This window comes from Pinus tabuliformis, chromosome 2_2 (assembly GCF_031772625.1).
Source record: "Pinus tabuliformis cultivar Carrire ecotype Pingquan chromosome 2_2, CPIR1, whole genome shotgun sequence".
Classification (NCBI taxonomy): Eukaryota; Viridiplantae; Streptophyta; class Pinopsida; order Pinales; family Pinaceae; genus Pinus; species Pinus tabuliformis.
In genome coordinates this window covers 449,890,297-449,962,385 of record NC_142300.1, presented here as the reverse complement: position 1 = coordinate 449,962,385, position 72,089 = coordinate 449,890,297, and the positions used below count along the sequence as shown (strand labels likewise).

The 72,089-nt window shown below is 37.9% G+C and overlaps 1 protein-coding gene across 1 annotated transcript; it reads left to right on the top strand.

Annotated features, from left to right (window-relative positions):
• The first annotated feature begins 21,557 nt into the window (after positions 1–21,557).
• On the top strand, positions 21,558–22,704 carry LOC149193191 (protein CYSTEINE-RICH TRANSMEMBRANE MODULE 12-like). Its single transcript, XM_089406553.1, has 3 exons — positions 21,558–21,618; positions 21,723–21,810; positions 22,659–22,704. Exons 1-3 carry the CDS (start codon positions 21,558–21,560, stop codon positions 22,702–22,704), a joined length of 195 nt encoding a protein of 64 aa, XP_089262679.1.
• The last annotated feature ends 49,385 nt before the right edge of the window (positions 22,705–72,089 follow it).

The window sequence follows — 72,089 nt, the reverse complement described above, 5'->3', positions numbered from 1 at the left end:
TCACATACGCCATCCTAAGCAAATATTCAAATGGTGCTGACAGTATGGGATTTTTTTCATCCCAATAAAATAGTATTTTTTGTGTCTTAAGGGATTTTATTGGGGAACATCATAGCAAAGAGTGGAATTAAAATTTATCCCAAGAGGGTCAAGGCTATCACACAAATCCCGTTTCCAGTGAATAATAAATCCATGTAGTATTTCTTAGGGAAAATCAATTTCCTAAGAAAATTTATATTTGATTATGCTCAGATATTTAAACCTATAATGATTAAGAAAGACACAATATAAAAATGGGAAAAATAGGAGAAAGATGCTTTTGCTAAGATCAAGTAGGTTATCACCAATGCACGCATGCTTTTCAGTCTAGATAATGGCAAGGATTTCTTGTTCTTAGAAAGATAATGAAGGAAATGAGAAGCATATCTCTTTTATGAGAGCTAGCCTACAAAGGCCCGAATTAAATTACCCTTCTTGATAAACAGGCATATGAAATATAGAATGAAGTTAGGTATTTCAGGACCTACATATTGAAATCTCACACAATCATATTTATGTTATAAGGCGTTCCCCTCTGAAATCAACTCCCCTCTTGCCCAAATGTCATTATGTGAGCCATAAGATTATGTGTTAGACGATTGAAAACAATGCCACCGTTCGATGAAGGGAAAGTAGTTACAATTTGTTGCAAAGTATCAAGGATGCCATTTTATTAAATTAACATGCCATGGCAATCGTTGTGCTCGCTATTATCACTCAGATTTTCCCTAGAAGTTATCAAAGGAGGAAGAGTCTGAGGTAACCACAAACCTAATCTTTTAGACTCAGGTTCTAGCCAACCTAAGTCCAGAGAGGGCTCTCTCTTTATCATTTAACTTTGTTTTGGGTTGATTTCAGGCTAGTTATTAGTGCTCAAGGTGTTTTGTTTGATTGGGTGGTGTAATTAAGAAAACAGATGGGTAGAGCAAGTATTAAGGCCATTGGGATATGGAGTCAATCAAGAAGGGTTTAACTGGATCTAATCTATCGCTTAGGTAAAAGTCCACTGGGCAGGCTAGCACAGCAAAGAGAAAATCTGCAGGTTCAAATCGATGTAGTAGTCCTAACCAGGGCAAAAGGCAATGAAGAATCCTTAACCGGGATTAAGATGAAGAAAGGAAGGATGATCAGTAGTAAAGGGCAATGAAGAATCCTTTATTGTGGACCAAGAGGGGGGGGGGGGGTAAAGTACAGAATTAAGGGAGCAATCAAGAATTCCCAGACAAAGATAGTTTAGTAGAAAACATATAGAAAGTAAACAGTTAAAACAGAGAGCATTCAAGCTAATTCTGAGATATCATTCCTTGTTTACTTTACAGATTTAATAAGAGACACATATGAATATTCATAACATGAAAATAAAACAATATTTAAACACAAAGAGATAATACTTATTTGTTCCAACTGTGCACAAGAATCCAGTGAAATGTCCTCAACTTTATTTTATATCTAGCAAAACCAGTCCAGTCTTGAGTACAATAGCTCCTTGGCTCAAAAATAAAATGTCTATAGAAATGTATTTTAATCCACCAAAATACTTCAAATGAAGAAGTACTTATACAAAATATGTTACAAAATATCTCATAACAATATGAGAATTATTCTAGGAAACAGAAAATATCTTCAACACGAAGATAGAGACAGATGGAGAATTGTATTCTTGTTGTCCCTTTTATTGTGACTGTGCTAGTTGTTGTAACTCAGATTTGGCTCTTTCAGTTGCTTTGTAGTTGTGTGCTGGAATCACTTTCTATCTTCTGCCTACTGATACTCTTTACATTTCTGCTTTGACTTTGTCTTACCTGTTTCACCTGGCAGCAATGTTTTACCATATAGATTTATGATAGTAACTTTATAGTAAATTAGTTATATTTGTCCACCACTCACTGTCAGGTAATTTTATTCTTATCATTTTCTTGTATACTTCGTCATATTTTGTATACTTAGCAAAATATGGTCTGCTGGTAAACAAATGCTTTACCTCATGCTCCATATAAAAAAAAAATTCAAGACTTTCATATAGTTCCTTTCCAGTGGGCAGAGATTTGACTCCTGAGGTACTAGCTTGGCTTTTGGCTAGCTTGTTTAGCTTTTCAATATAGTCATCTCGAGTCATCAGCTTTTCATTTATTACCATAGGACTGGGAAGTCCTTTGTCTCTCAAAATGTCATACTTTGTCATAAAACTGTCAATGTCTGCTTGAATGCATTGACACCTTTTCTCTAGATTGAGCATTAGGTTCCTTTTGGTGAGAACCTTCTTTATTTCTATGATGGTTGTCGTTCTATCCTCTATTTCAAGTTCATCCAGCTGGTACTTGTTTCTGCTGTTCAAAAATGTGATCAATTGGTTGGCTTCTTCAGGTTTATCTCCCAATTCTTCTCTTGTCTTGTGGACTGCTTCTGTAGCCACTTTTACTAGTTTAGTCTATTCAAAAATAACTTGAATAGAAGGCCAAACCTCATTGATGGAATCAATGATGTTGGCCCAAAGAATTTCTTTCATGTCTCCCAGTGGCTCTTGCAATGTCAAGTCCTTTTCAAGGACTTTTATTCTTTCTACCATTCTTTAGTTCTTCTGAACTTCTTCCTTTTGTTGTATCTGGGCAAGTTTACAGTCAATTTCCAGATTTGACACTTTTTCTTTGAGTTTCTTAAGTTCAGTGGCCTAGATGATGATTTCCTCCATGGCCACCAATTCAGTTGTTTGTTCTGTGGAAGTACCTATGCTTGTAGATGCCCCTGTGCTTGCTGATGTATCTGTTACTAGAAAAGTTGTAGCTGGTGGAAGTGTGGGTGCTAAGGAAGGAGCCAATGTGGAGGGTACTGCAATGGAGATTGTAGGAATTACAGTTTGAGGAGTGGTGGCAAACTCTCTCTGCTTAGACTGTATCAAGTTATCTATCTCCTTTTTTGTCTCTTTTAATTGCTCATTGAGCTTGAGGACTAAGTCCATATGCTCTTCCTCCTTCCGTGTTTCCAACACTTCAGCAGTCTGAGGATGATGTAGTGGGGGAATTTTGAGTTGCTTCTTCAATGTAGCTATATCATCGTTTTTCTTCTTGATAAGCTTTTTTCCACAGCTTTCACATCTTTGGGATCATGTCCCAGCTCTATGACCAAGTCCTCTAAGGACTTTATTATGGTTTCCTTGGCCTATGAAGAGGCCTTCTCCAACTGGAATTGTGCTAATATATTATTTAGCAATTCTGGAGCTAGTGGGCTGCAATTGCCTTGCTGGTCAAGGTGGAGTAAACCATTTCACCAGTCTGCTTATGTAACTCAATTTGGTCAATAGGATGGATATCCTTTGCCAATACTTCAAAATATGTTTTCAGATAATCTGCCATTGATCTGGGTTGCTGTATAGTTGGTTTCAAAAAACTCATTTTCATTTTACCTTCCTTTGTGTCAAAGGCTGACATTAGCCTTGTTTGATTTGTTGGAGCCATTTTCAGGTAGTGTGCATAACTTTGGACCTTTAATCTTTCATTTCTTTCCTTGATTTCTTTATATTTTTCTTTGATATCTTGGCTCTGACCAGTAGGAGCCCTGAAGGAGGATACATCCACACTTTGTTTCCTTTCTAGCATTTGAGTCTGTGAGGTGGAAGGTTCTTGTGTACCTCCTAAAGGAGTGGTATGTCTGCTTTCTGCTCCTACAATTCCTGCTGTCTCCTCGGTAAACTCCTATTCTAAAAATGGGTTCAACCTTTGCCTCTTGACATAGGTCTGGCCAACAGGTTTACTAGAGGGGGTGGCCTCCTCTCTATCTCTTTTTAGATTCCTCTCCTCATTTAGAGGAGTCTGCAAAATGGGAGGATTTATCATGATTTTCTCTGGTTGAGCAAGTTCTTCTGAAATCTCAGGTTGTTCAAATTCCTCTGGCTGCTCTATTCCCTCTGAGTGCTTTGATGCTTCTGGTTGCTCTAAAGGTCCTTCTTCCACTATTTTCCCACTGTGTCCCTATGATTATCTTTGAGTTTCTCCTGACACCTGTATAAATGAATCCTCATAAGGTTTTCTATCTAAATAAATCAATACATTGTTGACAACAGTTTTTGTGCTATCCGGTCTACCAAAGTGTTTTCCACCCATTCAAACTGATTTGCATATTTTTCAATTTCAGGGATTCTATGGTGGATATAAGGAGATAATTTGTTCTTTTGCCTCCTATTGCAAATGAACTCTAAGGGGTCATAATTCTAGATGAAACTTTGTTTCAGTCTCAACCTTTGGAGGATTTCCTCTGCTTCATTTCCTGCTTCCCTATTATTACATATGAAAGGACCAAGCTGATCTTTTATCCTAAGATGAGCTTTCTTCTTGGCTTTCACAAAGTGCATCTCATCTGAATTGATCATTTGTCTATAGTACTCTAGGGAAAACAATCTCATAGGGAGGTATCTGGGCAGTTTATAGGGAGCAAGCTCACATCCATAAATTCTGATTTCAGTGTGGTTTTGGTATAGGTACCAATCCCCACTCTATACTGTTTTGATAACTGAAGGACCCTCCTGATGTCTGCACTGATTCTAGGTGGAGGGCTTCCTAATAGCATAGTTGTTACTAGGTATGTTAGTTTTAGTCTTTGAAACCTTCCTCCAGTGATCAAACATGCTCTTACAAAGTGATTTTAAGGTGTCAAGGTCAAATTTTGTCATTTTAGTGAGTCTTCAAGCAAAATTTGGTCACTAGGTATTAGGTCTAGGGTTTGTTTTCACTCCTTTCAAAGATGTCCAAATGTCGGTCCATGTCACCATTTAGCTGAGTGTACCGTCATTCAGAGGGTTGTCATCATCATGTCAGGTTCCAATGGGTCATTTTACACCTTGTTCTTGCTTCAGTTGTGCTTAGGTAAGGTTCATTTCCCTCTCCTAGGTTTTGAAGATAATGTCTCTTGGATGGTCAAATCATCAGCAAAACTTGTATCCTAATGTTCATACACCTTCCCCTATCCTTAATGTACCTTATTAAACACTTCACATCACTGATATCCCTCAAATTCCTCATTTTCGCACAAACCCTAGTTTCTTGCTACAATTTGACAATTTTCTAGGCTAGGCCTGTGTTTTGTCCTTTTGGACCCATTCCCCTCGCTAAATATTTTAAATTCTACTTTCCCCTGCTTCCTAACATCCCTCCCTACTTCCAAAAATTTCCTCAAGAATTTAGAAGCCCTTTATCCCCTTCATTTCCCTTTTTCTTCGACAAATCCCCTATTCCACACATCGGGGTAGGTTTTACTCAAATGTTGTTTCTGAAAAATAGAAGATGAATTTGGAGACGTGAGAGAGGTTTTTGTCCATAACAGGCCAAGGAAGAAAAACCTCCTTAATTTTTTACACAGGTGTCATGGTTTTAGAGAAATGTCAAAAATACAGTTCCCTCAGGATAATTGATGCACCTCTGAAGTGACCATGGGAAAATCAAGAATTATCCTAGCTTGGTTGGCCAAATGACTTGCTTGATGTGACAAATCATAACTAGACACAAATATATTTCCAATGAGCTATCATGAGCTCAATTTTTTGTTTAGGAAGACCTTCAAAGGTTGACTGTAACAGCACTCGGCCTTTAGGCAGCCTCGTTTTGCACATTTTGACCAGTCTCGGGAGATTTGACTTTTGATAGGGAAAACGAACTCCAAATTGAAAAATTCAAGTTGTGTTGGAAAGTAGACTCAATAATATTTCCAACGAGATATCCCTTGCTAAATTTGGTGTACGGGAAGGTCTCCAAAATCAGCTGCAAAAAGGCGTGGCGCACAGGGACAGAGGCACAACGCACAAGATGGAAAATTGACTTTTTTGCCCAAAAAACTCTGTTTTTTTCGCCTATTTTTTTCTCAGTTTCGCTTTTCTCTCTCTTAGTCAAACTCATGATGTAATTTGATGTAACTTGATGGAAATTTATGAAAATATGTTAAAATTTCACTCATGGAGGTAGATACATCATGAAAAGGTAGTTTGAAACTGAATGAATCAGTTTCCTAGGTTTTAGAGGCAAGCTGTTCCACTGCCTACTTTTTAGTTCTTAGTTTAGATCTTGTTGAAACAACTCCTAAACTCATGAATTCGACCCCTAAAGCCTAGCATGATTTTTTTTTTCCTATATATAGTAGTTTTTCAGTCATTGGTAAAGGTTGGACTTTTGTGAAAGCTTTGAGCAGCATTGTACATTCATCTTTGCAGTTTGAAAAAGGAATAGACTAGGGTTTGCAGCCTTTTGTGGGATTCTTGTGGAAAATTGATTTGGTATAGTGTCTTCTTCTGTAATTAAAGTTTTACATGTGTTTATGTATGCCATTTTTTCTCCTTTTCAGCTGAACTAAATGAATCAAGGATAAAGGTAGAAATCATTGAAATTGCAGTGCTCTACCTAGGGTTTGTTTGGTTATTTATGTTTTCTACTATTTGAAGAGGATCCCTGAGACTCTCATGCCCTTTACAACTCCTCACCAGTCTTAAGACTCTCCATCTCATTCAATTTAAAGTACTAAAGCATTTTCCTACCTCGCCCCACAGAAACCTCTGCAAAACTAAGTCCATTCCCCGGACCCAAATCTGCCTTTCACATTTGAGCCAAAAAAACATCATCAAATTCAATCAATCTCCTCTGAGCATATACCTAGCCTAAAATTAGTCTTTACATCAGTCATCTCAAGCCTCAATTGCTATCTTTTACTGATATTGACAAGGAGAGAGCCCTCTCCTGACCTGGTATGGCTAGCTATCAGGTTAAGCGTGATTTGATGTTACCCTAGATCCTACCTTTCTCAGCCTGAGGTAGATTTAGGCCCTAACAGGGTACACAAAGAGAGCTATGAAATTTGTATAAGAATATTGAGAGTCAAATTGGTGGATCAATGAAGGCTAGAAGGCCACTGATCTAGGGTTGCCTCTGGTATCAAGCTTTTGGAGGGTGATTGGAAATTTATCAGCTTGATAATACAAGAACAAATGATATAGAACTGAAGAATATTTAAATACTCTTTCATTTTCTAACCTCATGAATTGATCATGCATTTTATCAACAATGAAATTAGCATAGTCAAACATGATGGCTGGTGGTTTCCCAGGAGAGTAGATGGACATAAAGGCTATAATGATTTCATCAACAAATTCACTTGTAGTATAACCTAACACATTGGATATCATGTCTATGATGTCTCGACCAAGGTCAGAGAATATAGTCCACAGGTAAGGAGGAGAGTCCTTTAGAGTGTATTGTTCTTCCCTGATGAAGGTCTGGTATAACTGAGCAAGTTGGATTGAGGTGACTGTAGGGTATCTGTTTAGCAAATCGCCAATAGAAAGAGGAGTCAGGCTTTGGCTTGGTTGTAATTGCAGCATCTCATTTATGGACTCAGCAGTGATAGTAAATAATGCAGATTGGTTAGGGGTTCTCACTGCCCTTTAGTTGGGATCATATTTCATGTGGCAGTAATGTACAATCTCTGGGAAGATGTGAACTCTGGGGAATTGGTATTTGGGTAATCCTGGTTCCCAAAGCCCTATATTTTCTGCATGGTTCAGGTAGTGGTCTCTGTACCTGCAGAATAGTTTCAAAGGGGATTCTAAGATAGAGGTATCTTTAATCTGGAAATCTTTATCAGCTAGTGGGAGATGGTCTAAATCTCTATGAGGAGTCGTAATGGGCATGACATTCAAAGCAATTGGGGCATCCATCCTTGGTTCTTATGGATTCAAGGATGGGGGAAAAGGGTTTTAGTGAAATTGGGAAAAACTGGTCTATTTCAGGGTATTTTAGAGTCACCAGGCAACTTATTTTACTAAATTACTTAGTATTTGAAACAATTTAGTTCAAGTTTGGTAAGAAAACAGGGTTTCTTAGTGAATTTGGGGTAAATACCTGGTTTTGGCTTTTGAACTGAGTAATGGTGACTGCGCACTGTTTGCAGGAAGTGCACAGGTCTGCAAGGTGGTCTAGAGTTTAGCAGGTTCAGTAAGTGGGCGGTTGGTAGCAGGTTGATGGTTGCACGTACTCCATGCTTACATGGAGGTCAAAATGTTCTTTTTTCACAATAAAACAAAAAAACTATAAGTTTTTTGGTTTTATTTGTAAAGTCAATGACTTTGGCGAGTACACTGGGAAAAGGACAGTTGGCGCCAACAAAGGATGTGACATTTTATCACGAAGCAGGAGGTGGTAAGCAAATTCCATCGCACGCTTTTTGCGATAGAGTGGTTTTGGGGGAAGGCCGTATGATGCCATTCATCGGGCGCCATGTAGCGACGGGGTGAATAGTGAAGCCACTCACATCGGGTGGGTAAAGGTTGGCCTTCAGAGGCTGCCTAATATGAGTGTCGATCGTTGGATCTAAAGGGGTCAGATCGCACGGTGATCGGGGCTATGATTTAATGTGAGGTTTAATGGAGGGGCCCGACGGGGTTTTAATGAGTAGAAGGATTAATTAATTGTGGATTAGGGAGGCTTAATGACGTCAGGAGTGATTTGATTGGCGGGGAAAGATTATTAATTAATCACTGATTGATTAATTAATTTATTTATATGGCGGTGGGTCATGGTTATTAATTAGTCACTGATTGACTTAATTAATCCCTTTAATTAGTTTATTAGTAAGGCTTATATTTCAAACCTTGGGGCAGGATATTAACATATGGGGTTTTTTATAAAACATACCGGAAAAGGGTTTTGTTCTGGATTTAGTAAATAATGTTAGAAGTTAATATGAAATGAAAGCGGAAAATGAAATGCACTATGTATAATATACATGGAATTTATTTGCTCTTTACATTCAAACATTATAACTTAGGCTAAATACATATTTGTGGGTTTTTGTGGAAAAAAAGGGGTTTTATATGGGGGTGATTACTTTCCCTAGGCAAATGATGGTTTTACCTTAGGAAAAGGGATTTTTAAGGGGAAAATGAATGAATTGAAGGGGGTGAATGTTTATGATAGGGCTTTTAGTACTTAGGACCATACAAGTTATTGGGCCGAGGGTCCAGTCCCTCCAAAAGTTAGAGAAATGCTCTGAGCCCCTTTAACTTAAGGTTTTAGGCACTTTTGACTTTGCTTATGGGAAATTAGTAAAATTAGAGGTAAAATGAATAGGGAAATTAATAACTTGACTTTGTGTAGATGCTCAATTATCATCCATACTTTAGAAACATGATGATGAAAGTAAATGATATGATCTTAACTAATCATTCATCATAATTCTGCAACCATTCAACTACTTACCCATCTACTCATCCTCCCATTTTTTCTACTCTTTATTAGGGTGCGCTTAAGCTGGCTAACCCTTATCAAAACTTTTTCTTTTCTTTTACAATGGAAATCTATCTAATGCTATCTTTATTACATCCAAGGGCTCAGATTAATCTATTGAGCTCCTTTTATTTACTCTACTTATCTACTTATCTGCCAAGATTAAACAGTTTGGTCAGATTTTATTCTATTCTCTATCTCTAAGCATGAAATTCAAAGCATGGAATAACCAAGATTAAACTATTTGATTACCATGAATTGTGGCATGAATAAGAATTTGCACACAATCATTATTAAGCAGAAAAGTAAATAGTAGTGGCATTTGTACTTGCACACTTTCATGGTATTTTTCTTTTTCCTTGGGGTTCATTTTTTCATATTTTTTGACATTTTCATTCTTTTTGTCCTTTGATTTTTCTTTTAGGACATACCCTATTTACATTTTTTAATTTTTTTGATTTTTTGAATATGGAAAACATTTGTAGAAAGCAAAGATATGTACATATTACAGATTTGACCTCAGCCATTCAAAAATTATGACTCCTATTGGTATAGGAACATAACAATGGCTCCACTTGGGGATGACATTTCCTGGTGAAATGTCAAGAATTAGTAGATCAATGGCCTTCTGAATTTCTGTTATTTTACTCTGCAACTTTCCCTTTTTACTTTGCTGCCTTATTGATATTTATGATAGTGAAACTTTTGAAGCTTAGGGCCTTCTCTTCGGGCTTCAACTCCAAAATTTTACCATCCAATCCACACAAAAGTTTTGTAAAGGATATAATATGTATAAGTGATTAGTGGAATTAGTGACTGGGATCTATGTAGTGCTTTAGAATTCGACCATTAACAGGTCCTCCTTCTATATTGTTAATTTATACTTCATTAGTGTAATCAAAATCTAATGTCATGTCTGTGTCTATGTTATTATTTACAAATTCCTCATCTAAAGTTAGAAAAATGTTAATTTGTTGATCATTATCGAATACTTGTCAATTCTTTAAATTGTCAGGAATAGCAGGTCTATGCCGAACCTCAGTAGTGTACTGATAGTTGGGCTGAAATGGTAACTTGCAAGTACTAGCAAACATCGCTAAACTGTAAGCTTGAATATTGTGTTTTCTTGGAATAACAACAAGCCTAGTTTCTAAAAAAGTATTTAGTATTTCTACAACTGCTCCTCTGTAAAATCCTAATCTAGGATCTCTAGTCATATAAACAACATTAATTTTTTTTATTACCAACTCAGAATCTCCCATAATAGAGACTCTTATGGCTCCTAACCTTTTGACCAATTTTAGACCTAACAGGAGTGCTTCATATTCCGCCATATTGTTTGTACATTTAAAGTTCAATCTATAGGCATAACCCTTTGAATGATCATTTTCTAAGTTGTAAATGCATACTCTTGCTCCTGCACCTAGTTTGTTGACTGACCCATCAATTTCAAGATGCCATAGGATTTCATGCTCATAATTTTCACTATCTAGGGGAATGAAATCTTTTTTGACTGAAGTATCTAGGTCATTTTTATTATTTGAGATTTCATGAATTTGGACACTTTGATTTTCTTCTATTACTGTAATTTATTTTGGTTCTACTATAGTGTTGTCTGAAGTATTTTCTTAGTTAGATTCAGCATTATAAAGAATGAAAGAATCAATATCAGAATGCATTGAATATATAGGAAAGTTTTGAGGCCTCTCTTGTGTACTCACTACATACTTCATCAAAGTTTCTCTATACAGTTTCTTAGTATGTCCAAAGGCTGAAACAGTAGCATACAACATGTCAAGTTGTAGAGATCCCTGGAGTCTGGCACCCCAAGATCTGGACAACAACATACCATACTTAGGTGGTATATCAGCAACAACTATGTCCATTAGAATAGTTTTGGCAGGGTACTGGACTAGGGAAACACACAGATCTTTTATAAGTCCTTGGCACTTAACTTGGCTTGAATCAAAGGAAAATATGTCTTTTTAGGGTAAGGTGATATCCAAGTTTAGATTCTCCATAACGGATTTAGGCATAAGGTTGTGTGAAGCCCCAGAGTCTAGCATGGCATTGTGTAGGATTTTATCATGGATGTTAAGGCTAATGTAGAAAGGTGGTATCCCTCCTTCCATTGGTTTTTCATTTACATTAGGTCCGAAAATTAACTCAGGTTGATAATCAAATAGGTTAACAGAGTCTTCATTTTCAACGAAGTTTAAAGATTTGCTTATTTGAGATCTGTAAGTTTCATGTTTAACTAGTTCTGTTAAAGGAACTGAGATTTTAAGTTTAGCCACCTCTGCTCCCAAATTGAAAGGCAGAGGGGATTTGTCTATTTGAACATTTGAAATCTTAGCACCTAGGTTTTGAGTTGTCTGTTCTTCTTTTTCATTATTTAGAGTTTTTTTAGTTGGATTTTCTACTACAATTTCTGGAGATTGTTCCATTGTTTCCTTGAGGCCAACTGAAGTGGAAGGTTGCTCCTTAGAAGGTTGGTCATTGGTTACATCTTCAATGATATGACTGGGAGGATTTTGACTTGGTCTAGAAAGGATTTTCAGTGTTTTTGTAACTGGAGGATTCTGAATTGCAGCTTTTACTTTCTTAGGCTAATTAGGTACTGCTTTTTTGTTTTGGTCTGGAACATCAGTGTTCTTTTTCTCCTCAAATCGTATTGTTTATGCACTTAGAAAATAGTAGAGTCATACCCTTGCTTGTAATCAAAAGATTCTCTAGTTTGGGTCTAAAACTATTGAAGCATGTATAGTTCTTAGTCATACTGAGTTAGAAAAATAGTTTCTTCTTCATCTAACCCCATTAAGTTGATTTGGGTGTCTAGCTCAAGGTCTTCATGATGGGAGGTTTCAGCATAATTCTCTTGGAAAGGTGGTCTAATGTTTTGATCAGGCTCATTTTCACCAGTGTTTTGGTTCTGGTTCTTCCTTGAGTTTGGATTCCTTACTGGAGGTGCTTGTTGGCTATCCCAGTGAGGTTTTCTTTCAATGACTTCTATTTTGTCCATCAACTTTTCCATTCCTTTAGCTAAAGCCTCAACTTTTTTATCACAGGTTTAAGTCTCATCTTTTAGGGGTGTTCTTCTCTCGTTTCTAACCCTAGCTCTTTTAGATAGCAAATTAGCTTCTACGCTAACTGCAACACTTTGCATATCTTCTAGTGTAGGGAAATTCTTTTCTCTAAGTTGAAAAGCCATATCTATGTCAAATCCATCTGGAAAATTAATCAGGGCTAAGCTAGGTGGAGGTCTAAGGTCAAGTGGTATTGCATTATATACATTGTTAAACCTAGTGCAATAGTCCTGAACGGTTTCATTTGGTCCCCTCTTAAGGTCTTCATATTTAGAAAGAATTTGAAGAGGGTTCTTTTTCTTCTCCCACCTATGTAAAAATTGTTGGTAAAAAAGTTCGAAACTATCTATACTATTAGGAGGCAAAAATCTAAACCATGTTCTCACTTCTCTAGCTAGAGTTTGGGCAAAATTTCTCATTTGGACATCTCCTATGTCAATTTCATGCAGTTTGAAATAATCTGTCATTTTCTTTGTGTGTTGTTATGCAGTGTAAGTTCTAGTGCCATCAAATAAGGTAATTTTACTCTGATAATTAGCTAGTAAGACACCCTAAGGTGCGAGCATTTTAAGAGGGGCATATTTGAGTGCCATAGATCTAAGTTGGACAGGATTGAGAACAGGAGTTGAGGTAAGAGGGGGATTTGAGACAACAAGGGGAGTTGGGGTAACTGGGGTAATGGGTATTTGAAGGATAGTGATAGGCTGATGGGGGAGTGAAGGTATCAATGGAGATGAGGGATGCTATTTAGAAATGTGGGGAAATGATGGTGAGGTAAAAGAAGTCGAAGCAGTTTCAAAAAGTTCAGGGATTCTATCAGAAGTCAGGGATGACTGAGGGGAATTTAGAAGGTACTGATCAATTGACAAGTTTTCTCTTTGGACTTCAAGTTCAGTTGTGAATTCTGGATCTAGAACTGTGTCCTCAAGTTCACTTTCAGACTTAGTTCTAAATAGAGAATTATCAAAATACTCATCAAAAGGGAGGTCTTCTAAGAAAAACCACTCAACAGGACATGAATTGGATCTAAATAAAGTTCTTTGGATTACTGAACTTTCTTGTCTTCTGATTATTCTTGGAATAATGTTGGAATTGTCAATAATAATAATAATAATATCCATTTTTAAGGTCACAACCAAGCCAGACACCAAATTTGTGTATGAGACCCCCTTGTTTGTGGGACAAGAGACCCAACTCCGCGCAGCAATTTGACTGCTAAGTCTATGAAGGCATACATACTCTACCCCCCTCTAGTTTTGAACCTGAGGATTTGGATCGAGATTGGCCCTAGTATAATGAGTTCTCCTTGAAGCTAGATTTCAAGCTTTTTCTACTTCTTTTCTTTTATGAAATTTTGAAATAACTTCTAATAAACTCTTTAAGATGCCTAAAAATAAAAATTTGAATTTCTCAAAGGTTTATTAAGACTGGGGGTTTGAGTCCCCAACGGAGTCGCCACTATGTTATCGCTCAGATTTTCCCTAGAAGTTATCAAAGAAGGAAGAGTCTGAGGTAACCATAAACATAATCTTTTAGACTCAGGTTCTAGCCAACCTAAGTCCAGAGAGGGCTCTCTCTTTATGATTTAACTTTGTTTTGGGTAGATTTCAGGCTAGTTATTAGTGCTCAAGGTGTTTTGTTTGATTGGCTGGTGGAATTAAGAAAACAGATGGGCAGAGCAAGTATTCAGGCCATTGGGCTATGGAGTCAATCAAGAAGGGTTTAACTAGATTTGATCTATCGCTAAGGTAAAAGTCCACTCGGCAGGCTAGCACAACAAAGAACAAATCTGCAAGTTCAAATCGATGCAGTAGTCCTAACCAGGGCAAAGGGAGATGAAGAATCCTTAACTGGGATTAAGATGAAGAAAGGAAGGATGATCAGTAGCAAAGGATAATGAAGAATCCTTTACTATGGACCAAAATGGGGGGTGGTAAAGTATGGAAGTAAGGGAGAAATCAAGAATTCCCAGACAAATATAGTTTAGTAGAAAACATATAGAAAGTAAACAGTTAAAACAGAGAGCATTCAAGCTAATTCTGAGATATCATTCCTTGTTTACTTTACATATTTAATAAGAGACACATATGAATATTCATAACATGAAAATAAAATAATATTTAAACACAAAGAGATAATACTTATTTGTTCTAACTGTTCACAAGAATCCAGTGAAATGTCCTCAACTTTATTTTATATCCAGCAAAACCAGTCCAGTCTTGAGTATAATAGCTCCTTGGCTCAAAAATAAAATGTCTACAAAAATGTATTTTAATCCACCAAAATACTTCAAATGAAGAAGTACTTATACAAAATATGTTACAAAATATCTCATAACAATGTGAGAATTATTCTAGGAAACAGAAAATATCTTCAACACGAACATAGAGACAGATGGAGAATTGTATTCTTGTTGTCCCTTTTATTGTGACTGTGATGGATGTTGTAACTTGGATTTGGCTCTTTCAGTTGCATTGTAGTTGTGTGCTGGAATCACTTTCTATCTTCTACTTACTGATACTCTTTACCTATTCTGCTTTGACTCTGCCTTACCTGTTTCACCTGGCAACAATGTTTTACCATATAGATTTACTGCAGTAACTTTATAGGAAATGAGTTAGATTTGTCCACCATTCACTGCCAAGTAATTTTATTCTTATAATTTTCTTGTATACTTCGTCAGCTTCTGTATACTTATAAAAATTTAGTCTATTGGTAAACAAATGCTTTACCTCATGCTCCATATAAAACAAATTTTCAAGACTATCATATAGTACCTTTTGAGTGGGCAGAGATTTGACTCCCGAGGTACCAGCTTGGCTTCTGGCTAGCTTGTTTAGCTTTTCAATATAGTCATCTTGAGTCATCAACTTATCATTTATTACCATAGGACTGAGAAGTCCTTTGTCTCTCAAAATGGCATACTTTGTCATAAAACTATCAATGTCTACTTGAATGCGTTGACACCATTTCTCTAGTTTTGGAATTAGGTTCCATTTGGTGAGAACCTTCTTTATTTCTATGACGGTTATCGTTCTATCCTCTATTTCAAGTTCACCCAGATGGTACCTATTTCTGCTATTCAAAAATGTGATCAATGTGTTGGCTTTTTCATGTTTATCTCCCAATTCTTCTCTTGTCTTGTGGACTGCTTCTGTAGCCACTTTTACTAGTTCAGTCTGTTCAAAAATAACTTGAATAGAAGGCCAAACCTCATTGATGGAATCAATGATGTTGGACCAAAGAATTTCTTTCATGTCTCCCAATGGCTCTTGCAATGTAAAGTCCTTTTCAAGGACTTTTATTCTTTCTACCATTCTTTGGTTCTTCTGAACTTCTTCCTTTTGTTGTATCTGGGCAAGTTTATAGTCAATTTCTAGATTTGACACTTTTTATCTGAGTTTCTTAAGTTCAATGGCCTGGATGCTCATTTCCTCCATGGCCCTTACCAATTCAGCTGTTTGTTCTGTGTAAGTACCTATGCTTGTAGATGCCCCTGTGCCTATTGATATCCCTGTTACTGGCAAAGTTGTAGCTAGTGGAAGTGTGGGTGCTAAGGCAGCAGCCAATGTGGAGGGTACTGTAGTGGAGATTGTAGGAATTATAGTCTGAGGAGTGTTGGCCAACTCACTCTTCTTAGACTGTATCAAGTTATCTAGCTCCTTTTTCGTCTCTTTTAATTTCCCATTGAGCTTGAGGACTAAGTCCATAAGCTCTTCCTCATTCTGTGTTTCCAACACTTCAACAGTTTGAGGATGATGTAGTGGGGGAATTTTGAGCTGCTTCTTCAGTGAAACTATATCATCATTTTCCTTCTTGATAATCTTTTCCGCCGCTTTCACATATTTGGGATCATGTCCCAGCTCGATGACGAAGTCCTCTAAGGACTTTATTCTGGTGTCATGGGCCTGTGAAGAGGCCTTCTCCAACTAGAATTATGCTGATATATTATTCAGCGAATTCTGGAGCTAGTCGGCTACAATTGCCTTGCTGGTCAAGGTGGAGTAAACCATTTCACCAGTCTGCTTATGTAAATTAATTTGGTGAATAGGATGGATATCCTTTGCAAATACTTCAAAGTCTGTTTTTACATAATCTACCATTGATCTAGGTTGTTGTATAGTTGGTTTCAAAAAACTCATTTGCATTTTGCCTTCCTTTATGTCAAAGGCTGAAATTAGCCTTGTTTTATTTGTTGGAGCCATTTTCAGGTAGTGTGAATAACTTTGGACCTTTAATCTTTCATTTCTTGCCTTGATTTCTTTTTATTTTTCTTTGATATCTTGGCTCTGACCAGTAGGAGCCCTAAAGGAGGATACTTCCACATTCTGCTGCCTTTCTAGCATTTGAGTCTATGAGGTGGAAGGATCATGTGTACCTCCTAAAGGAGTGGTATGTCTACTTTCTGCTCCTACAGTTCCTTATGTCTCCTCGGTAAACTCCTGTTCTGAAAATGGGTTCAACCTTTGCCTCTTGAAATAGGTCTGGGAAACAGGTTTACTAGAGGGGGTGGCCTCCTCTCTATCTCTTTTTAGATTCCTCTCCTAATTTAGAGGAGTCTACAAAATGGGAGGATTTCTCATGATTTTCTCTGGTTGAGCAAGTTCTTCTGAAATCTCAAGGTGTTCAGATTCCTTTGGCTGCTCAGTTCCCTCTGAGTGCTTTGATGCTTCTAGCTGCTCTGAAGGTCCTTCTTCTATTGTTTGCCCATTGTGTCCCTATGATTGTCTTTAGTTTCTCCTCACACCTATACAAATAAATCCTCTTCAAGTTTTATATCTAAATCAATCAATACATTGTTGGCAACAGTTTCTGCGCTATCCCGATCTACCAAAGTGTTTTCCACCCATTCAAACTGATTTGCATATTTTTCAATTTTAGGGATTCTATGGTGGATATAAGGAGATAATTTATTCTTTTGCTTCCTATTGCAAATGAACTCTAAGGGGTTATAATTCCAGATGAAACTTTGTTTTAGTCTCAACCTTTGAAGGATTTCCTCTGCTTCCTTTCCTACTTCCCTACTGTTACATATGAAAGGAGCAAGTTGATCTTTTATCCTAAGCTGAGATTTCTTCTTGGCTTTCACAAAATGCACCTCATCTGAATTGATCAGTTGTCTATAGTACTCCAGGGGAAACAATCTCATAGGGAGGTATCTGGGTAGTTTATAGGGAGCCATCTCACATCCATAGATTCTAATTTCAGTGTGGTTTTGTTATAGGTACCAATCCCCCACTCTATACTATTTTGATAACTGAAGGACCCTGTTGATGTCTACACTAATTCTGGGGGGAGGGCTTCCTAATATCATAGTTGTTACTGGGTATACAAAGAGATCTATGAAATCCATATAATAATATTTAGAGTAAAATTGGTGGATCAATGAAGTACAGAGGACCACTGATCTAGGGTTGCCTCTGGTATCAAGATTTTAGAGGGTGATTGGAAATTTATCAATTTGATAAACAAATGATATATAATTGAAGAATATTTAATAACTCTTTCATTTTCTAACCTCATGAATTGATCATGCATTTTATCAGCAATGAACTTAGCATAGTCAAACATGATGGCTGGTGGTTGCCCAAGAGAGTAGATGGACATAAAGGCTATAATGATTTCATCAAAAAAATTACATGTAGTATAACCTAACACATTGGATATCATGTCTATGATGTCTCAGCCAAGGTCAAAGAATATAGTCCACAGGTAAGGAGGAGAGTCCTTTAGAGTGTATTGTTCTTCCCTGATGAAGGTCTGGTATAACCGAGCAAGTTGGATTGAGGTGAGTGTAGGGTATCTGTTTAGCAAATCCCCAATAGAAAGAGGAGTTAGGCTTTGGCTTGGTTGTAATTGCAACATCTCATTTATGGACTCAGCAGTGATAGTAAATAATACAAACTGGTCAGGGGTTCTCACTGCCCTTTGGTTGGGATCATAGTTCATGTGGCAGTAATCTAAAATCTCTGGGAAGATGTGAACTCTGGGGAATTGGTATTTGGGTAATCTTGATTCCCAAGGCCCTATATTGTCTGCATGGTTCAAGTACTGGTCTCTGTACCTACAGAATAGTTTCAAAGGGGATTCTGACACATAGGTATCTTTAATCTGGAAATCTTTATTAGCCTGTGGGAGATGGTATAAATCTTTGTGAGGAGTCATAATGGGCATGAAATTCAAATCAATTGTGGCATCCATCCTTGGTTCTTGTGGATTCAAGGATGGGGGCAAAGGGTTTCAGTGAAATTTGGAAAAAATGGTCTATTTTAGGGTATTTTAGAGTCACCAAGCAACTTATTTTACTAAATTACTTAGTATTTGAAGCAATTTAGTTTAGGTTTGGTAAGAAAACAAGGTTTCTTAGTGAATTTGGGGTAAATACCTCGTTCTGGCTTTTGAACTAAGTAATGGCGACTGTGCACTGTTTGTAGGAAGCACACAAGTCTGCAAGGTGGTTTGGAGTTCATCAGGTTCAGTAACATAGCGGTTGGTAGCAGCTTGACGGTTGAACGTACTATGTGCTTGCATGGAGGTCAGCATGTTCTTTTTTCACGATAAAATGAAAAAACTATAAGTTTTTTGGTTTTATTTGTAAAGTCAATGACTTTGGTGGGTACGTTGGGAAAAGGACAGTTGGCGCCAACAAGGGATGTGACATTTTTCCACGTAGCAGGAGGTGGTAAGCGGAATCCATCGCATTGCTTTTTGGGATAGAGTGGTTTTGGGGGAAGGCCGCCCGATGCCATTCATTGGGCACCACGTAGCGGCAGGGTGAAAAATGAAACCACTCGCATCGGGTGGGTAAAGGTCAGCCTTCGGAGGCCACCTGATATGAGTGTCGATCATTGGATTTGAAGGGTTCAAATCGCACGGTGATCAGGGTGATGATTTAATGTGAGGTTTAATGGAGGGGCCCGACGATGTTTTAATGAGTGGAAGGATTAATTAATTGTGGATTAGGGAGGCTTAATGACGTCGGGAGTGATTTGATTAGCGGGGAAAGATTATTAATTAATCACTGATTGATTAATTAATTTCTTTATACAGTGGTGGGTCATGGTTATTAATTAGTCACTGATTGACTTAATTAATCCCTTTAATTAGTTTATTAGTAAAGCTTATATTTCAAACCTTGGGGCGGGATATTAACATATGGGATTTTTTATAAAACATATGGGAAAGGGGTTTTGTTCGAGATTTAATAAATAATGTTAGAAGTTAATATGAAACGAAAGTGGAAAATGAAATGTGCTAAGTATAATGTACATGGAATTTATTTGCTTTTTACATTCAAACATTATAACTTAGGCTAAATACATATTTGTGGGTTTTTGTGGAAAAAAAGGGGTTTTGTATGGGGGTGATTACTTTCCCGAGGAAAATGATGGTTTTACCTTAGGAAAAGGGACTTTTAAGGGGAAAATGAATGAATTGAAGGGGATGAATGTTTGTGAGAGGGATTTTAGTACTTAGGACCATACAAGTTATTGGGCCGAGGTTCTGGTCCCTCCAAAAGTCAGAGAAATGCTCTGAGCCCCTTTAACTTAAGGTTTTAGGCACTTTTGACTTTTCTTATGGGAAATTAGTAAAATTAGGGGTAAAATGAATAGAGAAATTAATCACTTGACTTTGCGTATATGCTCAATTATTATCCATACTTTAGAAACTTGATGATGGAAGTAAATGATATGATCTTAACTAATCATTCATCATAATTCTGCAACCAGTCAACTACTTACCCATCTACTCATTCTACCATTTTTTCTACTCATTATTAGGGTGCACTTAAGCTGGAAAACTCTTATCAAATATTTTTCTTTTCTTTTACAATGGAAATATATCTAAGTCTATCCTTATTACATCCAAGGGCTCAAATTAAATTGTTGAGCTCCTTTTATTTACTCTACCTATCTACTTATCTGCCAAGATTAAACAGTTTGTTAAAATTTTATTCTCTATCTCTAAGCATGAAATTCAAAGAATGGAATAACCAAGATTACACTATTTGATTACCATGGATTGTGGCATGAATAACAATTTGCACACAATCATTATTAAGCAGAAAAGTAAATAGTAGTGGCATTTGTACTTGCACACTTTCATGGTCTTTTTGTTTTTCCTTGGGGTTCATTTTTTCATCTTTTTTAACCTATTCATTCTTTTTGTCCTTTGATTTTTCTTTTAGGACATACCCTCTTTACATTTTTTAAATTTTTTGATTTTTTGAATATGGAAAACATTTGCAGAAATCAAAGGTATGTACATATTATAGATTTGACCTTAGCCATTCAAAAATTATGACTCCTATTGGTATAGGAACATAACACTCGCCATGGCAATGGTTGCACTCGCTGTTGCAACCACAACAACCACAGCTGCCCTGAAACATCAAAATGATTCCGATACCCATATCTCTACATCCATTATTGCTAATGACAGCCCCACAGGTTACCAGTCGTAGAGAAAACATGCCTCATTTTGGATTTCTTACTCAATGAATGTGGGTTGTGCTAGTCTGCACTAGTCTGAGCTTTCAAGAATCCTCAAAATAAAGCCAAACTTTCTCAGAATGAGATCCACTTCTACGGTCCAACAAGTTGTTTGGTTCTTGAGAGATTCAGGATTCACGAATGACCAGGTAAGGAACCTCATTACCAGAAACCCATCTATTCTCGCTTTCAATGCTGATCGGTTGCTGAAATCCAAGTTTGAGTGGATGAAAACACATGTTCTCACTGCCCAAGACATAAAACTTGCCTTATCTCAGGCACCCAGATTGATTAACTGCAGTATAGAGAAACTTTTGTGTCCTAACATACAATATCTTCAAAATCTGTTCGGAACAGAGGCTGATGTTTCCAGGGTTTTTAAATGGGTACCTCAGATTGAATGATCAGTTGGACTTTTGTGCTTTATGATTGCTACTGGCTGTAGTGGGAATAGATCAGAAGGTTGGGGGGCCAATCTTGCCTTTTATCAGTGCATGTCATAAATGTTGTGGTTCAGTGGATTTGCTTTATATTTTTACACGTAGAGGCACTCAATACCTTATAATTATTGCATATAAACCTGCTCAGATCATATACTCAGAGCCTCATCCTTAAAGCCTTGCTCACCTACCCTTCATTTTTGTGAGTTGAAGTTCCAAGGGTCTAATCTCAAGAAGCACACCATGTCTGATACAAAGTATCCACCGCCACCTGCAGGCTACCCGAAGGAAAATCCTTCTCCAGGTTCTGAGCTCCTGTCATCTTCTCTTAATTTTTTCAATTGTTTCATTACATGATAATTACAGAGAGTTTCATTTATACTGGCTCACTTTTGTTATGGTTATCAGGGAACCCTACTCAAGCTCCTCAGCCCCAGTATGCCGAAGTCCCTATCAAAACGCAGACGAGAGAAGAGAAAGGATTTATTGAAGGACGGTATGAATTCAATTTAGTTTTTGATTTTTTGTTTTTATTTTTGTTTTGGGTATGTTTGGTATTCACCATGCTACAACATAGTTATATCCAAGAATAACATGCAGTATCTTCAAAATCTGTTTGGAACAGAGGCCGATGTTTCCAGGGTTTTTAAATGGGCACCTTAAATTGAATGATCAGTTGGACTTTTGTGTTTTATGATTGCTACTGGCTGTAGTGGGAATAGATCAGAAGGTTGGTGGGCCAATTTTGCCTTTTATCAATGCATGTCATAAATGTTGTGGTTCAGTGGATCTGCTTTATATTTTTACACGTAGAGGCACTCAATACCTTATAATTATTACATATAATATAGTTGAACCTGCCCAGATTAGATACTCAGAGCCTCATCCTTAAATCCTTGCTCGCCTGCCCTTAATTTTTGTGAGTTGATGTTCCAAGGGTCGAATCTCAAGAAGCACACCATGTCTAATACCAAGTACCCACCGCCACCTGCAGGCTACCCGGAGGCAAATCCTTCTCCAAGTTCTGAGCTCCTGTCATCTTCTCTTAATTTCTTCAATTGTTTCATTACATGATAATTACAGAGAGTTTCATTTATACTGGCTCACTTTTTTTGTGGTTATCAGGGAACCCTACTCAAGCTCCTCAGCCCCAGTTGCTCTGTGTTGTTGTTGGTTGTGCGACACATGTTGTTGATGGTGAGGATTATGCTTATTAACAATTATCACTTATTTATATGGTTGATTGGTTTGATTTTACTCACTTATTTATATGGTTTATTGGTTTGATTTTACAAATATGTTAAATGATTTTATCATGTTTCCTTTTTTTCAATGGATTTGCAGCCTTGCTGCTCTGTGCTGCTGTTGGCTATGCGAGAAATGTTGCTGATGGCAAGGATTAGGCTTATTAACAGTTATCACTTATTTATATGGTTGATTGGTTTGATTTTACAGATATGTTAAATGATTTTATCATGTTTCCTTTTTTTCAATGGATTTGCATCCTTGCTGCTCTGTGCTATTGTTGGTTGTGCGAGACATGTTGCTGATGGCGAGGATTAGGCTTATACTGGCCTGAAATGAATGGGATTCTATGGATGTACAATATTTAATAAATTAATCACATTCTATGGTTATTGTAATATATGATTTCACTTGGTATTATAAAGGGATCTGTGTATTAAGTTTCAGTAATATTTTTTTTAGGAGTTTACCATTTAGAATGTTTTGTGAATGTAACTTGGTTTTAAAATAATATATTAATTTATGGATTTTGTATGGTTTCTGCTATTTGATTCTCAAGCTATGTTTTGTCTATTTTCAGTTTAATTTACTTTACTGATATCATTTGTTAGGTTCCTTGTATGTTACCTGTATTGTGGGAAAAGCTTTTATAAGTTATGAGGGAACCCTAATATTTCAGTATTGATTTTCGTGGAGATGAAAGATAAGTTTGAGCGTAATATCGACTGTTAGGAGTCTCCATGGATTGTTTAAATTTACTCTCATTTAAATTTTTAAGATTGAAATATTGTTTCACAATTAATTCTTGGTGTTATGTATGTTCATGTGTACACAATTTATCAAAAAGTTATGCTCTACGAACCTTATAGTGTTGAGGGACTTAACTTCTTCTTGATTTTTTTTTATAGTGAGAATTTATTTACACTTTGAATTTTTTCTTCTGCTAACTTCTCTGTGAAAACAAAAGTTAATCTCATTTGGATGCGATTCGAACTTGGGACCTTCTTCTCTCAATTATTAATCTAACTTTTCATTTTCTCATGTAACTTTGTAAGGCAGATTTCTGTTGACAAAGAAAATTTAGTGTGTTAACTTCTCACCGAAACCACAAAAATAGAAATTCGAACTTGTGACCTTCCATTTTTTGGGTGTCATTAGAAAATATCTTAGTGGCATGATGTTGAACTCACTATATGCTCTTTATATTTAAGTTGTACTAAATGCACAGAGATAGACTGATCCAGAGTAAAGCCAATGCCTAAAATTACATATTTAATATAAAGAATTTTTCTTTTCTAGCCTAAGGTCAAATTGCAAATGAGGTGGTACCTCATAAGGAATGAAGTCTATGGCCCTTACTGAAGCAAGGAGGAAAGAGGTAATTGAAGATGCTTTCACTACGAAGAAGAAGATGGGGGGCTAGTCGAGGATGATAATCTACTTGAAAGCAGAAAAGGCTATGGCAGCGTCCCATAGGACCAACAGTTCTAAGAACTACTTTATGACCAGGTCCATGCCCAATAAGAGTAGGAAGAGGAATAGACTACCAACATTGTGAGAACCTGGAAAGAAAAAATGGAGAAATAACAATTGGTGGTCTAGGACCAGCCTCTTCCCATTCCAACTATCCCAATTTAGTCCTAGACCATTGAGAAGGTGTACCCCAAAAGAAAAACCAATTTTGATTGTTATAGGCTACAAGGGCACAAGAGGTTTGGTTAAAGAGGGGAGAGGACCAATAAAACCTCCTTCAGTGGAGAAGACGCCCAAGGGGCTTGGGATAGGGGCTAATCCCAATGCCCCTACTGCAATAAAAAATGACTTACAATATACATTTCATCCCTCCCACCATTGAGCAGAAGTAGCAATAAGAAGAAATTCTTTTGAAGAAGAGTAGACATGCACTCTTGGATGGAGGTGTAGGCAGTTTTGGTAGCAGACAAAGACCCTGGACTGGGGGTAAGCCTAAAACAACTTCCCAAGTCAGACCACTTATTTATTCATAGTTGGTAACTTAACAGACATATGTTCTTCCCACTCAGAGAAGAATAATGAAAATATTAAAGTAGATCAACCATGACCTCATAAAAATGAATCATCGTTGAAGAAAACTTGGGATTTTGGCCATGGTTGCTTTAATCTTCTTGTCTGGGTATTCTAGATCTACCATTTGACCTTTTAGATAGTTTTTCATAGGAAAAGATATCAAAATGTCCATGCCCACACAAGGCTATCAGAATGACCTTGGTTTCCCCTATTTCCTTGCATTGCAAGGCTTCCCTGATTGTTGCAGCAATGGCATGAGTTGGTTCAGGAGCTAGAATCAACCCCTTTATTTGTGCAAACTTTATTGCTCCTGTTGAAAAAAGGAAATTCAAAAATAACGCATCATTAGGACTTATCTAATTTTCAAACTAAACATTACAGAAATTGTAAAGCTACTACCTTTCTAATTTTATTTATTTATATATTACCATCGAACATCCATTGGTAACCACGAATGGCCAATGGGACTAACAAAAGTACAATGATGTGTAAGCATTGGGAGGTGAACGCATCTCTGTAAAAACTGTAAAGGAAATAAAAGAGTACAAGGAGAATGTTGAAACTTGAAACAGATGCCATCAAACCCTAGAGAGCCCAAAAGAGCAAAATGAGCAAGTGTTTGGAGGAGAAGAAGGAAGAAAACCAAAACTAAAAGTGTTGTCAATTGTCTTCTCTTCTAACATCCAAGGCTAAGAAGAAATGTTTAATGTCTAATGGGACTCCTGCCATCTATTGATGGTATGTCCCAAAATCTATGCTACCTGGCTTGCATTTTCACTAATGATGTGTCTCATTATTAGAACCATCTTGAGTAAGCATCTGAACCATCTTGGACTAATAAAAGAATAATACTGACTGAGTCACTAAGCATTGGAAGTGTTGAAGCATCTTTGTAATAAGTAAAAGAAATAAAACAGTGCAAGGAGAGTATCAAAATAGATGGCATCAAACCCTAGAGAGCAAATAGAACAAAATGGGCAAGGGTTCAGAGAACAAGACAGAAGAAGACTAGAACCAAAATAGTTGTCAACCATCTTCTCTTCCAACATCCATGGCTGAGAAGAAATGTGTGATGAGACTCTTGACATCTGTTGGTGGTATGTCCCGAGGTTTTAAATATACACTGCCTAACTTAGTAGTGCATTTTACTCATGATGCTTCTTGCAATTGGAACCATCTAGAGGTTGGAAGTAAAAGGTTATGAGCATGGAGTTGGCAAAGGGAGGAGATCTGCTTCTGAGAGTTTGCTTCCATAGGTAAAGAATCTCAGGAAGGAACAATGGCTTAGCTAAAGGGAAACAAGCAGCCAAGGGCAACAGATCATGAGAGCAGAGCTACACAAGAAAAAATGGAAAGCATGCACTCTTGGATGGAGGTGCAGGAACTTTTGCTAGCTACACAAGAAAAATTGGAAAGCATGCACTCTTGGATGGAGGTGCAAGTAGTTTTGGCAACAGGCAAAGACCCTTAAGTGGCCACATATGAGGTGTTCCATGCTCCCTTTTGTAGACAGATCGGGGGTACCACCTTTCAACACTTTCTATAGAGCACCAAATGAGGTGGTACCTCTCGAAGGAATGAAGTCTGTGGCCCTTAATGAAGCAAGGAGGAAAGAGGTAATTGAATATGCTTTCACTACTAAGAAGAAGATGGGGGGCTGGTGGAGGATGATAATCTACTTGAAATAAGAAAAGGCAACCTATGGCAACCTCCCATAGGACCAACAGTTCTAAGATCTACTTTATGACCAGGTCCAAGCCCAATGAGAGAAGGAAGAGGAATAGACTACCAGCATTGCTAGAACCTGGAAAGAAAAAATGGAGAAATAACAATTGGTGGTCTAGGACTAGCCTCTTCATGTTCCAACTATCCAAATTCAGTCTTAAACCATTGAGTAGGTCTACCCCAAAAGAAAAAACCAATTTTGACCGCTATGGGCTACAAGGGCACAGGAAGTTTGGCTAAAGAGGAGCGAGGACCAACAGAGCCTCCTTTAGTGGAGAAGAGGCCAAAGGGGCTTGGGCTAGGGGCTAATCCCAATGCCCCTACTGTAATAAAAAAGGACTTACAGTATACATTTCACCCCTCCCATAGTTGAGCAGAAGTAGCAATAAGAAGAAATTCTTTTGAAGAAGAGGAGACATGCACTCTTGGATGGAGGTGCAAGCAGTTTTGGCAGCAGACAAAGACCCTGGACTGGAGGTAAGTCTAAAAAAATTTCCCAGGTCAGACCACTTATTATTCACCTCAAGAAGTAGCAAAAATGAATTGTTGAAGTTAGGCCAGACTGAACTTCTGAAGAGCACGTATTTGCATGCTCATTTGAGGTCTTGTCCCTCTATACAGAACCAAAGATTATTTCCCAGCCTAGATCCAAGAGGTTGTCTACATGTTGACATTAATCCTAGGTAGATATGAGGACAATACTGTGGATGGTCCCATCCATGCTGGCCTTGGTAGATTGATTTATGACTAGGCCCCCCTCTTCTCTGAGATATGCTAAGGCAATTGCACAGGGATTGAGGCAACAACTAGAAATTTTGAAACATCAAAATGATTCTGATATGCATATCTCTACATCCATTGCTGCTAATGATAACCCCATAGGTTACCCAGTAGCAGAGAACACATGCCTCATTTCGGATTTGATCCCCTGAAAAAGAGATTTTTGATACAAGGATCATGCACATGCATCCTTAATCAAATAAAACCCTGCATAGTGGCAGGTTCCTGCCTAAATTGAAAATGAAGCATACGAAAATAGAAGAAACATCTACCAAAGTACATATTTTATGGATGCATTATTAAAGATGACAATAAAAAATTGAGAGATTAACAACTAAGCACAACAATTAATCAGCCACAATAGTAAGAAAAAGGGTACATATCTATTCTGATGTCACTGCTTTAGAGTGGAGCAGTAGAGTAGAAATTTATAAGGTATCATTTATAAAGGAATTTGGGTGCACTGAATTGACTTTGAAGTTCTCTATTCTTGTTATTTTGTACAAAATAGGAGTCACTGTTTATTAGTCACGGGCAATGGCAACTATATCATCTTTGTAAGGTTTCATTTTTTCATTACCTTATTAAACATAATAATTATAACATTCACAAAATTTAAATCTATTTCATTGTTTATTCAGAGTTGGTAACTCAATAGTCATATGTTCTTCTCACTCAAAGAAGAATAATGAAAATATTAAAGTAGATCAACCTCGACCTCAGAAAAATGAGTCATCGCTAAAGAAAACTAGGGATTTTGGCCATGGTTGCTTCAATCTTCTCGTCTGGGTATTCTAGATCTACCATTTGATGTTTTAGATATTTTTCATAGGAAAAGAGGTCAAAATTTCCATGCCCACACAAGGCTATCAGAATGACCTTGGTTTCCCCTATCTCCTTGCATTGCAAGGCTTCCCAGATTACTGTGGCAATGGCATGAGTTGGTTTAGGAGTGGGGATCAGCCCCTTTGTTAGTGAAAACTTTACTGCTCTTGTTCAAAAAAGGAAATTCATAGATGATGCATCATTAGGATTTATCTAATCTGCAAACCAAACATTATGGAAATCGTAAAGCTACTACCTTTCTAATTTTCTTTATTTATATATTACCATCCAACATCCACTAGTAACCACAAACGGACAATGGGACTAACAAAAGTACAATGATGTGTAAGCATTAGGAGGTGAACACATCTTTGTAAAAATTGTAAAGGAAATAAAAGAGTACAAGGAGAATTTTGAAACTTGCAACAGATGCCATCAAACCCTAGAGAGCCCAAAAGAGAAAAATGAGCAAGGATTTGGAGGACAAGAAGGAAGAAAACCAAAACTAAAAATGTTGTCAGTTGTCTTCTCTTACAACATCCAAGGCTGAGAAGAAATGTTTAATGTCTAATGAGACTCCTGCCATCTGTTGATGGTATGTCCCAAAATCTATGCTACCTGGATTGCATTTTCACTAATGATGTGTCTCATTATTGGAACCATCTTGAGTAAGCATCTGAACCATATTGGACTAATAAAAGAATAATGTTGACTGAGTCACTGAGCATTGGAAGTGTTGAAGCATCTCTGTAAGAAGTAAAAGAAATAAAACAGTACAAGGAGAGTATTAAAATAGATGGCATCAAACCCTAGAGAGAAAACATAATAAAATGGGCAAGGGTTCAGAGAACAAGACAGAAGAAGACTAGAACCAAAATAGTTGTCAACCATCTTCTCTTCCAACATCCATGGTTGAGAAGAAATGTGTGATGAGACTCATGACATTTGTTGGTGGTATTTTTCAAGGTTTGAAATATACACTGCCTAACTTAGTAGTGCATTTTACTCATGATACTTCTTGCAATTGGAACCATCTAGAGGCTGGAAGTAAAAGGTTATGAGCATGGAGTTGGAAGTAAAATATTATGAGCATGGAGTTGGAAAAGGGAGGAGATCTGCTTCTAAGAGTTTTCTACCATAGGTAAAGCATCTCAGGAAGGAACAGGGTGATACATCTCTAGACTTCATATTAGAATGGGGAATTTCACAATTGTGAGGAACCAATTGTGCCACTTATTATTCACTTCTTAAATGATATTATCAAGAACAAAGATTATGATGCCAATATCATCATGGTCAAATAACAATTAGAATGGGGAATTTCAAAAGTGGCGAGAAAGATTCAAGAGATTTAGATGACATCATCACATGGTAAGAGCAATACAATTTTACCCCAACCAATGTACACTCCTTTATAAAAAGTGAAATATATTGGTTTTCCACCAACATTTATTAAACCAAATTTATGAAATGCATTTAAAGACATTGAGTCAATATGGAAAGAGAATGATGGGAACCTAGTTGAAGCTATGGAAATGATTGAAATTTGAGTTAGATAAAATATAATGGTCCAAAGAGACAACAAATAATACCATTCTTTTATAGTTTGGACATTTTACACGAGTGAAATAAGGATAAGAAGAAACAAGTAACTAAATTAACAACATCCTATAACAAATGATGAGGGATTTTATTAATGCTCCCCTTACTACTAAAGTCTTTCTATTAAGCTTTCCTCATAAAATTGGACCAATTTCTAATGAACAAAAACTATTATCCATTGCATTGTGAATTAAGGTGATATGCGATTACTTTGTTATGAAATGTTTTATTTAAATCATTTACTTATAAAGGTTCCAAAATCTTAATGAAGAGAATTTTCATAAATCCTTCACTTTGAACATATATTGGTTGGAAAATTTTGACTTATTTCTTCTATTCTATTGTTTCTTATGCCACTGCCTTACAACGTTTCCTTTGCAACATGTGGTGCAAATGCTAGTTTTACCTCATCCAGTAGTAAGAACATTGTTTGTGCAACAAGAGCTAGGTGAGAAGAGGGCCAACTAGATGACATGTCTTTAAGAATATGACCTAAATTTAAACCTGTGCATACCACAAAGTGTCATGGCATTTGTAAATTAGCCACCGAAGCAAGAGATGCTCCTGAAAAAGATCTTTCAGTGTGGGAGCAGGAGATCAAAATGTATAATATTGAATATGTTCCTTAGTCCACATCTACAAAGCTTTGGTATGAAGATCTACAATAATTTTTGGAGCATGGCACCTTACCTTCGCACTTATCGAATAAAAAAAGAGGGAAATCCATTTAAAAGCATTATCTTACCAGTTGGTGTTGGAAATAATACTGAGAGGGGGGGGTGAATCAGTATTATCAGATCAATCAAACTTTTCAACTTCATACTCAGAAACATATACGCTACTTCAATTAAGTGAACCCGCGTGTACACGCTACTGTATCTAATGAAACGCGCGTATATCCAGAGATCTTATAATTCAGTTAGCTTAATCTTCGGTAAATGCATCAGATCATTATTAAGCATATTAACAGTAAATAGGTGCAGAATAATAGAACAGAACATCACACAAGAGCCACACACATGAACACAAAGATATAAGGTGGAAACCCAATGCGGGTGAAAACCACCTGCTGCAAGTCATCTCAATCTTCTTCTTAATAAGAAAATCCTTTTACAATATTTGTACTGGTGCAGTCTTATACCAGTACGGGAGCTACAACCCCCTTTGCTCTTGTACTAGCCGATCCATTTACTAGTACGCAGGCTGCTACCTGCTGCAATGCTCCAAAGATCTCCTTTAGCTTTTGTACTAGCTTAGATACTAGTACGTAGGTGCTTGCCTACAATCTTCTCACCTCCAGGTACCACGTTTCATCAATTTTCAGACTGGATACACTGAAGCACAACACATAATCTGTAAGGCCACTTTTCATCCAATTTTCATACTGGACCCATAACTATCATTGAAGCTCAAAACAATCATCAAACTCTGAATCACTGAAACCCTGTTAACAATAGTCACCAGAACACAGAGCAAACACAGAACTCTGTAATAACCATCAGATCCATCTGCAACTTCAAATATTAAGATTTACAATGTATACGCTACTTTGATGAATCAAACCCGCGTGTATATGCGCTTTTATCAAAGCCAACCCGCGTACAGATCTAAAAATAATTTCTATCAACTTGCAGCTGTACCAGACATCAGTCATACTCATAACACTTATAGAACTATACATGCGTCAGTATGTAGATCTAGAATAAGCATCATAAAGATAGTTCATTTCAAACCATTTGATCCCGATCTCTCCTTAGATCTAGTTCTCCATCAACCGGTGAGATCTCTCCTTAGCTCAGATCAAGCAATGCATCATCAACCCATAACCCTGCATACTGGATCTAATGCTTCATCAGATATTCAAGACATTTCAGATACTCTTGCCTAATGATTTCCTTCCCTTTATATAGCCTTAGGCCTTGTTCAATACCAAGAGCCAAAACCATAGCAATCCAATACCATCAACTTCAAAACTAGGGATCAACACGTCCGTCGAGACGCCAAGGTCCAAAACCATAGGCACAACTTCCAAGGAATAACCGCCATGGACCAAAGGTACTTTTCAACATACACGTGCTTTTGCTGAAGCCAACCTGCGTGTACACGCGACTTGGGCTTAACGAACCTGCGTGTATGAGCTTTCTCTTCTTCTTATAGTCTGATCATCAATTCCTTGCTGCTGACCTTCTGTACTATGATTTGTCATCAGTGAGGTTTGCCATCAAGGACAACACTTATCTCATAATGCCAACAATCTCCCCCTTTGGACTTGATGGCAAAGCTAACTTGTCACACTTAGAATTAGCATCTGATTCCTTTGAGCTGTCCTCCATCAGTCACATCTGATATCTCTTCTGAAGATTCATCATCTGATTCCTTTGAGCTATCCTCCATCAGTCACGTCTGATATCTCGTCTGAAGATTCATCCAGTTATACATAAGTGAGATATTCTTCCATCAGTCACATCTGATATCTCTTCTGAAGATTCATCATCTGATTCCTTTGAGCTATCCTCCATCAGTTACATCTGATATCTCGTCTGAAGATTCATCCAGTTATACATAAGTAAGATATTCTTCTATGAGAGGGTTGCCATCAAGTACAACACATGCATCATAATGCCAACAATCTCCCCCTTTGGACTTGATGGCAACAACACCAAATCACTCTCCCCCTTTGACATCAAGGGCAAAGGGTGGACCAATATATTCTCTTCCATTGCTGAATCATTCCACTGTCCATACTCCCCCTGAGTATCTGTTAAAATCTCTGAATGATCTCCCCCTTTGTATATGCCAAGGTGTACCAATCTGTCCATGCTCCCTCTGAGTACATGCTAAATCTCTGTTCTTGCTGAAGTGTGCTGATCATGCTCTTCCTGACTGTAAGCAAGGTCTACAAAAGATGTTCTTCAAGAAGAACATGACTCTATACATCATAAAGGACCTTCCTATCACTTAGGACTCATACATACATCCATCTCTCAACTAAGTGAGGATATACAAAGATTGACTCATCCACCCAACCAAGTGGGAATACATCAAAATTTTACATATGACAACCAATCACATTGCATTAATCATCCCAGGCATAGTGGGGAAACCAAAATAGGCCGTTACATGACCTTGACACCATGAAAGAGATACCACAAAAGAGATATATGACATAGAGACGAAATAACTAGACCAAGACTTATGAAAGTCACCAGCAGCATCTGATAATCACCATTCAGATCAGCAACCAAGAGATCCTTCTGTTTTACTTTCGCCTTTGTTCCTCCTGAAATCAACACCAAATGTGAACTAGAACCAAAAGCTTTAAGATAATGCCAACAATGCATCATTGGAAGATTATCTGCTCCCCCTGAACCTGTGCCAGATGATCTCTGTCAGACCTATATCAGACTTTCCGCAACCAACATCTGTCCCTGCTGATTTCCTTCAAATCTCCATATACGCGTCTGTATACACATAAACAGGCGTATATACGCAGATATCCCTTACGCAACACGCGTACACCATATACGCGACTATCCCCTTGTAAAACGGCGTATGCACGCGGATATCCTTTAAACAACACGCGTACACAAATTTCCATATCAGCAACCTGTAAATGTCCTGTAGAGAATAGGTCATCAGCCTATAACAAGGTATGTCTGCATCAATTCATCCCTTTGAACAGAATTTCGAGTCATTCACATTGTATCATGTGTGAAACCACCATAGTCATTTCATCAAGCTCTACATGATCCAAGTATCATTACCTGGGAACATCTGCATCAATTAACATATGTAAGTATAAACCTATCATCATATAGATAAGAACTCATCACCATGTCTCCAATAAAGCAACTTTGAGTAGTCATCCATGTATCAGCATTATGTATCTTGAGCTCAAGCTCATTTGACAAAACTTCTTGATATCATCAACAGCAACAATCCTTATCCACAAGAGTGCCTGCATTATAACTGTATGATTTTTATGCATATGACAACAGCAGTATATGAGTGACCCATCATCAAGTGAGGAAGATGTATATTCAAGCTTTGTACTTCTCCTTGTCCTTATGAAGATCACCATGTAAGCACCATATATGCATCATCAAAGAATCATCCATAAATCTGATCTGAACATCAACTATGTAACCCCAAGAATCATATGAGATTTTATCATAGACAACTCACAACCACATCATAGCAAGATATATCATTTAGCCATATAAGAATCATCACCAAGGATTATTAACCATAATGCCAACAATGAATTACTAAAGGCATATGCTCCCCCTCAACCAGTGCCATCTGTTAGATCTGATCATGCATAAGCATCAAAACATCATCATCCTCAAGTTAGGATCAAAACACTTCTAGACATCATACAAGTAACAAAACATTTCCACACATCCTCAGCAGACTGTAACCAATAGGGCAAATAATAGACTGAATCATATCAGATCCTTTTTCTGATCCTGTTCCCACTGCTTTTCCTCAGACTGACATATACGCGACTTTGCAGTGTCTAACTCGCGTATATACGCGACTTCCCTTTAAGGAACTTGCGTATGAGATTCAGGACACTGAAGTTTTACACTTTCAGCTCCCCCTGAGTCTGATATGTCTGTGCTATGCTGTGTCTCAGGACATTGTGCTGACTGTACTTCCTTCTTCCTCCATATCTTCAAGTGTGATGAGGTTTTCTTCTTTTGGTGTGATGTCCATCCTTTGTTCCTGCATTCCTTTGCTATATGTCCAAGCTTGTTACATGCATAACATCTTACATGTTTCATATTCCTCCTGTAGCAATCAGTAGCTTTGTGACCATACATATTGCAAGCAAAGCAATATCCATTAAAGTACCTTGATTGAGATGACCTGTCCGCATAATAGTCTTGAACTCTTCTTCTTCTACTTCTAGCTGCAACATGTCCAAGATTATAACATTCAATATTATTCATAGGAGGAGTAAAAGATTTTCTTTGAAGACTTTCTTTCCTTGGTTGATGATGAGATTGACCTTTCATCTCCTTGTTGATCATTTTGGATTTCTCTTTAGAGTTCCTTGCCTCACCTTGTGAACTAGATTCACCTTCAACAGATTCATGGAAACCAAGACTAGTCTTGATAGCAGGAGACCTTTGACTACTAAGAATATCATCCAAGACTTTAGAACTATCTTGAAATCGTAAAAGCTTATCCTTTTCTTCTATTTTACCTTTCAAGATATTTACCTCAACTTGAAGTTGTTCCTCCTTTTCTAGACATTGCTTCTTCATGTCTTCTCCATCTTTCCTTCCTTCTTCCAACTGATGCCTTAGTTTGAGAATCTCCTTTTCTTGTTCTTCATTCAGATCCTGCTGCATTTGACGAACTCGGAAGGCACATTCTAGTTGAGATTTTAAGCTGGTGACTTCGTTTTCTTGTTTTGCAATAGCTTGGAGTAGATCTGTATTCTGCTTCTTTGATTCTTCAAGATCTCCTTTTAGTGAGGGGATTGTAGCTTCAAGATTTTCATAGTAGCTGGATCTATCTTTGAGTTTCTTGATGGTTGTGCTTCTTTCGTTGACTTCTTTTCTTAATGATGTTACTTCATGCTGCAATTTTTGACAGTGGTTTTCCTTGTCCTTGAGTAGCTTTCTTACCTTGTTTCCTTCTTCTATTTGGGCCTTTAGTTTGGTAACTTCTTCCTTGAAAGCACATTCCCTTTTGTTCAATAGATCTTGTTGATCTTTAACTTTGTCTGCAAGCCTTCTAAACACTGCCTCTATTTGACACTTTTCTTGCTCACCCATAAAAGCATGTTCAGTGGTTTCACTATCACTTCCATCACTTTCACAAGGAAATATAGCAGGAACATCAGAGGATAACACATTCATACCTGATAATGATTCTGAATCTGATTCTGAATCTGAAGAGCTTCTTATACCTAATCCCCAATCGACTCTCCCACTGTCATAGTCCTTCTGAGATGTCTTCTTCTTCTTATGAGCTTTCTTCTTAAGCTTCTTTCCCATTGTTCCACGGATCTCCTTCAAGCGATCAAGCTTCTACCAAAGGACCGGCTCTGATACCAATTGTTGGAAATAATACTGAGAGGGGGGGGTGAATCAGTATTATCAAATCAATCAAACTTTTCAACTTCATACTCAGAAACATATACGCTACTTCAATTAAGTGAACCCGCATGTACACGCTACTGTATCTAATGAAACGCGCGTATATCCAGAGATCTTATAATTCAGTTAGCTTAATCTTCAGTAAATGCATCAGATCATTATTAAGCATATTAACAGTAAACAGGTGCAGAATAACAGAACAGAACATCACACAAGAGCCACACACATGAACACAAAGATATAAGGTGGAAACCCAATGTGGGTGAAAACCACCTGCTGCAAGTCATCTCAATCTTCTTCTTAATAAGAAAATCCTTTTACAATATTTGTACTGGTGCAGTCTTATACCAGTACGGGAGCTACAACCCCCTTTGCTCTTGTACTAGCCGATCCATTTACTAGTATGCAGGCTGCTACCTGCTACAATGCTCCAAAAATCTCCTTTAGCTTTTGTACTAGCTTAGATACTAGTACGTAGGTGCTTGCCTACAATCTTCTCACCTCCAGGTACCACGTTTCATCAATTTTCAGACTGGATACACTGAAGCACAACACATAATCTGTAAGGCCACTTTTCATCCAATTTTCATACTGGACCCATAACTATCATTGAAGCTCAAAACAATCATCAAACTCTGAATCACTGAAACCCTGTTAACAACAGTCACCAGAACACAGAGCAGACACAGAACTCTGTAATAACCATCAGATCCATCTGCAACTTCAAATATTAAGATTTACAATGTATACGCTACTTTGATGAATCAAACCCGCGTGTATACGCGCTTTTATCAAAGCCAACCCGCGTACAGATCTAAAAATAATTTCTATCAACTTGCAGCTGTACCAGACATCAGTCATACTCATAACACTTATAGAACTATACATGCGTCAGTATGTAGATCTAGAATAAGCATCATAAAGATAGTTCATTTCAAACCATTTGATCCCGATCTCTCCTTAGATCTAGTTCTCCATCAACCGGTGAGATCTCTCCTTAGCTCAGATCAAGCAATGCATCATCAACCCATAACCCTGCATACTGGATCTAATGCTTCATCAGATATTCAAGACATTTCAGATACTCTTGCCTAATGATTTCCTTCCCTTTATATAGCCTTAGGCCTTGTTCAATACCAAGAGCCAAAACCATAGAAATCCAATACCATCAACTTCAAAACTAGGGATCAACACGTCCGTCGAGACGCCAAGGTCCAAAACCATAGGCACAACTTCCAAGGAATAACCGCCATGGACCAAAGGTACTTTTCAACATACAAGTGCTTTTGCTGAAGCCAACCTGCGTGTACACGCGACTTGGGCTTAACGAACCTGCGTGTATGAGCTTTCTCTTCTTCTTATAGTCTGATCATCAATTCCTTGCTGCTGACCTTCTGTACTATGATTTGTCATCAGTGAGGTTTGCCATCAAGGACAACACTTATCTCATAATGCCAACAATCTCCCCCTTTGGACTTGATGGCAAAGCTAACTTGTCACACTTAGAATTAGCATCTGATTCCTTTGAGCTGTCCTCCATCAGTCACATCTGATATCTCTTCTGAAGATTCATCATCTGATTCCTTTGAGCTATCCTCCATCAGTCACGTCTAATATCTCGTCTGAAGATTCATCCAGTTATACATAAGTGAGATATTCTTCCATCAGTCACATCTGATATCTCTTCTGAAGATTCATCATCTGATTCCTTTGAGCTATCCTCCATCAGTTACATCTGATATCTCGTCTGAAGATTCATCCAGTTATACATAAGTAAGATATTCTTCTATGAGAGGGTTGCCATCAAGTACAACACATGCATCATAATGCCAACAGTTGGTGCATGGAGTAATTTTTCATAAGAACTAAAATGGTGTCCTATTGAGGTGCCTTGAGCCATAGGATACATAGAAGGTCTTAAAAGATTTACATGATGGACCAATAGGTGGTCACTATGTGAGAAACACTACAATGCATAAGGTTATGAGGGATGGTTATTATTTGCCCACTCTATTTAAGGATGCTCACACTTAGGTACGCAATCATGTCAGAGATTCATCAATTGCGATCAAAGGTCAGTTGCCCTACTCCTACCAATAGTAGTTGAAGAACCATTCCAATAGTGGGGCACTGATGTGATCAGAGAAAAAACTCCTCATTCATCGAAGCAACATTGGTATATCCTAACAACAAAATATTAATTCACCCAGTGGTTCGAAGAAATTCCTCTCAAACATGTATATGATATGGAATTCATCCACATTTTACAAAAGAACATCATAATCAGGTTTAGAATTCCTACATTGCTTGTCTTTGATAATGAAACATATTTTTTATCATTAAAACTTTATGAATTTTCATTAGAATGGGATTGTTTTAAAGAATGCATCTAATTATTATCCCCAAGGAAATGGTATGGATGAATAAACCAATAAGAATATTATATGTATAATCAAGAAGATCATTTTATCTGAACAAAGGAATTGGCATAAGTCTTTGACCAATTCTCTTTGGGCTCATCGTGTTACCTTGAAATCTTCCCGAAAACCTCACCCTACTTCCTGGTTTACAGTAAAGAATTTATATTTCAACCAAACCTATATCATTTGACCTTGCAACTGTCTCTAGAGCCACAAGGTAAACTTTTCCTCGTGGTTCAAAGCAGGATGGATAAGCTAGTTAAACTTAAGGAAGAAAGGCACAAGGTCAAAGAACATTTTTTCGTACATCAAAACTATGTAAATTTTTGGTTTGATAGAAAATATCTAGGGGAAAAGAGATTTTATGTGGGCGACAAAGTTCTGAAATGGGATAAACCCCATGAAGGCAAAGGTAAACACACAAAGTTCCAGCCTCTGTCAATTGGACCGTCTATTGTTGATGAAAATCTAAACCATAATTCCTTTAAGTTAAAATCATTAGATTGGAGGATAGCCCCCTTTCCGTAATTGGTTGAGATTTAAAACATTATTTCCAATAGCAATTACAAGCTATGCTTTATATACAATTGCTTTGCTTCCTATTCTTTCATTTTTCATTTGTTTGTTGTGTAGTCATGTCCTGTTGCAACTTGTTAGTCAGTAAGTGTACATTAATAATAACCTTATGTAAAATGCGTGGATCAAGAGGCTTTGTAGTGTAATAAAAGAGAATTGTGACAACCACAACACTTTGATTTTTATTTTTCTGCTTCTTCATTTACGAAATTCCATAGGTTGAGCTAAGGTCAAATGGGAAATATGATTCGTCCAATAGGAGAACCTTGAGGGAACCTATAAGATCCATACCTATGCTAGTATATGAACTTCTCAAGTTGGTGTAAGTCTACTCATGTGTTAACTCTTGTCCAATACAGTAGAGAAGGGATAAGCGGAAAATATGAAGCAATTAAACCAGTATCAGAGGTCTTAAAATACTTCTCTAAAGGGGAAACCTCCTCTGCTCTCAATAAGGTGGGATCCCTCTTCTTCCCGTTGAAAATAATAAGTGCCAATGCATAGTTGTATTAAAATAGATAAATAAAGGGTGAAAGAAGAGAAAGGCTTATTGCACAGGAAGGTGAAACAAGTGACTTTGCCAGTGCATTATCCAAGCTTGCTGGAAATGAAGCAATGTTTGTGCCCTTGAAATGACTCCATCAGGGTATTGTCCAAGCCTACAGGTAGCAAAGAAACAACAAATATGAAAACAAAATACTCTAAAAATCATAAACTCTTCATGCACATTACCTTTTCCTTTATTGAAATAATTGTGATATAGTGTATCTTCTGTGTGTGTTTCAACCAAAGGGGGCTTACTACCCTAAATCTCTCTCAATCTCAATTGAAAGTAGAGGAGGAGAGTTGATCCTTAGCAGAGAGACATTTCAAATTATTATTCACCCCAGCATTGGTGTTCTATCCCCTAGGATTAAGTATATATATTACCATCCCAATATCTGTATGTTTCCTAGGCCAATGTTACACTAAAAAATGTCACCTTGACTACTTACAGTTAGTATGGCTCAAATCAACAGTCATGCTACCCTCTTAGGCAAGTCTTTATGCCTCTGTTATCCATCTCAAACTCAAAAAAGAGAGAAAGTCTTGTAAAAACTATGTTTATCTCTGGGGTCGCAGGTTCTCTCTAGCCTTACCTGCGGGGACGCAGGCCATGTTCACAAAAACTGCGTCCATGGACGCTCTGTATGTTAAAGGACAGGTGCGTCCTTCTGTAAAAGGCAAAATGCGCAAGTTTTATCTTGAAAAAGTTACTTGTGGTTACTTCTAGAACATTCTAGAGGTCGGTTTGATGAAATGGATGCGCCTCCAGTTGGTTCATGTATCTCTATTAAGAGGGAGCTTATCCCATCAATAAGGGAGCTATCCCACCCATAGAGGGGGATGATCCCATTGATAGTGGACCTGAATAACCTCTTTACAGCACTATAAATGAAGGCATTGAGCCAGAAGGAGGAGAGGTTGGAGCTATACATTTTCTTTGGGTAAATGCTGCAGGATTTAGGTCTTCCATTAGAGCCTTTGTGAGGAGAGATTGTCTTCACTTGATTCTACTTGGGAGAGGGTGAGCTTTGTCAAAGTAGAGGAAAACCCTTGATGGACCCTGGGAGGAACTTGCACAACACCAAGGCCAGGTTGTAAGAGTTTCTTTGTTTCGTTATTAATACAAACTGGTTTATTTTTCTCAATAGCTTGTGTTAATGAGTTATTTCATGTGTTCCTTGGTCTGCATGTTGAATATATGTTTTATTATATGAAATACAAGTGCTTGGTAATTGTTTGATTGTTTGTGGTTGCAGGAATTGACTTGAAGGAGGAGCTCATCCGGATCGTCAAGAACGGACTTCAACAACAGCGTTTTGGAATAAGGTAAGCCTAAACACTTGTAGTTTTCATGTTGTAAAAGGTGTATTTAGAGAAAGATCACTCCATTTTGTCTTGTTTGTCATTAGAACGTCTTAGACTTCTAGGAAGGTCAGTCGTGTCCGCACCCTTGACAAATTCCGTGTGACAAATTGGCGACTCCACTGGGGAATCCATTAATGTGAAAGTCTTTTCCTTTGTGTGAACTTTGCTATGAGAAAATCATTTTTATTTTCTGGTTTTTGACTGTGAGAATTAGTATTTGGGTGGCTTAGCTTCAGATTTAGTTAGATTTGGTTTTTCTTAACTTTTCCAGAAGGACGCACCCTCTGAGTACTGCACAGTGCGTCTTTGGACGCGCTGTTGCCGTTTGCACAGAGCGGGCCCGCGCCTGTTCTAACGGGCTGCCTGCGTCTTCCTGTAAAATTTAGGAAAATTCCATTTTTTGCTTTAATTGCTTTTAGATTTTGGTTTTTCTTAGTGTTTTCTGCCCAGATCCTTTAGTACCCTGTCAAAAATTTTCACCTGAACTTGTTCCTGCTCTTAGCTTTCATCAATTGGGTGTTTTGAGTCTCTTTCTTGAGAAATTCTTGATTTATTTTCCTTTGGTCATTACTTGAAGGTTTCTCTCAGTCTTTTCACAATTTTGCATCTTTTTGCTTTTGTTTTTGCAAAAAAATTTCCCCCTCATTCGCCGGGGGGGGCTAAATTGTGTTTGAGTGTTAATCGCCTTTGAGTGTTTTTATGTTTTGGTCTTTGGAACTCTCACCCAATTTTCTCGACTTGCACTTGATTGGTTCTTAGATTACATTAGAATCATCTTATGTTTGAGAATTCTCTTGCATAGATCACATTTGCATAATTAGAGTTCTCAGTTTCAGAATATGAATGAAAAATGTGCATAGATTACATTTGCATACTTTTCATGTGAATTGTGCATAGATTACAATTGCATAGTTTACATTCTGAAAAATCAATCGTAGATTTAGATCAGCTTTCTTTGATTTGAATTTACACAAAAAATAAAAAATAAAAAATGGTTTGGAATTGATTTGCATTGGTTTTTCTTGATAAAATTAGTGCATTAGAGAATTTGTTATATTTTCTCTTAGTGATCAATTTTTTGCATTGTTGGAAGTGAATGGAAACTCTCTCCTTACTCTAGTTAGGATTCATCGAATTGAAAGGATTGCATTATCATATTCGATTGCATTCAGTTGAGTCGGGTCATAACACCATTGGTTTCATCTCCATTTACCCATTTGAGTAATAACAGCCTTAATAACACAGCGCTTAATTAAAATTCATCTAGTAATTTTTACATTTCTAGGGCTCTGAAACACCAACATAGCTTAGGCTAGGGTCTTGGAGTAGGTGAGTACTTAACTCTCCAAGACTACAAAACCAACCAGATAGTTTATCTTGAGTAGAATAAATCCAATTGTTTCAATTGCACTCTGGGAAAGCTCCTCTTAAAGGAGAAGCACGAGCTCGTTTCCGAACCAGTGAGGGGATCATTCCCCCCTCGTTGGGAACGATGCCAGACAGTACGTATTACAAACGGTAAACCTCGGATTAACCATTGTCGAGGAGCCAGGGGTCACTTATCGGTAAACCTTGGATTACTGTCAAGGAGCCGGTAAGGGGATTGAGCTTGCTACTCTGCCCTTGCGTGCTGTCGGAGTTTAGACTGTTCCCCCAGGTGTACTTGTGGCCGTTGGTAACCTTAGTGACCATAATCTTTAGGATTCTACCCAAGGTGACGGTGGAGGGAAGGTCCCACTGTACCTGGAGCAGACGTCGGCTATACTCACTTGGATTTTCTGGGGGGTTCACTTCACTCGAGACGGTTAAAGTGGAGGAACTTGGTCCAGTCTATTCATTAAGCAGGTTGTCGGCGTAACTGTTCCACCCGCCATTTCTGTACTGAATCCAGCGAGGTTGGGCTTCATCACCAACTAGCGTTTTTGGTTCGGAAGAATACTGTTTGTGTGTGGTTTGACTCCTAGATTTGATAGCGCGTGTTAATTTGTTTGTTTTTACTTTTAGAGACCATAGGTGTGAATTGTGAATTTTAATTGTTAGGTGTAAATTGTGAATTGTTAATTTTAGTTTAAAATTGTTAATAAAATTCACTGAAGTTGAATATAATGGCAAATGTTCCGGAATTTATCAACCTAGGAACCCCTCCTAATGAGAATCCTAGTACTTTTCCTTACTTTGGAAATGTTGGTCCTCCTTATATGGCTACTTTGTCATTACCTGGATTTACAATAGGATTACCGATATGGTTATTTTCAACTTCGTTGGCCCAAAGTACTCCAATTGTTCCATCTCAACCGGATGCTTCACCTCAACAGAGTTCACCATCTCAACATCACCAACCTTCTGTCGACCCTTTACCTTCTTCGCCTAATTTTTCTTCCTCCATTTCTTCCTCTTCGCCTGGTAAAAGCCTTGATGCTAGTAACCAGGAGGCTAAGAAGAAGAAGAAAGGGAAGAAGAAGAAGAAGAAGAAGAAGCAAGATAAGAAAGAAGTCAACCAACCAACCATGGCTGTAAGTGTTAGTTGTGTTGAGGAAAATTCCGACATGCATCGTAAACCCAAATACCCTTGCAGGCTTTGTAAGGGTGACCACTTCCTTGTCAATTGTCCTGGTATTCCAAAGGTCTTGGAAGTATGGTCAGAAAAATCTCATCAACTTTCCATTGATCCATCAACCAGTGATAGTCAGGTTCTTGGGAAAAAGGGTAAAGTTAGGTTTCCTTGTAAGTTATGCAAAGGGAGTCATCAAACTCACATTTGCCCTCACATGGATGAAGCCTCAACATTGTTGGAAAAACTTACTGTTCCACAGCAAGAATTTCCAACTGGTTACCGTAAACTTTCTCCCAACCTACCGTCAACTGATGGAGTGATTGATTTAAATTCAAGTCTAGTCGATCACACTCTCCCATTGGAGAGTGAAACTCATGTCACTCAGGTTGATGATCCATTAGTTGATCAAGTGGTCGATTCAATTTCACATTCGATCGATCACACTCTCCCTTTCGAGAGTAAATTTCATACCGCTGATGTTCTTCTTGTTACATCAGATTCTTCTATGCCGGGGGGCATTTCACCTGTTTCTACAGAACCCCCTCCAAGTACTGAGGTCTTTTCCTTTGATTGGAATAGACTGACAGAACCTCGTCTTCCTTCCTCCATCCCTTTCCAAATCATTGTCAAGGCTGGTGGTAGGGACATACATCGTACACAGGTAGATGAAGGTGCTTCTGTTAGTATTTTATCCTCAGCTGTTTGGAAAGCTTTGGGTTCCCCTCAGCTTGCGCCTATTACGCAGAATCTGAAAGCTTTTAACAGAACAATTAGTGAACCTTTAGGGATCCTTCCTAAGTTTTCTATTACCTTGGAAGGTAAAACTGTTTGTGTTGATCTTATGGTAGTTCGAGGTCCCTTGGATTTCAATTTACTCCTTGGGCGAGACTATGTTTATGCAATGAAAGCTGTCGTATCGACACTCTTTCGCGTGATGTCTTTCCCTCACAATGGCAGTATTGTGACTGTAGACCAGCTTTCGTTCCCTAGTCTTTTTTCAACTACCAATAATATGACAGCCCTAAATGTTCCTGATTCTAAAGTGGTATCTACCCTGCCATGGGTTAATTATGTGGCAACTGGTCCCATGTTTTCAGTTACCGATGTAAGTGAGCCTCTCACTGTTGATGTAGATCCGGTAATTGACATGGAAAACTCTATGGGATTACTTGAACACGATGTTCTTATCCCTTTTGAGTCCCTTGACATGTGTTCCTTCCAGAGAACTATTCTTCCTTCTGATGAAGATCTCTTGGAAGCCATGATCAAGGTGTGTCCATTGACATAATCAGTTACGAGGATAGTTTGTTCCTCTCTCAACCTCGTTAAAAAATGAAATTGGATGTCATGAGGACAGTTCTTTTACTGAGTCAACCTCATTAAAAAATGAATCAGCTAGTTTTTAGGTCATATAGATAGTTAGAAATTAGGAGTCATGAGGAAAGTTCCTTTTACTGTGTCAACCTCGTTAAAAAATGAATCAGTGTGTACGAGGATAGTTTTTTCCTGTATCAACCTCGTTAAAAAATGAAATAGGCTAGCACGAGGAAAGTTCTTTTTACTGAGTCAACCTCGTTAAAAAATGAATCAGTGAGTACGAGGATAGTTTTTTCCTGTATCAACCTCGTTAAAAAATGAAATAGGCTAGCATGAGGACAGTTCTTTTACTGAGTCAACCTCATTAAAAAATGAATCAGCTAGATTTTAGGATATGTAGGTAGATTGTAGAAAGTAGGGTTTGAGGACAGTTCCTGTTACTGAGTCAACCTCATTAAAAAATGAATCAGGTTTGAGGATAGTTCCTGTTACTGAATCAACCTCGTTAAAAAATGAATCAGGTTTGAGGATAGTTCCTGTTACTGAGTCAACCTCGTTAAAAAATGAATCAGGTGTGAGGATAGTTCTTTTCTTGTGTCAACCTCCTTAAAAATGAAACAACTCCCTTTTCAAGTTAAATATTGAAAGTAAACCTTCATTTCATCCAGCCGGTTGAATGCAATGAAGCCTGGGGGGCATGTACCTTGCTTTGCATCATTATGCTGGGGGCATGCGAACTTTTTGAGCATAGTTCCTTGTCTTGTGTCAAGCTCGTTAAAAAATGAAACAAGGGTAGGTTAAGTAGGTAAATTGTAGATAGTGATCATGAGCATAGTTCCTTGTCTTGTGTCAAGCTCATTAAAAAATGAATCAAGGATTTTAGAGCATAGTTCCTTGTCTTGTGTCAAGCTCGTTAAAAAATGAATCAAGGTTTTTAGAGCATAGTTCCTTGTCTTGTGTCAAGCTCGTTAAAAAATGAAACAAGGGTAGGTTAAGTAGGTAGATTGTAGAGAGTAGTCATGAGCATAGTTCTTTGTCTTGTGTCAAGCTCGTTAAAAAATGAAACAAGGATTTTAGAGCATAGTTCCTTGTCTTGTGTCAAGCTCATTAAAAAATGAATCAAGGTTTTTAGAGCACAGTTCCTTGTCTTGTGTCAAGCTCGTTAAAAAATGAATCAAGGTTTTTTAGAGTATAGTTTTTTGTTAGGTAGATTGTAGAAAGTAGTTATGAGCATAGTTCCTCATCTTGTGTCAAGCTCACTAAAAAATGAAACAACTCCCACGAGTCTTTCCAAGATTTTGAAAGTAAAGCTTCATTCCATCCACCTCATTGAATGCAATGAAGCTTGGGGGGCATGTACCTCGTTTTGCGTCATTATGCTGGGGGCATGCGAACTTATAACAAGCATAGTTTTTCGTTTCAAGCTTGTGTAAACATGAAACCGAATACGAGCATAGTTCTTTTCCTGTTTCAAGCTCGTTAAAAAATGAAACAAATCCTCCTCTACTTGAGTCGAGAGATTGACTAGATCTCATAAATGTTAAGTATTTAGGTTAGTTGTTTCGGTGTTTTGCATAATTTTCTTACAGTTTTAGGTCAAAGTCTTTTAAATGATCTCGTCACTAAACCTTCATTTCATCCAAATGGTTGAATGAAATGAAGCTAGGGGGGCATGCACTCTAGCAGTTATGCTTAGGGGGCATCAAGCACAGTTTTATCTCTGTTTCAAGCTTGTGTAAAAATGAAACTAATTTGAAGCATAGTTTTTATCTGTTTCAAGCTTTTGTAAAAATGAAACCTATCTCGAGTCAATTTCAGTTATTTTCAAGACTCGTTAAACTCATGAAAATCCCGAGATTATTTTGCTATTTTTCATTCTCGTAAAACAAATGAAAATGCCGAGTTCTTTCCATATTTTCCTGCTCGTAAATTAAATTGAAAGTCGGCCATATGAGTACATTTTTATCATTTTTTCGAACTCATTAAAACTTACGAAAAAGTGAAAACCATGAGTACATTTTTATCCCTTTTTCGAACTCGTTAAAACTTACGAAAAAGTGAAACCTCAGAGTCATCTTTTAAGCCCTTTTCAGACTCCTAAAACATGAAAAGATTGCTGAGCGTTTCTTTTACACTCGTTAAAACGGAATTAAAAGACGGTCCCCTTTTAGCTCTTTTCTGACCGTAAAATCAGGAAAAGATTGCCGGGTTTTTGTCGTTTCAAACTCGATACGGAAATAAAACGACGTGTCCTTGATCGCTTTTTACTTTTCAGGTCAGTGGCACTAATTATGAAAGTACTCCTTGGTCGCAAGATCAAGCGGTTCCCCCAGGTATTATTTTATACTTTTTCGGGCTTGAGGGACACAAATATACGAAAAAGTTCAACGTGGAGTCTCCTTTTGTTTTTTTCAGACTCTCTAAAATTGAAAAACGCCGAGTTTCTCCTATACTGGGCTCGTTAAACTTTTACAGTAAAGGACCTGTTCAATTACAAACATGAACGAACCACTCCTTCCTAGGGTTCGAATTTAAACTAGGTTGGACTCGTCCGAAGGATGAGCTTATAACCAAGCATATGTTATCCTCCTCAAGCTTGTTAAAAATAAAGAGGTACTTGCCAGAAATGGTGGGGGAAAAGAGAGAAGAATGAACCTATTTGTCACCTTTTGTCTCAAACGAAACTTTATTACCACTCTTGAACACGACACTTTTGCATTTCACCTGGGTTGGGAAATCTTTTACCTCACAGTTGACCAAATCACTTTGAAAATCTTTAACCGGGTTCAGGGATTAACTTTGAGTTATTCATCACCAAACCATCTGTTGTGTCGTTATGTGTTCAAGAGGTCTGCAAGCAAAACTTTCATCTGCAAAATACTTATCATCCATTTGACCATCCCTGAGTCAGTCCTTACAGCAACATTTCTTCAACTTGAACAATGATTTCGTGTTGCAGGCTTGCCTGCAACGAGTCGCTTTCTATCGACATCGACACATTATCTAGAAAGATGACTTAGGAATCGACAGTACCTTGAAGTCTGCATGCATCAATGGCAGGTTTCTCGCCTTTGACGACAGTTTACATCATTGACTTTCGATCAAAGGATTCTGTGAAGTGTTCGACATCAGAACATCTATTCACATTTCACGGGTTGTGCTTGGTACTTTGAGAACCATTGACATTACTGGTGGTCTCTCTCACGCTTGTTAACAGTTCACATCATTGACTGGTAATCAAGTGGTTTCTAACATGTTCGACATCAAATCATTTAATCACATGCTTAGAATCGTACCAATTCGGGAAGTAGAAGTGAAGACCCTGGATCTAGTTTCTACCATCCAGGCTGCGAGGAGTTTTGTATTCATTATCTATGTAGACTAATCATAAACAGATGGCTGCGTCCATACTGTGTCTACAAAAGTCTATAAAAATGATGTACTGCAAGATCATTCCTGTATCAGAATAGTTAGTCCATTAGTTAAAATTTTGAATCTGAGTATGGGAATGCCTACCTCAGTGATGATATAATCTTATACATGTATTTTGTGTTGAAAATTGCAGGTTCCAACCAGGTCATCCACAAGTCAATCCTTGAAATGATAAAGCGCTTCACCCTTCCTAGAATTACAAAACACCAATCTATTCCAGGCTTCGCACTTTAGGGGGCAATCTGTTACACTAAAAAATGTCACCTTGACTACTTACAGTTAGTATGGCTCAAATCAACAGTCATGCTACCCTCTTAGGCAAGTCTTTATGCCTCTGTTATCCATCTCAAACTCAAAAAAGAGAGAAAGTCTTGTAAAAACTATGTTTATCTCTGGGGTCGCAGGTTCTCTCTAGCCTTACCTGCGGGGACGCAGGCCATGTTCACAAAAACTGCGTCCATGGACGCTCTGTATGTTAAAGGACAGGTGCGTCCTTCTGTAAAAGGCAAAATGCGCAAGTTTTATCTTGAAAAAGTTACTTGTGGTTACTTCTAGAACATTCTAGAGGTCGGTTTGATGAAATGGATGCGCCTCCAGTTGGTTCATGTATCTCTATTAAGAGGGAGCTTATCCCATCAATAAGGGAGCTATCCCACCCATAGAGGGGGATGATCCCATTGATAGTGGACCTGAATAACCTCTTTACAGCACTATAAATGAAGGCATTGAGCCAGAAGGAGGAGAGGTTGGAGCTATACATTTTCTTTGGGTAAATGCTGCAGGATTTAGGTCTTCCATTAGAGCCTTTGTGAGGAGAGATTGTCTTCACTTGATTCTACTTGGGAGAGGGTGAGCTTTGTCAAAGTAGAGGAAAACCCTTGATGGACCCTGGGAGGAACTTGCACAACACCAAGGCCAGGTTGTAAGAGTTTCTTTGTTTCGTTATTAATACAAACTGGTTTATTTTTCTCAATAGCTTGTGTTAATGAGTTATTTCATGTGTTCCTTGGTCTGCATGTTGAATATATGTTTTATTATATGAAATACAAGTGCTTGGTAATTGTTTGATTGTTTGTGGTTGCAGGAATTGACTTGAAGGAGGAGCTCATCCGGATCGTCAAGAACGGACTTCAACAACAGCGTTTTGGAATAAGGTAAGCCTAAACACTTGTAGTTTTCATGTTGTAAAAGGTGTATTTAGAGAAAGATCACTCCATTTTGTCTTGTTTGTCATTAGAACGTCTTAGACTTCTAGGAAGGTCAGTCGTGTCCGCACCCTTGACAAATTCCGTGTGACAGCCAAGTATTCAAAATTTGAAACTCAATACAAATTGCATTACATTGTATGCCACAAGGGAAGATTAGATAATTCACAAGAATAGAGAGATAATCATTGTAGCAGAAGAATGCCATGGATTCACCTTCTGAGAGTGTGAATAATGGGAACATAAGGACACCTTGAAACCCTCTTGGAGCATAATTGTTTCCTTTATCTAGTTCACTGCCACCCCTAACACCTGGAAATTGGACCAATCCCTCAAATTCCCAATCTAGATATTTTCCTATTCTATCCAGAATGTTCTACAACATTACAAGTGACACTCAAATATTAGGTACAAAGGATGTTATTTCCACAAGGCTCCCCAACTCCTTTTGGATGGAAAATAATACAATTATAACTACAAACATTCTCAATACCATCCCTCATACCATAGACCTTAATAAAATCTTCAAAGATTTAAATTACTTGGGTTCCTAATATAGCCAAAATTGAAACCAAGTTGATGCACAAAGTTGCTAATTATAACAAGGTAGAATTTCCCTTACTTCAACACCATCCAAGAAAATTTCCATCCTCAAGAGTATATAATGCCATCCATCACTTTCCCCTGTAGGATTTAAAGGTGTTTCATCTTCGTTAGGGTCCTATAAATATAGTGATCAAGGTATGATTATCTAGCCATTTATCCGAGAGGGATGTTGTAAATTATTTTTCATTTTAAATTGTCTAGTCTTTGAAAAGAAAAATAAAAGTAAAAGAAAAAGAAACTAAAGGAAAAATTGAAAAGAAATAGAAAAAATAGAAAGAAAAAGAAATAAAAATAAAGGGGAAAAGGAAAAATAAATAAATAAAAAATAAATCCAAAGGGTGTGCCAACCAAAATGCCGCCTAAGTTGTTTTGTTTATCCTTAAGGCTTGATTAAATTAGAAAAAATATGTTTTTAAATGTTGAATAAACATCGATAGGATGTATTGTAGTTTAGCAATAAGGTTCTGGTTCTTTTGGACGAATGAGATCACAACTACCAAAATCAATGATAGGGAATGATGTTCAGACCCCCCGACCTCCTGAAGCTTAATATGAAGGGGGGGGCGGGGGTGCTAAACATGGTTTGTTGGAAACCAACTTTGACCATGTGGTGATTCCACAAACATTACAGGGGCCTCTCCTACCTTACTGCTTACTGTCCGACCACCCCCCCCCTAAAAAGAAATAAAAATAAAGGGGAAAAGGAAAAATAAATAAATAAAAAATAAATCCAAAGGGTGTGCCAACCAAAATGCCGCCTAAGTTGTTTTGTTTATCCTTAAGGCTTGATTAAATTAGAAAAAATATGTTTTTAAATGTTGAATAAACATAGATAGGATGTATTGTAGTTTAGCAATAAGGTTCTGGTTCTTTTGGACGAATGAGATCATAACTACCAAAATCAATGATAGGGAATGATATTCGGACCCCCCGACCTCCCGAAGCTTAATATGAAGGGGGGGGGGGGGGGGGGGGGGGGTGGGGGGGCGCAGGGGCGCTAAATGTGGTTTGTTGGAAACCAACTTTGACCACGTGGTGACTCCACAAACATTGCAGGGGCCTCTCCTACCTTACCGCTTACTATCCGACCACCCCCCCGCCCCTGAAAATCATTTTCTCTATCTATTTCCCCCCCTCCCATTGGCTCCCTCTCCACTCATAGCATTCCAACACATCTTCCATGCCAACACATCCACCACACCAACACATCTGACACCCCACTGCATCCATACACGTCACCCTATCTTGCATCTCACCTCCCTCCCTTACGTTACAAGACCGTTGGCCAAATCTCCTGCCAAAATTCATGTAGACGTTGGTCATTAACTCCTGCCAACGTTTAAAACTATTAATTATGACACTCCAAAAATGGTAATTTTACCTTTAATATTCTTTCCCTTTCCACTTTAAAAAGCCTACATTACCCAACATTTATCCCTTTGAGATTTCATTGTATCAGTGTAGGTTCATGCTCAGAGATCGTTCAGTGCAACAATCCCTATGCAATCACCATCTTCTTTCAGTACCAATCTAGCACAAATTTGGTATTTTCCTTTGGGCCTCTCTGCAATATTAAAATGTCGTCACCTAAGGGAACCATAAAAATGGTGGTCGAGAGTCCATTCTTACCCTTTGTTCCCTATTTTAATGATATGCATTTAGTTGACACAAAATATAAGATAAAAGAAACTCAATGTGAATTTTATTTGTATGAGCTTCATAATTGGGTGAAACAAAAGTATTTAGATAATAGTGATGATTTAAGCATCTAGGAATCATTTCTACCTCAATTTATCTTTCCCAAGACTCATATTTTCCTAGAAGTCACCACCTAGTGTCATGTCAGGTACCTCCCCAATCAAAAAGTAGTAATTGCTCAAAAGAATGAGATCCTATTTTCAATTACCCAAGAAGTTATTTTTCAAGCCCTTCATATCAATTCTGAAAATTCTTTACACACATTTTCCACTAATGCACTCATGGAAATATACAAAAATCTTACTTTCCCCCAGCGAGCCCATATTTTTTAATGTTTTCTGCCTAAAATTTTTGAATTGTCGAGAACAAATCCCCCATATTCTGCTTTTGTTTTCCCTAAGATGTCAAGACAAGTTATTTCCATGGTTACTTGTCTATTAGGTTATTCGACAAACCAATGGGTAGATCAAGTAGTCTTATGCATCTTGTCAGTATTTTTAGTTGGTCAAAAGCCATCACTCATTTTCAATTACAGGCAATACTTGTCATATGTTATTCATGAGAAATTTCTGAAATTTAAAGCTGAAGGTGCATTCAAACACTAGTAAGTCCTTGTGTATTTAAAGTTATTCTATTAAGAAAACAAGTTCAAGTTCTAGTTACAAAAGATGGATGATCAAGGAAGTCCACTATTAGTCATTCATTGGACTTCTTTGGTGAGAAGGAACTCAGAAGATTATTCATTCAACCATTTTGTGGATCATTTTTTACATACATCCTTGCGTATTCTTAGTAGCAATATTATACCAAGGATTTCACCAGAGACCAAGAAGGTTTTGCATCTTATAGAACAATCTCAATCTAGAGACTAGTATCTTTGCCAGAACTATATAGATATTTTGATCTATGGGTGTGAGCTTCCTCCCTATAGATTACCAGTATTTGTACCAGTAAGGATTTTTTCTTTAGAATAAATTAGACAGATGTTAAACATGGATGAGCTACATTTTGTATCAAGTAAAAGGAAAGCACAATTTAAATTGAAGGCACATGTTGGGCCTTATATTGTAAATACCATAGTAGTAGAAAGGGAAGTGGATGAAATACTAAATCATATGAAATTTAAGCTAAGCTTCACATGGTATTATGATCCATTAGGGATAATTTCCACAACAAGAGTCGAGTAGAATACCAAACTAGATGCACATACACCTAGGCCAGAGATAAAGCAGTATGCCAATCAGGAGGAGTGGACAGAGAACACACTACAGGAGGCTAAAGAGAAAATTGTCAGTCAATCATATCTACAAATTCCTATTCCGAAAGTCAAAGAAATCAAGAGACCAAGAGAAAGTATGTCACCTACAGATTTAGAAGCTCAAGTTGCAAACTTTCATTTTTTCAAGAGGAGAAGGAAAGATCCAAAGACCAATACTAAGACTGATATTAAAAGTGATGCTCAGATAATAAATATTCAAGAAGAATCCTCACAAGAAAAGGATTCACAGGAGAAAATACAATGGTTTTGACAAGCATTCCAACCACTTCCTTCCCATATGTTGATGAGACAACTAAGTCACCTATGTCTTCTACATCTCAAATTCCAACACAACAATTTTTTTTTTCATATACAGGGAGATCAAGAAGAAAAATGTAGCATTCAAGGCTTCAACATATTCAAACTTTTTGAAGCAAACTGTTCCTACTCAACACAGATTGTTGTATTCACTTGATATGGAAAAGGGGTAGTTCCAAATGGCCTTTTTTGAACCTACAATTTAAGTTCCCAAAAATGTTGAGGAATACAAAGCCTCAATATTTTCTTTTGATACCAAGAAGGTTCATGCAATTGATCAAATTCATTTTCATAAATAGGCAGGTGAAATGATCTATTCAACATTGACCAATTTAGCCATGGATACCTCAAAATTGCATGTCTCCTTGAATAATATGCATTTGTAGCTAAAGATAGAGCGAATATCATCTTTGGCCAAAGACACTAGAACTAAATCTTTGGAAGATTTAGTGATTAAAATAGGATATGATCAAAGCAATTAAGGAGATAGTTAAAAATAAAGATGAAGATATTCAAGTTCTAACGAAACTGTTAGAGTCAGTCTTTACAGCCTTCCACTAGTGATCAAACATGCTCTTACAAAGTGGTTTTAGGGTGTCAAAGTCAAATTTTGTCATTTCAGTGAGTCTTCAAGTAAAATTTGGTCACTAGGTATTAGGTCTAGGATTTGTTTTCACTCCTTTCAAAGTTTTCCAAATGTCAGTACATGTCACCATTCGGCTAAGTGTACCATCATTCAAAAATTTGTCATCATCATTTTATGTTCCAATGGGGCATTTTACACCTTGTTGTGCTTCAATTTTGCTCAGGTAAGGCTCATTTCCCTCTCCTAGGGTTTTTGTTTTTGAGCAAGAGAAAATGAATTTGGGAAAAGTGAGAGAGATTTTTGTCCACAATAGGCCAAGGAAGAAAAATCTCCTTCACTTTTTACACAGGTGTCATGGTTTTAGAGAAATGTCAAAAATATAGTTTCCTCAAGAGGGTTGCTGCACCTTCGGAGTGACCTTGGTAAAATCAATTTTTCTCCTAGAAGAAATGACCAAATGACTTACTTGATGAGTCAACTGATAACTAGACAAAGTGATATTTCCAATCAGCTAGCATGAGCTCAATTTGGAGTTGATTAAGACCTTCAAACATTGACTGAAACAACACTCTTCATTTAGGCAACCTCATTCTGCACATTTTGACCAGTCTTGGGAGATTGGACTTTTGACAGAGAAAATGAAATCCAAATTGGAAAATTCTAGATGTTCTAGAAAGTAGACTCGATAAGCATTCAACACGCTATCACACGCCAAATTTGGACACTAGGAAGGCTTCCAAAAGTGGTTTGCAAAAGGTGCTACACACCAAAATCTGGCGCTATGCATAGAAGTGGTGCTACACACCTGGGTTTTTTCTCTTGTGTTATTTTGAACTGGAACTATGCACAGGAGCTGCACTATGCACTTGGGAAGTGCACTACACACCTAGAATTTGAGCTACAAATTGCTCCAAATTTCATCAAATCGCCTCAAAACCCCCAAAATTCCTCCATTGCAAGTAAGTAACATCACTATCCTTGCTAAAAAGAATTGTTGCATCAGTTTTGGGTTGGGTTGTCTCTCAAAAACATCAAACCCTAATTGTCACTAAATTCTCATATATTGTAAAAATACACTCATTACTGTTGTTCCATATCATTTTTTACTGCTTCCTTAAACCCCATCCTCCCACACATAATTCCCTAAACATTATTCTCTAAACTTTTCCCTAATTCCCAAACCCTATACCCATACATCCTAAAACTATATATATATATCCCAAACCCTACATACACCATAAAGCCTACATATACCCTAAACCCTATACTATTCACTAACCCTACTTACTCCCTACATCCCTTTCCCATTCTTGGTCACCCTCACCTATTTTCCTATTTAAATCTCTTCATACTCATCTTCCCTTCATCCACCAATCCACCACTCTTCATTCACCACAAAAATGAAAAACTGCACATAAAGAGGAACAACTATACAATAATGGAGAGGGATAGTGAGTATGAAATGGAGGAAGAGACACATAGTGATAGTTCTATAGAGAGAGACACTCATGGTAGAAGACCTCATAAGGGAGGAAAACATATCAGAGAGGAGCCCATCAGTTTGAGGGAGCTACAAGCCTGCCCATTTGCCCTTTCTTGTTTCAGACATCAATCATGTTTCAGTTTTTGTGAAATGGTGGAAAGGGTGAAATCCCATCATGAATTAGCAAGGTTGTTTGTGACACATTTGGAGGACAAAAATGAGGTAAACCTTGCTGGAGTCACATTCAATTTGTGACCAGCTATCATTTTAGAGGCTATAGGTATTCCAAATGTGGGTGAAAAGTGGAACAAGGGTCAGTACATTTTACAGTGAGTACTATGAGACTTACATTAAGGCTAAATATCATAACAATCTTGGCAGAGTATTTCCCTTTAAATTCTTGGAGGACAGGTTTGCTCCATTAATGAAGATCATCATCAAGTACTTTACTTGTGAAGGTAGGTTCTCCAAACTGTATGCCTACCACATTAGATTGCTGATGCATTTCACTAGGGTGAGAATGATGAATATCCCCTACTTCATATTCAGAAACATAGAGAAGATGGAATTTATTGTAAAGAAGAAATCATACCCCCAATAGCTAACCAGCATCTACCACTTCTCTGTGATTAAAATCATTGTTTTGCACTAGCTGAACCTACTTAACATACCATGGGAGACCTTCATTTCTCATGAAATGTTCAAAGGACCTCAAGTATTTTCATCAGTGCCACAAGAAGAAGGTGGACTTTCAGGACATCAAAAGGTCCAAGAGACTGAAACTATGGGAGCGCCAATGTTTGTGAAATATGAGAGAGGGACTAGAAAACTTTTTGCAGCTGCCACAGGCCACAGGCAAATTCTATCTCCACAAGGAGTGGAATGGGCTTTGCCTTCATCTTCAGCTAAACAGGTACAGGTTGGGCAGTAACACAAGGGCAAAGGTAAAGGCAAGAAAAATATGCATGAGAAGGATCTTAGTGATGGGCAAGAGAGATATTTTGACCTTGTTGATCATGAAGAGGCACAAGCAGTTGATGTCATTGATTTGGAAACTCAAGGTACAAAGATTACTAAAGACATGATCATCAAGGAGCAAGAGGCTCAGATTCAAGCCTTGTCAATCAATTTAGAGAGGGAAAAGTGGATCATCAATTATCTGGAGCAAGAAAAAAAACAATTGACCGACAAGCAAGTGCTCATGGAGCTACAAATGATAAAGGAAGGTAGGCACAAGATCAAGGAGGCGAATGTTCCATTAACCCCTATTGAACAAGAAATTGAGAATGATAGGGAAAAATGGCTTGAGAGGGTCAATATACACCTTGAGGGGCTGCTTGAGAAGGCCAATAGAGACAAGAAGATGCTTCGCCATATGGCCTATCACTATATGACCCGGAAAAAAATATGCAATATAAGGATAAGGAAGCTTAAGGCAAGGTTGAGGAAGGCCTTAAGGAGCAAAAAGGAGCATGAAAAGCTAAAAATCTTGGCTGAGGCCTCACTAGCCCATCAAAGCAATTAATGAGAGTGCCTTGTGTGAAATCTGGGCAAGTTTTGGTGAGTTTTTGTCATTTTGAGATTTTGAAATGTTCCAACATAGAAAATTGCATTAGGTGTGTAGCGCCACCCGCGCTATGCTTTTGACTGGGAGACTTTTTGGAGAAATGGTTTGCATATTCGTATTCAGCATGATGAGAACATCAATCCTTGAAATTTTCAACATTTTTGGAGCAAATCTTGGTCACCTAAAGGTCAAAAAACCATCAAAAAATTCCCTCTCTACCTCTTTTTGGAGACACAGGAAGTAGCCTTGGTAGATTCCACTTTTGAGGGGGGAAATGACCTCCAAATGAAAAAATGAAAGATGTTCCAGAAACAATATAGGAAGACCTTTATAATGAGCTATCGTGGGCTCAATTTGGCTAAGGGGAAGGCCTCTAGAATCAGCTAAGAAGTGGCACTACGCACAGGACAGGTGGCACTACGCATAGAACCAGTTTGCTCAAAAATCAAAATTTCGCCTAGCTTTTCTACAAGTTGACTTTTTCTTTCATCTTGGATGAATTTATGATTGCAAATGATGCTATGCTATGTAAATGTAAGTGTAAAATGACCTTAGAGGGTAGATTCATCATTTTGAAGTGGTTTGGGGGTCAATGAATCACTTTCCATGGTTTTAGAGGCAAGTTGTTCCATTGCCTATATTCCTGTTCCTAGTTTAGATATGGTTGAAACAGTCCCTTATCTCTTGGATTCAACCCCTAATGGCTAGCATAGGTGGTTTTCATGTCTATATTATGTATTTGAGAGAATTTATGAAGATGATGACTTCATGGATGATGAGATCATGGAAGCCCTATATGAAAATCCATTTCAACAACATAAGGAGAGCTTAGTAGATACTTGTCAAGATGCTTAGGAAAATGTGCAGCAGGTTCAAGATCTTTGTACAACTGAAAATGATGGAAGACAAGGTCTTATTTTAGATCTGATCATAGCAGAAGACAATATGTAGGAAAATCAAGTTTCAATTTTTGATTGTGATAAAGTCAAGTTGGCTAATTCAGATCTAGATTCAGATTGTGATGATGAAGAAGATTCAGATCGTGATGGCGAAGAAATCATTGAAGCCTTCTTTGATTCTTCCCTTCAAAAATAGTCTCAAAGAACTAGTCACTTCGTTACACAAGATCATAGTCAGGATATCATAGCTTCTTCTTTACTTGAAGATGAAGGAATTTTGTATCTTGATAGTCAATAGGAATCATATGAAATGAATCAACAGTCTGAGGAAAATTTATATACTCCTTTGCTTGAAATTAAAGAAGACAATCACTGTAGAAAACAAAAAGTAATTTCTCCTCTATCTGAAGATGAGATAGATCAACTCCTAAAGGGTCATGTTACAGCCCAAGCTAATGCAGGTTTGCAATGTTCACATAGTCAAGACAGTGTTAGTGAAACTTCTTCCACTTTTGAAAATGAAAATCTGAGTTTAAATGATGAAAATCTTGAAATTAGATTTTTAGATCAACGAACAGATATTGTTTTATTTCATGAAGATGATAGGGCTGTCATGTTTAATAATATTGAATAATGTTTTATGTCTAATAATGAGTTAGACTATGAAATTGAGGAATATGAGCCTGAGAGAGACAATATGCCAGAAATTGAGTTAGAATTTCTCATGCTCAAGGAATTTATAGCCTACACTCAGATAGCAGAAGTTTATACTTCTCTATGCCTTCCTATCAATCAGCAACCAACCGTTCTTTCAAATTAGAATGAAGGGAGTACTTGTATTTTTGCTGTTGGATCTCAAGACAGGCTAGTGCTTCAGGATTTTGAGGATCCCTTCAACATTCTTTTGCAAGCATTAGAGAAGATGAATGTTATCTGGTTCATTAGCATAAGCCTTGGTTTCAGTTGTTATTGTGAGTTGCCTACATGTACATCATTCTACCTGCTCAGGGAAAGTGAGAGAAGGATTTCAGTAAGTAGCCATCTGCTGGATTGGTTACATTGGAAGCCCCACTTCACATGATTGTACATATTTCATCAGTAGGCAGGTGGTTGTCATCATGATTTGAAGCTCTCAAATCTCGATGGTTTGCTACCATTAAAAAGCTTAGTAAGTACTTGTTTCAGTTAAGTAAGTCTTGAGTCAATTTTAAGTTAGTTCCAATAATTTCAAGTTAGTTTCAGAGTCAGTTTGTGTCGTCAAGTCATCAGTTTTGAGTCATGCATTTCAGTTTGAGTTTTTGACTCCATGCCCAATGGATAAGGCTACTAGGTCTACGGTGTTCTTGGCACCTCCAAGGAGCTACCATCCCCAATGGAGCCAATGTTAGAGTCAGTCTTTGTAGCCTTCCACCAATGATCAAACATGTTCTTACAATGTGGTTTTAGGTTTTCAAAGTCAAATTTTGTCATTGCAGTGAGTCTTCAAGTAAAATTTGGTCACTAGCTATTAGGTCCAGGATTTGTTTTCACTCCTTTCAAAGTTTTCCAAGTGTCGGTCCATGTCACCATTCGGCTGAGTGTACCATCATTCAAAAATTTGTCATCATCATTTCAGGTTCCAATGGGGCATTTTACACCTTGTTGTGCTTCAGTTGTGCTCAGGTAAGGCTCATTTCCCTCTCCTAGGGTTTTTCTTTCTGAGCAAGAAAAAATGAATTTGGAAAACGTGAGAGAGGCTTTTTTCCAAAATAGGCCAAGGAAGAAAAAACTCCTTCACTTTTTACAAAAGTTTCATGGTTTTAGAGAAATGTCAAAAATACAGTTGCTTCAGGAGAGTTGCTGCACCTTTGGAGTGACCTTGGTAAAATCAATGTTTCTCCTAGATAAATGACCAAATGACTTTCTTTATGATTCAAATGATAACTAGACAAAGAGAGATTTCCAATGAGCTATCATGAGCTCAATTTGGAGTTGAGTAAGACCTTCAAACGTTGATTGCAACAACACTCTTCATTTAGGAAGCCTCATTCTGCACATTTTGAGCAGTCTTGGGAGATTGGACTTTTGACAAGGAAAATGAAGTCCAAATTGGAAAATTCAAGATGTTCTAGAAAGTAGACTTAATATGATTCCCAACGAGCTATAACACGCCCAATTTGGACACCAGGAAGGCCTCCAAAAGTGGGCTACAAAAGGTGCTATGCACCAAAATCGGCGCTACGCATAGAAGTGGCACCACGCACTTGGGTTTTTTCTCTTATGTTATTTTGAACTAGCACTACGCACCTAGGACGTGTGCTATGCACCTAGAATTCGAGCTAAAAATTGCTAAAAATTTCATCAAATAACCTCAAAACCCCCCAAATTCCTCCATTGCAAGTAAGTAACATCACTATCCTTGCTAAAAAGAATTGTTGCATCAGTTTTGGGTTGGGTTGTCTCTCAAAAACATCAAACCCTAATTGTCACTAAATTCTCATATATTGTAAAAATACACTCATTACTGTTGTTCCATATCATCTTTTACTGCTTCCCTAAACCCCATCCTCCCATACATAATTCCCTACACATCATTCTCTAAACTTTTCCATAATTCCCAAACCCTATACCCATACATCCTAAACCCTATACATATATCCCAAACCCTACATACACCCTAAACCCTACATATACCCTAAACCATATACTATTCACTAACCCTACTTACTCCCTACATCCCTTTCCCATTCTTGGTCACCCTCACCTATTTTCCTATTTAAATCTCTTCATACTCATCTTCCCTTCATCCACCAATCCACCACTCTTCATTCACCACGAAAAGGAATAGCTGCACACAAAGAGGAATAGTTGTACACAAAAAGGAATAGTTGTACACAAAGTGGAACAACTATACAATAATGGACAGGGAAAGTGAGTATGAAATGGAGGAAGAGACACATAGTGATAGTTCTAGAGAGAGAGACACTCAGGGTAGAAGGCCTCATAAGGGAGGAAAACATATCAGAGAGGAGCCCACTAGTTTGACGGAGCTACAAGCCTGCCCATTTGCCCTTTCTTGTTTCAGACATCAGTCATATTTAAGTTTTTGTGAAATGGTGGAAAGGGTAAAATCTCATCATGAATTAGCAAGGTTGTTTGTGACACACTTGGAGGACAACAATGAGGTAAACCTTGCTGGAGTCACATTCACTTTGTCACCAGTTTTCATTTCAGAGGCTACAGGTATTCCAAATGTGGCTGAAAAGTGGAACAAGGGTCAATACATTGACAGGGAATACTATGAGCCTTACATTAAGGCTAAATATCATAACAAACTTAGCAGAGTATTTCCCTTTAAATTCTTGGAGGACATGTTTGCTCCATTAATGAAGACCATCATCAAGTACTTTACTTGTGAAGGTAGGTTCTCCAGACTATATGCCTACGAAATTAGATTGCTGATGCATTTCACTAGGGTGAGAGTGATGAATATCCCCTACTTTATATTCAGAAACATATTGAAGATGGCATTTATTGTAAAGAAGAACTCATACCCCCAGTAGCTAACCAGCATCTACCACTTCTCTGTGATTAAAATCATTGTTTTGCACCAGCTGAACCTACTTAACATACCATGGGAGACCTTCATTTCTCATGAAATGTTCAAAGGCCCTCAAGTCTTTTCATCAGTGCCACAAGAAGAAGGTGGACTTTCAGGACATCAAAAGGTCCAAGAGACTGAAACTGTGGGAGTGCGAGTGTTTGTGACATATGAGAGAGGCACTAGGAAACTTTTTGTAGCTATCAGGCGAGTATTATCTCCACAATGTGTGGAAGGGGTCTCGCCTTCATCTACAGGCCACAGGCAAATGTTATCTCCACAAGGAGTGGAAGGGACTTTGCGTTCATCTTTAGCTAAACAGGTACAGGTTGGGTAGCAACACAAGGGCAAAGGTAAAGGAAAGAAAAATATGCATGAGAAGGATCTTAGTGATGGGCAAGAGAGAGATTTTGACCTTGCTAATCATGAAGAGGCAAAAGAAGTTGATGTCATTGATTTGGAAACTCAAGGTACAAAAATTAGTAAAGGCATGATCATCAAGGAGCAAGAGGCTCAGATTCAAACCTTGTCAATCAATTTAGAGACGGAAAAGTGGATCATCAATTATCTGAAGCAAGAAAACAAATAGTTGACTGACAAGCAAGTGCTCATGGAGCTACAAATGATAAAGGAAGGCAGGCACAAGATCAAGGAGACCAATGTTCCATTAACCCCTATTGAACAAGAAATTGAGAATAATAGGGAAACATGGCTTGAGAGGGTCAATATAAACCATGAGGGTCTACTTGAGAAGGCCAATATAGACAAGAAGATGCTTCACCATATGGCCTATCACTATATGACCCAGAACAAAATATGCAATATAAGGATAAGGAAGCTTAAGGCAAGGTTGAGGAAGGCCTTAAGGAGCAAAAAGGAGCACAACAAACTAAAAATCTTGGCTGAGGCCTCACTAGCCTATCAAAGTAATTTCAAATTGACTCAACAAATTGAAAAATACGAGAATCAATCTTTGGCAAAGAAAATGTTGGCAGAGGCCTAGAAGAGCATATGGCATAACATCAATTCCAATATTACAGAATTGTGGCCATTATTTCAAATTATTTTTTAGCAGAAGGAGCTAGTACAAAGAGCCAAAGTAGTTATTGAGCAAACTAAAGCTAAGATTGAGCACATACTAGGGGAAGAACACAAAATTATTAAGATGTTGAACTCCAAAAATATAAATGAGTTAGAATAAGTCCAGATCCAAGACATACCATGCACAGTTATGGAAGTGAAGATAGTTCTAACAAAGAAGAACCTCATGATACAACTGGAGAATAAATGCAAATAGTTCGAGTTACAGGTGAAAATATCTAATAGAAAATTTAATGTATTGTAGGAAAAAGGACTTCTAGCACTGAAATCCTCTAATGGAAAATTGATTCGATTAGAGAACTATCAAGACCAGTTATGCAACATAGTTGCATAATCTTCCAAATTCACCAAGGTCACAATAAAAATAACAAGAGAAGCTTTCCTAGAAGGACTACAACATGAACTCTACATTTAGCATGAGGTACACCATCTATTTCTCAATAAGTCAACTTTTCAGACATATACACGCAGATGAGAAATTTCAGAGCATGGTAAATTTGTCCATTCTTAGTGAAGCATGATGGGATAAATTGTTGGAGCTCGTTGAATAAGGGAAAACAGGAATCCTACAAATTGGGGAGCAGGCAAATAAAAGAAGCACAGAAGTAGCTACAGTCCACAATAATTATCCTCAAAGTCTAAACAAAACATCATAAATAGTCTATATTTCCTATTACATAGTTCTATTTTTGAAATATTTACATGTTTTTAGTAGATATTATTTTGTAATAAATTTTATTTTGAATTCATAATTAATTCGAGACAAAATATATAAATGTTTTTTAAGAAGATTTAGAAATGGTTGGATTACGCAAGAAGAAAATATTTTCTGTGATTGTAAGCAGTGAAATATATTTTGAGGTAATCCATTCAGTAATACAAAGGTAGTTTGGTTTCAGGATTCTTGTGTCAAGCAAATGGTGATGTTTCCCTCTTTGTAAACTTTCTTTTCTTTCAAGTTTCACATGAATTTTCCCTCTTAAATTGCTTACAAGAAGATTAAGAGCCGCATTTACTTGTAGTACTTTTCTCTAGCTTATTAAGAAATATTATTTTTTTCTTTTTGATATTAAGTATAGAATTCATCTGTGTATGCTCTATATTTAATTGATCCTAATTCTTATTCATCTCATCCACACTACCACAACTCTACAAGAACTAAGAGTTTGCTACCTCGCCCTATTTTATCTCCTCTATTTATTTTAATTGATTATTGAAGACTTTATGACTCCATGCCCAATGGAATTTTCTTCCATTTTACAACAAAAACTTAAAAAAATGTATCTTGACCTTTCATACCTACCCTAATTTTTTTTTTTTTTTTTAAATCATACAGAGAGAGCCCTCTCTGAAGCTAGAAGGGCTAAATCCCAACTTCAAAAATGGTTTGTGGTTACCTCTGCAATTTCCTTTTTTACCTCAGAAAACTATGGAGTGCTAACATTTTGATGACCATACTAGGGATCCTTCCCTGGTAAACTTTGATTTCAAAAGAGAAAACCTATTTCCTGTGGGTGAGAGTGAGTTAGGAAATCTTTTAGGCTAAAATCTTCACCCAAAATTTGTGTTTTTACCCAGCTGTGATAAGTTCCTTCGGAAATTTGACTCCTAAAAATATTTATACAAGATCAAATTTAGATCTTGATCCTACCAAAGTTGTGAATGATCTTGAGAAACTGATTAAGAAAAATAACCTTCAAGAAAGTCAAGCAAGCAATAGCCGTCTGCTCAGGTCTCTCTCACTCCTTGAAACCTTTCAAACACTTGAGGATATTAATTTTGATTTGTCCTTTGAGCTTAGGCTTTTTAGAACCAAGTAAGAAAGTTTTGTTCTAGAAACAGTCTTTGATGAATCCACTTTAAAACCATACAATTCAAAAAAAATTCCTATTTTTTCAGATTCTGATAGAGACATTGCATATCAGTTTGAAAATCTTGAAGATATGGCAACTCAGTTGAATCAGGCTTCTCAAGAACCATCCATAGTTCAACAGACTATCATTTCTCCTTCTATTCCATCATTGACCTCACCTGTGATTCCTTCCTTTTCTACTGTCCCCATTACATCTCTCATTCATACTTCTTATATAGCAACTCAACAGATCAGAGTCCCACAATCTTTGCCACTTCTAACATCAAGTACAACTACAACTTCATCTTCCTCTCATTTTCCAATAATGAAAACCCATTATTCCCCTTTGATTTTACAACAACCATTAAATGTTATGCCACTTAATTATTCACAACCTATACCCCAATTCGATTGTACTGTGCCCACTACAACTAAACAACACATTGATAAGATGAATGATTTTGCATAATTAGAAGAGGTTGACGATGATGATGTTTGAATAAGGTTGTTTGCTCAAAGTTTTACTTGTGAAGTAAGAAATGGTATAGGAAATTAGCAGCAGGAAACATTGCCAATTTACAACAATTTCATCAAGTTTTTCTTTCTCTTTGGGAGGTTAAAAAGAATCCACTTCAATTGGAAAATATGGATATCCAAGAATAAGGCAATTTTCAGAATGTCTCAGATCCCGGCAAGGAATATAGCCATGATAGCGATCTCGGCATGTATGGAGCTGCATAAACCGGTCAATGACCCTTCTTTAGATCGACTAGAATCTGCATGGATAGCCCCATGGGAGGTCCCCCTTGACCCCCCAGGATTTGGAGCATACTCCCTGTGTTTGGGCCAATTGGATCCTGAGGCTATCCTTGAATGAAGAGGTGGAATGGCTAAAAACCACAAATAAGTGGACCCTTCAATTCGGCGGTGCATCAAAAGGAATTCTTGGGGTGGAAGGAGGGGGATGGATTCTCATTAATCCCGAAAGGAATCATTGAATTTAGTTATGCTTGGGGGCTAGGCCAGAAGACTAATAACCAAGTTGAATCTTATGGAATTCTCTTGGAACTAATCCTGGAACAAAGAAATGGGATAAATAATATTGAGGTGTTAGGAGACTCCATGATCGTTATAAGGCATATGATTAACACTTAAAAGGCTAAGATATCTGTGGAGCTATAAAAAGGGTCTCTTTCACCTCTAGTTATCTCACATTAGTATGTCAATCCGGGAGCGTTTGGTTATTACAAAGAGTGACTCAATCCGAGGCTATTTGTCAGAGTAATGCTAGTAGTACAGCGTTCTTAAAAATACAAGAGTAAACGGATGCTTGCCTATAACTAAATTACTTCAAATGACTAAAGCACACACTCTTAAAACTAGGCAACTGATCAGTCAAGGGTTTGGTGACGATAACCTATCCCTTTGGAAATTGACGGAAAGGAAATAAAAGCAAGGAAAATCACACGTTCAGAAAACCAAGCAACTTACCAGTCAAGGGTTCGGCAGCAATAGCCCATCCCTTCATAAACTGATGGAAACGAAATTAGAGCATGGATCACGGGTCTGGGAGCGAGGCAGTGGATGCCGAGCCTCACTACAGCCTTGGATCATCTCTCACACCAAAATAACAAATGCAAGTAAATGGAACAACAAATAGCTAAGTGGAACAGCAAATAAAGAATTGAACGGCAAATCTGGAATGGAACATCAATAATAAAATGGAACAGCAATCAAACAACTAAATCTCGCGAGTCATAACCAAACTTAATCTATTAACCCAAATGCACTCTTCACAATCAAATATCAATCTCTCACTCTTAAGGAAAATCAAGCAGAACTCACTAATGGAACAGCACTAACTATTGATAAGTTATGGAACAGTGCCAATAGATCATACACACGTAACACTCTGAAACAGTAATCTGATCAATCTTAATTTAACAGTATTATTTCTGAATACAACTTCAAATGAATCTACGACGTAAATATTCAGTACAAGAGCTCTGTAACGAGACAGTAATAATATTCAGCCAAGACTAATAATCATTCAATCAACTCTTGAAAGGATCAGTAATATAATGTAGAGTCAATACAAAATTCTATCTGTAAAAACCTTAATGGATTAATCTTAACAGAGCATGTAATGGAGATTCATAAAGCATATCAGATTACTAGATAACAACAATAATTAAACCACACAGAAGTCAAATTGTAGTGGTACAAAAGCAAGTGTCCTCCGGGGCCGGGCCATTAGCCTCAAGGGTACACCCCTTTGAGTTAATCCACATGCAAAGATACGGTAATCACCAAGTTTATATTAACGCATAAGACAAAAGTACAATGAACCACTTATCAACGATACTCGATGATCAAAGTTGATCTTTTATAGAAAATTACATAAAAGTATATATCCCCCTAGGTTAATAGTGTTGTCCCTTTATATAAAGGTGACGGCGGAGATGTCTAAGTAACAAGATAAATAAAGTAGCGATCCCTCAGGATCAAAGATCCTGAGGGATTCACCAAACTATCAGTCCTTAATCTTTTCTTTTCTTTTCTGCCGAGCTGGTGTTTTCTCCTCCATTTCCGGGCCGATTTGCTTTGATCTGCTTAGCCTTGTTTGCATTTGGTTTCCCTTCAAAGGGACAATAGTTATCTCATCTTTATCTTTTCCTTTGGAACGACAACTCTTCATTTTCACCCTTTCCTGCACAGAAGAATAATAATTATCAGTGATTAAGTCTTGTATATTAATTCACATGTTTTGTTATAATTCTTTATTGTTTTCCATATTCATGATGCAAAAAGGTTTACAACTTCTACTGAAAAGATATTGAAATGATCATCAAAAGCATACCTTTTTGGTACTCCACACACCCCCCTGCTTACCCTATTTCATGCCCTCATGAAAACATTGTAGTTGACATGCAAGGCAGTGAGAGAATAGGCTGGAGAAGGAATCTCATGCGGAGGCCTATAGCCATGATGAGTGACTAAATAGTCAAAGAACTGACATGTTTGACCCTCAGGCATCTCATACAGGGCTTGATATCCGAGTGCAGGGTGCCAAATAATTGGACTGCGAAATCTATATCCTAACCAGGATGGCCCTGTTTTCAAAATGCTCTCGCCATAGAGGTTCAAATGGTTGGCAGCTAATTCAAAATTCTCATACTTAAATGGTTCCCTGAGCTGGATGTTTGGATTAGAGATTCGGTACCGAAATTTGGCTGCATCAATGGTGAGGTCTTTGATAGAAAGAAAATACTCTAAACTTTGTCGAATGAGTGCCTCATGCATAGGTCCTAACATTTCAATGACACCCGGAGTTCTCATAAGGTTTCTATGTGCTTTCCAGAACTGCACTGGGTCCCTAGGCTCAGCCCTTACCCACAAGTCTAGGCCATTTTCCTGCCTCTGGAAAGTGTTATAAGCTTTGAGCCATTTAATCTGATTAATCCCAAATGAGATGAATGCTTGCAACTGAATGTCCCCAACAAAAGGACCAGGGTTCAATTCAGTCTCCTGATCTAGCACGAGGTTATGCAAATAAAATTCACACAGCAATCTCTGGACCTTCACCCCATAATGTTTACAACAGTCTATAAAGTCATTTACAGTGTTGATTTGTATAGGGGCCCCTGCTTTAACAACTTTTATTTTTAATTGTAAATATCGTTCTAGTAGAAACAAAGCATAGTTTTTGGCAGGGGCCCTACATGCTAAAACATCATTGTATAAAGAACACAAGGTATCCATCTGCTTGATAACAGTATCTAGCCTACGGGTTACCTTTGCAGCTTTCTCTTGTTCCTTTCGCCACCCTTCAAAGGCCTGGCTTTCAGATTGATTGACGTTCCTTAGTTGCTGCTGTAACTCTTCATATTTCACACAGGGGACCGTTTCCTCTCTAAGTTGTTCAACTTCTTGCTGGGCTTACTTCATCATCTTATGCAAGGTTCTTGTCTTCGGATCTCTTTTCCATAGGTCAGTGGAGGCCGGGAGTTTTACCTGAACTTTCTTATTACGCTGTTTGGAGTTCAGAACCCTTATTACCCCTGAGGGTGGTGCCTCTATCTATATTTCCTTGTTCTCCTTTTCTTTTTTAACACGAATATCGGCTTGTTGTTGTTCCTTTTCAAATGGAACAATAGTCTGTTCCTCAACATTATTTGGAACAACCGTCTGTTCTTCAGCAAGGTTTGGAACAGCAGGGCGATCGTTGGTCCTTCGCCTTTTTGCCTTGCGGGATTTTACTGAAGTGGCCCTCTTTTTCTTCCCTGCGGTCTTCCTTACCTTCTGGTTTGCTTTCAGAATTCTAATTTGCTGTCGGAGCTGGACTGTTGTATTCAATAATTTTTGTCATTCCTTTCACAATTTCTTAATTTCCAGCGTTTCGTTAGAAGGGGCAGCATGCTGTCTACTGCGGTCTGGACTAGTCTCTAGATCTTTCTCCTGGGGTGCTTCTTCACTGTTCTGTTCTGGCTGTTCTGGGGTAGGAACCATAGCTGGTTCCGTCTCTTCCTAAACAACTGCTTGTTCTGCTCCTACTCCCTCCGGAATTTCCTCTGGTGACTTGGGGACAGAGTGTTCCCGTTCAATATCTCTTATCTCCGCTTCATCATGACCAGGCAGTTTTCCTTCTTCTGCCTCTACTGCATGTGATTTTGCAGACGCATTTTCTTCTTGGGGTTCGCCATGGAGGTCTGCTGGACTGGAAGGTTGGCCATACTCACCCATATCGGCCAAAACTGCGGCCAATTCGTCTTCTCCCACTGGATCTTGTGGTGGGCTACCTTCCTGCTGTCCTATTTCCTCCTCTTGCTTAGATTTGGAATGCTCAGCTTCTGTTTCTGTTTCGAAATTCTCAGCTGCTTTCTCATTTTCCTTTTTGGATTGCTCAGCCCTCTCTTCAAATTGCTCAGCCTCCTTTTCAGATTGTTTTATCTCTACTTCTAGTCATGAGGGTTGCTCGTCCTCGATTACCACTGGCTGGCTGGTGCTCCCCTGGAGCTTTTCCAGCCTTCCTCTTATTTGAGCTAACCGGGCTGATTTTCTGGGCCTCTCTTGCTGTTCGGGTGTATCGGTGACATGTTTACGCTTTGTCGATTCCTGGTGTATTTCTGGTTGTTTAGATGCACTAGCAACATGTTTTTGTTTTACCAATTCTCTGCGTTTTTCCGGACGTTCTGGTGTGCTTGTAGAATTTTTTCGTTTTGGGGATGGTGCTGTCACTCCCCCCTCAATCATTGCAATCAGTTCATCCCAGCTGCTTTGCTACTGGGTAAGACTATGACTAACTACTAATCGAATTAATCCATGGTGACTGACGACTGACTCTGCATGCTGTGCCTTTTTTAGGCTTCATGCAGCATCATGCAGTAATGAATTCAGAAGTGCAGGTAGATTTACAGAGAATTTTTGCTTTAAAACAGCTAAGAGCTTAAGATGTCATGGCCTTACCACGTCTTTCCTCCCCTCGCAGGTAATGTAACTCTGAACTGTTATTGCTAATTCGATCCAGGGTTCTCCAAGGGTTGCTGGCAGAACTCCCTTCCCCTTAATTGTCAAGCTCTGGCCTTCGTCCTGGAAAATTTCCATGATCCCCTATAATCTTTCCTTCTTTAGTGTCCATACTGGTCCAGTAGCTGGTAGTCCCGAGACTTCTGCAATTATATCGTCGGTGATCGCCATCCACTTCCCCCTTATTGTGGAGTCGTTCTCCTGCAGGTTCTGCAAAAATTCCATCGCTATTGTTTCATTAGACTCCTGCAGGCGACTAAGATAATTCAGCCACCCTGCTCTTTCCAGGATCTCCCGGGCAGCAGCGGAGACTGTCAACTTCAGAGGTTCGCTTATAATTTCCCTTCCTCCCATGGTTTCATTGTCGATCCTTAATGGAACAACACTGCTTGTGCTATTTGAAACACAGAGAGGGTGCTAATCGCAAAAAAAACACAGAGTATGCAACAAAAATGGATTATGAACAGCATCTTGCGTAAAAATAGAAATGTCATGCCGTTAAGCCATGCCATGTCATTGTACGCTATCTTTCCCGAATAGTGAGCTGACGCGTAGTTCAGGGAATAATGAGGTTAACCTCCCCCCCACATTGTGATAGGCTGTCCCAGCCGTCAAATAAAGGAGCAACACCCGATCTTCAACCAAGTCATAAAGGAACAACGTGTGGAATTATGCCATGTTTTAGAAAGACAACGAATCGTCGAAATCCAGGCGGAGAGTTGATCGCATATTACGTAAGAGGCTGTTGTGATATGATATGAGGCTAGGGGATAGGACGTCTGTCGTACTTGCCAAATCTCAAGTGGTCATTGTCACTTCCTTTGCCATGATTGGTGGTAATAAATGTTCATGCGATGTATAAATCAGGAAATAATATATGATTAGTTCCTTAGGATATAAGAAACAAAATAGTATTAGTATCTTACCCATTGGAATAACTAATGTGACTTCAATACCATTAACAGTGCTCTGCTACCGACAGGTGTCCATAACCTTGGCAGAGTTGTTTCTTTCGCCCTTGGAACCATGATCCTTTATGTATACTTAGGAATGTTGTTATTTCAAAGTGTAGGCCATTATGTTGGCTTGATGACCAGTTAATCATAATGCCATTCACGAGGAAGGAGTGAAAGATGGGCAGGCCGGCTCGTGATGAGACCTCCTGTTCCAAGGTTCAAATTTTTTGATATACCTTTTGGACCATATCCCTGGTGTGGTGGCCATAGTGGGAATGTCACTTCACTTTCATCCTCATGATCATGGTAAGCTGGCTCTTGATGAGACCCCCTATCCTGCATTTGACATCTCATAAATCATGTTTACACACATTTTTTCTTTTTCATAGAGTTTTTTCCTTATTTATACACAAAGGGTGGTTCAACACTCCTTAAGAGTAGGAATGGTGGAAGAAGTCTTATCATCTCAATAGGAAGATACAAGCCCTTTGCTCTTATTCCTAAATAATAATCAAAGGGGGTTAAAGGGATCAGCATGATAAAGATAACCAATCAAAGCAAAATTAGTAAAACAATGACAACAAAAGATAAGAAATGAGTATATCCTTCCTTTTTTCCTCTTACCAATACAGAGCCTTATAAATATAGCGATTTATGATTTGTGGATTTCGGTATGTTGTGATTTTATATTCATTGCATAAGTTCATAGCTGTATTTTAAAGACTTGAAAGAATATGGGCAAGAAGCATCCTCTTATTGAGATCAGCAAAAGGAGTAAGTTGTTTCACAAGGAGAGCAAATGTATGCTAGTGGTGTTCCTCTTGGAAAAAGATGAAGAATGTAAATGCAAATGCCGTTCCTTTTGAAAAAGGAACAGCATCTTTGATTTTCTGCTGTTCCTTTTCAAAAGGAACAACAATTTCGATTTTTGGTGTTCCTTTTCAAAAGGAGCAGCATTCCTGATTTTCTGATTTCTGCGGTTCCTTTACAAAAGGAACAACACTTTCGATTTTCTTTGATTTTCTGGTGTTCCTTTTCAAAGGGAACAACACTTTCGATTTTTACTGTTCCCCGGCAACGGCGCCAAAGTGTGGAGCTGTAAAAAGGGTCTCTTTCACCTCTAGTTATCTCACATTAGTTTGTCAATCCGGGAGTGTTTGGTTATTACAAAGAGTGACTCAATCCAAGGCTATTTGTCAGAGTAATGCTAGTAGTACAGTGTTCTTAAAAATACAAGAGTAAACGGATGCTTGCCTATAACTAAATTACTTCAAATGACTAAAGCACACACTCTTAAAACTAGGAAACTGATCAGTCAAGGGTTTGGTGACGATAACCTATCCCTTTGGAAACTGACGGAAAGGAAATAAAAGCAAGGAAAATCACACATTCAGAAAACCAAGCAACTTACCAGTCAAGGGTTCGGCAGCAATAGCCCATCCCTTTGGAAACTGATGGAAAGGAAATTAGAGCATGGATCACGGGTCTGGGAGCGAGGCAGTGGATGCCGAGGCTCACTACAGCCTTGGATCGTCTCTCACACCAAAATAACAAATGCAAGTAAATGGAACAGCAAATAGCAAAGTGGAACATC

What these genes read in the sequence shown, in the direction of transcription:
- LOC149193191 (XM_089406553.1), top strand. Translation starts at nt 21,558, where the DNA reads ATGTCTGATACAAAGTATCCACCGCCACCTGCAGGCTACCCGAAGGAA. An exon ending in GAAGGAAAATCCTTCTCCAG is followed by an intron (nt 21,619 to 21,722) that starts GTTCTGAGCTCC and finishes TATGGTTATCAG; the next exon opens with GGAACCCTACTCAAGCTCCT. An exon ending in AAAGGATTTATTGAAGGACG is followed by an intron (nt 21,811 to 22,658) that starts GTATGAATTCAA and finishes ATGGATTTGCAG; the next exon opens with CCTTGCTGCTCTGTGCTGCT.